Source organism: Pectinophora gossypiella, chromosome Z, assembly GCF_024362695.1.
Source record: "Pectinophora gossypiella chromosome Z, ilPecGoss1.1, whole genome shotgun sequence".
Classification (NCBI taxonomy): Eukaryota; Metazoa; Arthropoda; class Insecta; order Lepidoptera; family Gelechiidae; genus Pectinophora; species Pectinophora gossypiella.
The window spans coordinates 22,712,201-22,784,289 of NC_065433.1; the positions used below are offsets into that span (position 1 = coordinate 22,712,201).

General features: G+C 37.8%; 1 protein-coding gene across 1 annotated transcript; it reads right to left on the minus strand.

Annotated features, from left to right (window-relative positions):
- Positions 1 to 831: 831 nt before the first annotated feature.
- On the minus strand, positions 832 to 59,775 carry LOC126379755 (atrial natriuretic peptide receptor 2-like). Its single transcript, XM_050028572.1, has 9 exons — positions 59,655 to 59,775; positions 8,067 to 8,206; positions 5,595 to 5,739; positions 4,653 to 4,802; positions 3,876 to 4,068; positions 2,640 to 2,814; positions 1,631 to 1,821; positions 1,258 to 1,464; positions 832 to 1,182 (listed from the first exon to the last, which is right to left on the minus strand). The coding sequence occupies exons 2-9, from the start codon at positions 8,200 to 8,202 to the stop codon at positions 832 to 834; spliced, it is 1,548 nt and encodes a 515-aa protein (XP_049884529.1). The 5' UTR covers positions 8,203 to 8,206; positions 59,655 to 59,775.
- Between the last annotated feature and the right edge of the window lie 12,314 nt (positions 59,776 to 72,089).

A 72,089-nucleotide genomic window follows, 5' to 3' on the forward strand; every position in this document is an offset into this window, starting at 1 on the left:
TTTACGTTGAATGAGATGAATAAACAGTTTTTCTACTTCTACGTATTATTTTAAAGATTTTATCGTATTACATTATTATTTTAAAACATCGATATTGATATAAATCTAATCAAAAACTTAGATGTTCCGGATCAACATTTTGTCTATCCTACTTTCCTACGGAAGTATATATACTCAAAATTTGACTATTATAAACTTACAGTTTATATAATAATTATGATTATATTCTTATTAAAATAACACGGGTGGCATTAAATGACTAGATATAAATTATAAAAACGTAACAATTAATAAAATTAACACAAGAGGTAGCAAGGCTAAACAATATCAAAAATAACAATTTATATTTTTTTTATAGGATTAGATTAGATTTTAAAGGACTTATAAAGGTCCCAAGGTTTTAAAAATATTATATAAACTTGTAGAAAATTTAAATAGGTTCTTAAGAGTACAGGTTAATAAATACAATAGTATTTATGTTATAAATATTCTAATCTATATTTTATATGGAATAAATATAAGTAAGTACATAATATATAATAGATATATATTTAAAAGTTGCCCTGTCAATCTTTTGGTCCTCATGGACCAATAGTAATTTTGTTTGAAGAATTTGTATGATAATTTTATACTTAGGTATTAGACTAGACATTAAGTAGGTGCGTGCTTGGCACACTTAGTAATATTGTTGATTAAATATATATTCCCTAATGGCATTACACATTGTATAGAAACCCTAACGTTTCTAGATTCAATAGAATCAAAATCAATGTCTTACTTCTCTACCATTCGATTAGTTAAAACCATTCTTCTTTTCATTTCTTTTCAGTCTCAGTTTTGATCGTTCGGTTTCGGTTTCGGCTTTGCATCTTTGCAATTATTCAACGACGAGTTGAATTTGTTGACTACGTCGCGCACCTTACCCTTGCTTATCACCAAATCCATATCATTTGTAGGCATCGTTAGGCCTTGAGTACCGTTATGCAGTGTTCTGGCCGGTGACTTGTTGGCTACGGAGGGTGAGACGAAGGTACCACCGCTACAGGCCTGTGATTGAGATTTCCTGAATTCCCGTACGGCACAGTCGATGTTATTAATAAGATCTTTAGCGACATAGCTGGCTATCTCATGCTTGATGCGATCACGCTCTTGAATGAGGTCCAGTGTGCGCTGATCGCTGGCCTCCTTTTTGGCGATGCTGGCGGCGGCAGCGGCTCTAGTTGCGGCGTTGGAGGCGGCAGCAGCGGCGGCCGCGACTTCCTTGCGGTCTGGACTCTGGCTGTGGGTCAGGGAGTGAGATGCCGGGCTATCAGGCCCTTGGAAAGTGATACTCGGATTAGGCTCTTGCACATGGTTTGTCCCGGCCCAGGATGTGCTCGGTTCACAGATGGGTTGGGACGTACTGGCTTGACCTTCAACCTTCTTCTCCCCGCGCAGCCAGTAGGTCGTCATTTTCCCTTTTCCCTAAAGAAAACACAATTATTAACAAGCTGTCCACCTTCACAGCCACTGGTACCATGTCAAGATTTTGTGGCCAATGATGACGAACTTTTAAAAAAAAATGTAATGCTGATATTCAGGTTTAGTAGTGAGATATTAATAAAGATCATCAGATTTAAGCAGTCCTTACCTTCATGGTGATCTCTCCACGGCACTCGAGGTCAAACTTGTCATAGATGTCCAGAAGAGCCTTGGTGACGGGGCTCACGTGGATGCGCAGGGCCTCCCCGTGGGACTCCATGCGAGAGGCGGTGTTGACAGTGTCTCCGAAGAGACAGTAGCGCGGCATCTTCAGACCCACCACCCCAGCCACGCAAGGACCTGTTGGCAACACACATCCATCATCTTATTTTTATATTACTTTTCGATAAGTACGTTTACAGTTAATACGAATTGTGAGTATGATTCTGCAATATTTCTGAGCAAACATATCAAAATAAAACGGTGACTCTACAAAAACAATTCATCTTTTTACTTTTAAGATACTTATTGGCAATTCTCATGCGACACCGAGCACCAATGTGGTTGGCGGTGAAGCGGTCGCATCGACTTGTATTTGACCACTGGTGCCTATCACCGAAACACCACATCGCCGCGCAGTGCACCGCTACAAAATCCGCGTTGTATGAGAATCACCTTATGTGAAATGGCATTTATTATTTAGCCCAACAGATGCTGAGCTAATCTAATAGCTTACAGGGCATTTTTTAACATTTGGTCTATAGATTTCTAATCGGGGGAAACGTTTTTAGGGAGGGCAGTCTTTGCCTGTGTAACAAACAACTATTGATTTATACATTGTTTTAGGATTTCGCGGTTATTATCATAATTAAAACACATAGTAACGGGTTCTTACCACGTTTAAATCAGGGACAAGGGACAGAGGGAATCGGGGGATCGCGTTTTGTTTACATAAACAAGCTGCAAAGAAAGAGGGTAGACAGGTATGTCTGCCCGTAAAAAATTATGGATCTACCTACTCCACTCCAATCTCATCAATCATCCCGTGATCATGGCTAGTAAGTGTTGAAATATAGAGAGTCTCATATCCCTGATTTAAACGCGGTAAGAACCTTTTATTATGTGTTTTAATGAGTGAATGAAAAATGAGAGGATGCACTTTATAAAACGATACAAACCAGTGTGTATGCCGATGCGCAGCAGCAGTGGTCTGCCTGGTCGGTGGGGCACGGTCTTATAACGCACAGCCTTAAGTAGCGCCAAACCCATGCTAGCAATTTCCGGGGCGTGTCGGGTGCCATTGCGCATAGGCAGCCCAGACACCACCATGTACGCGTCGCCGATTGTTTCCACCTGTTGACAAAGTTTTTTTTTTCTTTTTTGACGTGTCTTGTTGTAGATTTGCCGCAGATGGCATTAACTACTTGGCCGAAGACTATTGCGTCCATTTGAATGAAACTGTAGGAGAATGTTATGAACGATCAATGCTTGTTTATCATAGATAAGATCCCGGTATAACGAAGGGATTTGGAAACTTGGCTCTCAAACGACCCTCATTATTGGGAACGGACGTATTTACCTATATCTCCAGAACATTCAAAGATTTATTATAAATAAGTACTCTATGTACTTCAGTTATTTCCAAAATAAACGAGGAAGTGGAGGAAGGTAAAATATAAAACATAGCTACGGTTTTATTTCTTAATTAGTCCAAACCGAAATCAGATGCCAAATAAATCGGCCAAATGAATTTCTGACAGACACTTTATAACGAACATAATCAATTTTAGGTCAGGGACAGTATATAATATTCGAGATTTCATAGCTCTACAATTTACTCCAAAAATATTATTTGAACAAAAGTTCTGAAGTAAAGTAATTCTCTAGACTTCATTCACCTGGTTATCGTGCCAAATATCTACACTAAAGGGCCTTGGGGGCCTCTTCACTGGCGAGTAACCTATGATCACTCTTGGATTAACGGCCTCCGTGGTCCAGTAGTTGAGCGTTAGGCTCACGATCCGGAGGCCCCGAGTTTGAGTCCCGCGGTGGGGTCATATCACTAAAATCACTTTGTAATCCCTAGTTTGGTTAGGACATTACAGGCTGATCACCTGATTGTCCGAAAGTAAGATAATCCGTGCTTCGGAAGGCACGTTAAGGCGTTAGTCCCGGTTACCACTTACTGATGTAAGTATGTAGTCGTTACATGAGCCATGTCAGGGGCCTTTAGCGGCTCAATAATAACCCTGACACCAGGGCTGATGAGTTTGGTATTCCACCTCACAACCCACACGATAAGAAGAAGACTCTTGGATTTTTATGTAAGTATCTAACTACTTGTCTATAAGTTAGCTTTACTACGATAGTACCTTACAGTCGTCTGTCAATGGCATGGGTCTCCATATTCTCACCTTGTAAACATCAAATCCTTCTATGACAGAATCGAAGCTGGTGTAAAGATCATTGAGGAATTCAACGACCTCAAGCGGTGTGGATTCGGCAGAGATGAGGGTGAAGCCAATGATATCGCTGAAGTAGATGGTCACTTCTTCGTACATTTCGGCGACTACCGGTTTGCCCATAATTAGTTGGGATGCCACAGACCTAAAAATATTAAATATTGATGTAGTCAATCCTTATCCTTTACTATAATATAAACGGCCTTCGTGGTCTAGTGCTTGAGCATTGGGCTCACGATCCCGGGTTCAAATCTCGGTGGGGACATATCACAAAAAACACTGGTTTGATTACAACATGCAGGCTGATCAGCGGACTGTCCGAAAGTAAGATGATCCGGGTTCGGAAGGCACGTTAAGCCGTTGGTCCCGGTTACTACTTACTGAGTTAAGTACGTTACATGAGTCTCAATAACAACCCTGACACCAGGGTTTAAGACGTTGGTAATCCACCTCACAACCCACACGATAGAAGATTATAATAATATTAAGAACTTCAGAGCTTCTTGATATGCTTGCCTATTACCTAAATACCAAATAGTACTGATATAATAAGTACTTATATAATTTTTACGTCACAGATGTTTTCCCTTGTTCTGTTGACTTTGTTGCTCCAGTACTCGTCGAAGAACCTGCAAACTGAATCTGGAAGCAAGACTTTAGTAATGATGTTTATAGGTGTCAACCATCGATTTTCCATGTTCGTTTCATTTTCAACGTCCAGATACATACTTGGGTAGCAGCTGGTAGAGCAATTCTTCGCATTTTTTCTTCTCCTCAAGATAATCGGATGTGCGTTCTTCAACCAACGCCTCCAGATTATTTGCGTATTGCTCGACTTGAGTCAGTAAAGCGTCCAAGCGAGTAGACGTTTCACAATCCCTGTTAAAACAATCTCCTATGTTACTATGAAGCCCAAAAATTTAAACGTAAACAAGAGTTCAGTACAACACATCACGTTATGTTATCTATAGAAGCAATCCAAAAGTGCATTCGTGCCAAATACTTCTTTCCATGAAAAAAAATTAAAAGCTAGCAAAAAAGCAAAAGTGGAAACGTGATGTAAAAGTGCAAAAATGTAGAAGTGAAAGTGATGAAATGTGATGATCGTGAGAAACCAAAGAAGTGCAATTGATCAGTGGTCATCGTTCAGTAGCCATCAAACCGAAACGGGGTAGACCATCCTGTCATCCAATTACTTAATCCCAATCAGTGTAATAGACTCGAAGTTCAAACCACTAACAAATGCTATTGCATTTAACAAATCGATTGAGTCATAAAATAGTGAGTCGATATCGAAATGTGAAAACAATTTTGATGCAATCCAAGTCAACTAAAAAGCATTACAAAGGGGGTTTGTCTATTTTTGCATCTTTTTTAACTTCATGGAAACTGCCGATTCGAAAAGTTACCTTACCCTCTACAGGAAATACGTCTAGTGAATCACATTTCATGTTAGAACAGACAAAACATTAGCTTGGACGAAATGCAGGATGAGAGTTAGAAGATCTGTACAGACGAGAAAGTTAGTGAGCACCTCCACCGCCGGTTAGCAACCAACCATGTCCAGTGAGCATTAGAAATCCTCGTTACCAAAAGATGCGAAAAGGGACATACCCCCCAACAGCCGCATCTTGGCGAGAGGGTCCTGCGGCTCCAAACGGTCAGTCATACTTATTGATTTTGCTAATATTCTCCTTAAGGGCAGAAAAGTCGGGGCGGTCGTCGTCAGGTAGAGCCCATAGTGGATCGCCAGTCAGCGATTGGCGCGGCGAGATCGACAGCGGGGATGTTCCGCGGTTGCGAGTCTCTCCTGAACCTATTGACAGGAAATAAATTACTTATATCATAATTTTCACTCACGCACTGCAATAAATAACAGGAGCACAATCGACTCAAGTTCAAGTAAATAGATAAATAAACTTGAAAAAATATTATTTCGAACTTTCATGACACCGTTTTTAACCGACTTCATTAATTATTTATACAAATCCGCTTAGGCAAAATTAATCTTGCTCAAAAGTTTAAAAATATTTTCAGTGTGGATTAACGGATTAGCGGCAATCCAGTCCACAAAAGCTTAGACCTATAAGATGTAAGTAAGTAGGTATAAGTACAACAAAGTTGAGTTTTTCTGAAAGTTTACATCTTTTGTGTAGACTGGTTTCGTTTTTCCCTCAGCTTTTCAATGCTAGCTCTAAAACCTTAACTACGAGTATAGTAACGTTAATTAACCGTTAAAGGAGCTTAACTAAAGAAATTTATGGTGATTTTTCAACTTCATATTTGCGCATAATTTTAGGCACATGGCGCGACCTCCATAAATTCCTCTCTTCCCTCCTTTCATGCGGCATATACTGCCTGAAGCTTAGATGAGAAAACTTTTAAACAAACTTGCGCCTTTACAGCTTAGAAAATTTACACTTCCGTCCTGGAACGACTTTTGATACGCAACTTTCGCCTTTCATTCTGGCTCGGCGATGCTTATTTTTTGCTGCAAATCTCTGGAATATTTTCAGGTCTAGAATGCTCCATTTTATTTATGGATAAAATATTCCGCCATTATGTTCCGACGTGTTATGTACTAGGCAGATATTTCTTGCGCTACATCGACGACTAGCTAGTCCAACAAGAAAATATATTGTACTGTGAATATTTGTGCAGATTCCAGTATACACCATCTTATTTTATTTTAAGTTATACCTGCCAGTTTCTTATCCGCCGATTCCGAAAGGGAAAAGTGCGGGTAATTGACAGGCGTAAAATTTATAGAATACACATCAATTTTAGGCAGAAATTTAAAAAACCATTCTTAATTTTATACTGGCCAATAACCAAATTATAGCCAAGTTATTATTAATAGCCAAATTGACAGCACTCGTAAAACGGCTTGAATGTCAGCGACATTCCTATTTAATTCTCATTCATTTTAAAATTATCAGTTGTCAATCATCCGTCCCTTTTCTTTTCGGCGGGTAAGAAAATTACGGGTATAACTTCAAATTAGGAGGTGTCTACAGGAATCCGGGCCATTGAATACATAGAAGCTAATATGCATACACTTTGAAACCATGTCACATTAACTTTTATGAAAAATTAAACCGTAAGTCTCGTTAAATGTCAAATATGATAGTACGACAGTTCTAAAGTGCGTACTTTGTTTCTGACGGCTTATTAACACTTTCACGGACACTGGCCGCCGCTCATTGACCTTACATTCATAATATTATGACAATATGTTTAGGATCGGAACATATCGCTTGTAAGTAAACGTTGTTGAAAGTGTTACGTTAACATTTTATACCATACTTAGTGAACAAAGTTACGTAACACGACGCGATATTTAGCGATTCGTTAATAAATTAAATAAATATGAATCAAGTATTATTGAATAGATATTACAGTTCAGTAGGTGCAATAATCGATGCGCGGAGCGTTTTTACATATCTCGCTTCGAGAGTTGTCAACCGTCAATATGTCAGTGCTACTACACGAGTTACAAAGAGAGGAACGGGAAGACCAAGAAGAGCTTAGATGGAACAGATTAAAGAGAAGGCGAACGTCGTGTCTTATAAGGAGGTGAAGGAATTGGTATTTGATAGACAAGAATGGAGAATGCTACACCGACAAGAGCGAGGCTCTTAAATTAGTGATGACTACACGAGTATTAGTGACGTGTTTCCTGATTAGTTAAATGTCGGTTTATGGAATGTTTCCAAAGTGACAATCTTTTGTTATAAACACTCTTTTCAAATTGTTCTTTTTTGGCTAAAGGCTGGGTAATAATGGAGCTTTATTTGCATAAATAACGAGCTTTAATTGAGGAGCTCGGTGGCGCAGCGGTAAACGCGCTCGGTGTGCGATTGTTGAAGTTAAGCAACTTTCGCAAAGGCCGGTCATAAGATGGGTGACCACAAAAAAAAAGTTTTCATCTTGAGCTCCTCCGTGCTTCAGAAGGCACGTTAAGCCGTTGGTTCCGGCTGCATTAGCAGTCGTTAATAACCATCAAACCGCACTGGGCCCGCGTGATGGTTTAAGGCCCGATCTCCCTATCCATCCATAGGGAAGGCCCGTGCCCCAGAAGTGGGAACGTTAATGGGCTGATGATGATGATGATTTGCATAACCTTTTCGCCTTTTTACTTACGTTTAAACTTGTCTTCGAGAATCGCTGCGCAGTAGTCGCATGCCAGGGTGCAATGTGGGCGACGGGACTCCAACAGTGGGCTTACGGCTCTCCGTGGGCTTGGAGAGTCTCCGCCCCCCGGTGGAACCAACGACATATCGCTAAAATGTATAAAAGTACTCATTAAAAGTACGGTCGGTATGTTAAGGACCGCACACGCAACAGCGCTTGTAATGTCCCCTCTACACAATCGGCGATTATGGATGACAACCGAACAAGATCGTGTAGAGAGCATACTCAGCTGTAATGCCCGATCGTCATCTATTTTATTGCTTGCGAACGAGTTTGTCACCGTCTGGAATCGCCGATAGTATAGAAAAGGCTTAATACACACAAGCAAACCACCTCCTTACTTTTCACCGTAGGCAATAATGCAATGTAATAATGTGTATAAATAATCTTAAAGGGAGGTTAAGAAAGCCACATCAAAGCAAGTCATCAAAAAAAGCAATAATGTTTTTTGACATTTGTTGGTATTGCGCGCTAACTTATCGCGAATGTCAAATTGGAATATTGCTTTTTACATGAAATTTTATATGTGGCTTCGATGAAGCAATTTAACCCCTTAGTGATGAACAGATACGTGTTTTAGTTACTGTCGGTATATGCAAATTACTTAACAGACAAAAATACAAATCAGTTGAAATTATTTCCAAAGTGAATAATAAGGTTGATTTCTTAGCTTTAGAATAAGTACCTATACTACACATGTAATATTCTAAAAAAGAACTCTAACCTTACAAATAAAATCTAAACGAGGGATGAACGTGGGTATTTGACAGCCAAGCAAAATTGAATGCAATTATCAAATTCGACTGAACTTTGCTTCCACGTTCATCCCTGGTTTATTTTTTATTTGTAAGGTGGTATGTGCGCTTACAGACCAGAGACGATGGTGTCGCCATGCCGCGGCGACGTTCGTCGACGTCGTCAACACCATCGTCGTTAGTCTGTAATCGCTCTAAGATGAACATGGATGATTAAGCAAATATTAAACAAACACTAACATCCAATCTCTACAAACACTGACTCTCATTCGCTAAGGAGTTATTATAAAGAAGCGTCCGAAACATGTTATAAATACGTATCAGTTGGATTGTAAAATCCGCTGTATTATATCACGTCTAGACGTTATCAAAAACAGGGCCGTTTTGTAATGCGGCGGTCAACGATTAGCTGTATTGAATACGGCTAAGTAAAAAACCGCCGAAACGTATTCATCGCCATACGTCATTCAACACGGCTAGCCATATTGTAATAAAGCGAGGGTTTAGCCGCCTCTTTGACAGTTTTTAGTTCCGATTCTTAACACTCATGGCGCCGCCAGTCATAACAACTACAATGGCGTTGGATGCAGAAAGTTTTTTATTAAATAGCGAAGATATAAGTGAATTAAATAAAGGAAACGTTAAATATGTCGGTAAATAGTGAATTTAAGAACAATTTTCAAGTGCAATTAGAAACAAATATTATGGTCACCCTACAATTTAAGTAGTAGTACAATGCGGCTATGGCAAATGGTCCGCTTTATTGGAGAACGTATCGCAATGACAATACGGCTAATCTTTGAACCGCCGCATTACAAAATAATGTTTTTGAAAACAGCTAGCCGTAATGTAATACAGCGGTTTAAACAATCCGACTGCGACATATACATTATGTAGAGAGTATAAGTTCGTTCCCTCAAATTAAGATATGTGTGTTTATGACTATTCAAATAAAGTGCAATATCGGTTGTAGGGCCTGTCCACATCACCACGGCACGACGTCGTCGCCGTGGAACGGTGCGGTGCCGTGGCGCGGCACGTTGCCGTAACGTGGGAATTTACGTTGCCGTACCGTAAAAATGTACCTCACGACACCGCAAAGTTACACACACAACAGAAGCAGAATACGTTTTGTGCGGTCCATATCTACAACGAGACTGTTATTTATTTGGTGAAGAATGTACCGAAAGTTTACAAGGCACGGCAACGTGTAACTTTGCGGTGTCGTGAGGTACATTTTTACGGTACGGCAACGTAAATTCCCACGTTACGGCAACGTGCCGCGCCACGGCACCGCACCGTTCCACGGCGACGACGTCGTGCCGTGGTGATGTGGACAGGCCCGTACAGTGTGGTTACACGCCGTCACCGGCGGACACTTTTTTACAGAGATATCTATGCAAACAAATAAAAAATTGAAAGCTTTTCTTACGTAATACGACGTTATGTACATTGCATGTTTAGAAGCGAAGTCTTTATTGAATATCGATGTTGTTTAGACTACGCGATTTACTGGCTATTCATAGCTGAACGAGCATTAAGTAGTTTGATCCGTTTGTAGTGAGGTTCTAGGTTTACATTTGCAAACCCAGTATTTTTTATTAAAGACATTTTTTTCTGCATTTCTCTTCCCATTTTTCCGGCCAAGTAGTTAATGCCTAATCTGAGGCAAACCTAATAGTCACGTCAAAAAAAGGCCGATGAGTGTCAAGTAAGTAACCAGACGCCGGGAAGTAGGTCATGTTTGCCCAGAGACTAGGCAGAAGAGCCACTTCAGGAGTGACAATAAAGGTTTTGCATTAAAACCACTCACTCATTATAGCGCCCTACGCAAGCAGACTACTCATAGCATTGTAGACAAAATGCTACGTGGGTAGTAGGCAATTCCATCTGAGTCAAATGAAAATAAACTTCACTAATAAGTTTTTTTAAACTCAATTTTGTTTGGCAGCCTACAGTTTCCGTACATACTATAGTAACATTATTATTAATTATAAACAGCAAGCCTAGCGTACTTTTATATGCGCAAATTTCAAATGGCAATAGTTGTCCTGACGTCGTCCTATCCAAAACAACACAAAATCGTTCCAATTTTGATTTATTTTGAAATAAAAAGAACTTTACTGATTCCCGATTTATTTATTTTTTAACTAAAAGTAATTTTAACAAAATATACTTCCAACAAGCTTTTAATTTATTTTCTGAAAAATTCAAAATACTGACTGGTATTTTATTGTAAAAAAATGTGAAGTCAACTCTAAAATGTAGATCCTCTCCACGTGTCTTGTTAGTTGTCTGCGTCATGTAAATTAAAGATTAACTCCTCAACAAGCCCGTGCATGTAAAAGTTTCAAGCAATTTGTAGAAAAAATAGTTTTCTCGGCACTAGGGAGGAATTAAATATAAGTTGGGTTAAAATATCCACTTGCTTCCTCTTGAATTACTCTATCTATTAAAACCGCATCAAAAGGATATTTGTTACTGCAGCAAGATTTTTAGTATAATTGGCTACTTAACAGTTGTAACAATAAAATATTAAATATGTCGGATATGGTAGTAAGTATATCATTTAACGATAGTTATCCAATAGTTTTTTGTTTTTTTTATTAATTTCATTTTTAAATATTTTATTTTTACAAAATAAGAATGCGTTTTTATCTGTGTATTACAAGACTCGAAACGGGGGCGGCCATGATTGAGCCTCGTGTGGCACGTCACATTTCACAAAATAAACAAAAACCTATCAATTAGATTTCAAGTTATACTTTTTGACAGTTTCTTTGTTGAAATGTAGCGTCACCGGGCAAAATGTCACGTGACCAATCGTTTTCGCGCGAAATTTAAAATAATTGAAGAAAAATGTGTTTTATTATCTTAAATAAAGCTTTTTCTCTGACAGGTGGTTTAGAAGTTAGATTGGAACAGACGTGCATACATATGTACACATACATACATAGCGGTTAAACAGGGTGAAAATATGAACATTTACTACTGTCATAATATCGTCTCTAACCAAGAAGATGAATTGACAAACAATATCACGCAAGATGCTCATACAATACCCTTCCTTATCTAAGCGAAAAATGAAATTCTTATAAAAAAGGGCCGAGATTTGTTGCTAAGGTAACCTCTGAACCGAATAACATGTAGCGTTTGGTATGGATGGGGCCTTTCCACAAATATTTTAGCGGAATACCGCAGAACACCGCGGAATAATAAGCGATTGGTTTATCTTGTGTCTAAGCCAGCGAGGTCGGGTACGATATCTCGCACCGTGTAATTCGCGGGCTTCGATTGTCAGATGCAGAGAATTCTAAGTAGATAAACATCATAAGTAGAAGCCCGCGTTATATGTCGCGGCACGCGGTGTTCTCAACCCGTGCCTAACTGATGCGATCAACGTCCGCTTTGTCGATGCTTGGAATCTTGCCAACTCACCCTCTAGCGAAGTGATATCTTGCACGAACATGTTTACAACCTACTACGTCATTATGGAATGCCGAAATCGGGTTTAATTATTATTAAGGTCGCGTACTTAGATTTTTTTTTTAATTTGAGTACTGCGGGGCGGAAGGCAAGAGGGAAACCACTGTTCTATTTTTCCCTAAAAAAGTAGCATGAAAAATGCTGCACCGACAAGAGCGTGGCTCTTAAATTGATGAAGATGATGATGACTTAGAAAAGGAAAACGTAACTGTCCGTTGCAGCGGTTTTGTTTCCCTAATATCTATACTTGGTTTCTAGAGCTACTCGTGTTAAGTAAATGCTTACTTAATCACGCGATTCCGCAACCGATCTACCCATTCGCCAATGGACTACTCGTCGACAGGACGATGCGTATAAACGTCCATAGAACGATGAGTAGAACGGAAATAATTCCGTTTCCCCACAGTCTTTCGCCTATAGACATTTTGTCGTCAGGAACTTTCATCTACGTCACATAACATAACAAATACTCTATTGCACAAACAGGAAAAAACAAAATACAAAACAAAAGAGAAATAGAATGAGTACAACAGACGGCCTTATAGCTAAGTAGCAATCTCTTCCAGGCAATCTTTAAGTATAGGAGATATTTAATATTATGTAATACAGCGGGATAGTGCAGCATGGGGATACTTGTACGTATAAAAATAAATACAAAGATAGATACACTTACGAGTACATAAACTACATAATAAATAAATATCAATACTTTAACAACTACATATACTATGGAAGAAAAGGAGTAGATAGATTATGATGGAGGAGCTCGGTGGCGCAGCGGTAAACGCGCTCGGTCTGCGATTGTGAAGTTAAGCGACTTTCGCAAAGGCCGGTCATAGGATGGGTGACCACAAAAAAAAAGTTTTCATCTCGAACTCCTCCGTGCTTCGGAAGGCACGTTAAGCCGTTGGTCCTGGCTGCATTAGCAGTCGTTAATAACCATCAATCCGCACTGGGCCCGCGTGATGGTTTAAGGCTCGATCTACCTATCCATCCATAGGGAAGGCCCGTGCCCCAGCAGTGGGGACGTTAATGGGCTGATGATGATGATGATGAGATTATGAAGATGAAATAGAAGTAAAGAAATGCGCCTTGCCTTGCTTTCCACGACAGGCTCCAACATACAGAATGTTGCATCGACACCATGATAAAACTATCCTAATCATCCAAGCTCGGACTTTCGCCTAACCGCTTATTGACATTGGAGCTATTTTTATAAGCTTTTATTTTCGTACTTACACAATTTAGAAACAGAAGGGTTACGCAAAAAGCGTGTCACTGAACTGTTAAATTCAATACACATAACGATAGTAGATACAAGGAACGGTCAGAGGGCGGGGGTTTCCGGTGGCCTGAGTTTGTATCTTTGTATGTGCCCGTCCAAACATGTTATGTGTTTCATACAAACCCTTGCATCCCGGCCCGCAAAGTTCTCTGATCGCCTTAATGTGAGTCTACGTGATCTAGTGGTTAAACCATCGATCTGGAAGTCACAGGTTCGATTTCCCGGTGGGGACATAGCACAAAATACTTAGTTTGATTATCACAATGCAAGCTAATCAGCTTATTACAAGTAATCACCTAATTATCCAAAAGTAAGATATGACCCGTGTTTCGGAGGGCACGTTAAGCTGTATCGGCTACAATTTACGTAGTAAATATGTAAGTACTTATTCGAAACATGTCATGGGCCTTTGGCGGCTCAATTAGCCCTGACACTAGGGTTTACACGACAGAAAAAAAATGCGAGCATTGAACTTAAAAAGCGGACTCCGGTTTGAAAAATAATTAGGTAACAATAATTAGGTAACAGAACAATAACTAAGGGAAAGTCAAGAAAATTACTATAAGGGGGGATAAAAATCCATATCAAAGCAATTCATCTAAAAAGCAATATTGCAATTTGATATTTGCACATATAAAAGTAAGTGCGCAATGCCAACAGATGTCAAATAGCAATATCGCTTTCTTAGATGAATTGCAATAATGTGTCCTTTTTATACCCCAAGTAACTTTTTGGTATCTACAATATTTTCCTCCCGTATATTTTTCATTTTCCTCTTTTGCCGGCAGCCGGAACATTTCCCAGGATGGTATTTAGCGCAATTACCTTTAAGTTGGATTAGCATAACCCCGTCCAGATGCAAATGCGGTAATGTTGTACAGCAGAGATTGTAGTTAACTAGTTACCGCAGAGCTCTCGGACACGGCTCTTGACAACCCCTTATCCACTAATTTGGAGCTCTTTCAACATGGATAAAGGATTCAAATTTTTTTAGTCATTTTATTTTATTTTAACAAGGATGATGATTTTTATTCAGTGATTTGTGAGTCAAGATTTTGATTTATGTGTTTTGACAGCAGTACAAAGATACAAAATTTTATAACAAGTTAACGCTAAGGAGGTAATTCAAATTCAAAATATTTATTTTGGAAACTAGTCCATATTATGTTAGTAACAGAAAACTTAGCCTAGTATTAGTAACAGATTCGAAAGACGATTTTTTACTATAAGATAATGACGAGACGATATGATTTGTATTAAGTAATTTGTGAGCCAAGCCATTTTTAATATCGAATAAAGACTGACAATTAATCTAAGTTTAAAATCGAAAAATCTAAGTCTAAACAAACATACTTTATTGCACACAAACAAATCATTTTGCAACAGTACAAATGGGCGGCCTTATTGCTCTGAACAAATTTCTTCCAGGCAACCACTACCGGGAATCGGCCATAAAAAACTTGGATGCCGGACGGTGTAACAAGAACGGGTATAAACTACAGCTAATATTTATACAAATACAATATATCCTCTAAGTGTTAAATTAATACCGCTTTGGAACGTATATATACGTAGGCTGTTTATGTATGTATGTATCTACACGTACTGAATAGGTATTCAAGAGTCGCTATAAAACCCTATAAGTACATTACATGCCCAGAGTATGTGAAAGTTCAGACCAACTAACTACAACTCATAGACTTACTCGCAGATTGCCCTTCAGCCGCACTACTTCGTAACTAACTTCTGTCTATTCTCTGAACAATTTCCGACAGTCATCAACTCACGCGCACATTTATTACAAGTTTGTAGAGAAAATAATTTATTTTGGCGCGAAAGCGAAGTTAGTATAATACTGAAATATTATATGACAGAATTTCTATCCAAATTGGAATCCTTCGAAACTTAAAAGAAGGCGAAAACTTTGAAGACGTTGAGTCAAATTCGTTTGCTAACTCCAATTATTATTATCGAAGTTTAAATTAAGAATGGCAGAAGCGTTAAAAACTTTTTTTAAGTGATAACGGAACATTATTCACAGCGTGCCGGACTGTTACTGATTTATATCTTATATTAATTCCGACAACCTTTGGTGTCAGCTTATAGTAATTGAGACAGACAGAGAACCTTTGGTTTTGGTTTCATACAAGACCGTTAACCCGGCCCCAGGGGGGGACAGAGTCACCTTCTCTGCCCTCCACGGGAGCAATTCCTGTTCGGCGCGTCCTTGCCGCGGGGGTGGGCGCCTCTTACTTCAGTCGGCCGGAGTGAGATGGTGGCTAAGTTCGGATAGGGACCCAGACCTACGGGGTATAACGTAGAACCCTTGCCCAGGGATACGGGCGAAGACTCAACGGATGCAGAGGCGGGATGGAAGGCATCGGTACGGCAATGCAGGACAGAAGGGGCGCGTCACAGGGACTGTAACTTGTAACCTGACAGACGGCAGCAGTGACTGTCAGTACTTTTTAAAGGCTTTGAAATATACTACTCTGGGCGCCATCCCACTCGCGTCAGACAGAGTACTGCGGGGCGGAAGACAAGAGGGAAACCACTGCCCTATTTTTCCCTATAAAGTAGCATGGAGAATGCTACACTGACAAAAGCGTGTCTCTTAAATTAATGATAATGATGATTAATTCCGAACATACAGCAAACAAAAGCATGAGAATTAAGTATGTGCTTATTAGTAGAATTCAAATGTTACTATCTGATTGATTTCAATTTGTGTTTTGGTTTACCTACTTGCCCTAATTCGAGCTATTGGAATCGCATCCTTTATTAATTAGCCTATTTCAAACTAAATCTCGGCTACGCATCAGATTCAATTAAATTCAATAGTAACCCTGACACCAGGGTTGATGAGGTTGGTAATCCACCTCGCAACTCACACGATAGAAGAAATTGGCAATCTGATTTAATGTTGCCAGACAAAAATATTTTTTTACTTATACGTATTTTACGTTCAATATTCTCGTAAATTGTCCCCTGTATATATAAATATGTACATATTTATTTATCTTTACAGGGTGTCCCGAAAAATAGTATCATACTAAACTCCAGAGGTAGCGCCTTTAAGAGTACCCGAATCATCCCCATGTATGGCCAACCATTAATTACTGTTTAGGTGTGGTATTAATAAACTAACCTCAGCTTCGAAACTTAATTTCGGTGTTCATTGTGCTGTCACTTACATTTTTTAAAGACAAAAGTAGAATAATTAGTATTGAATAAATTCTAGCTTACCTGAAATGACGCTGTAGCATAAAATCTCAGAGTTAATAAAACTGCTATTTCCGGAGCAATCGGTAGACCTCTGTTGTCCTGTTTTTCTAAGTCACTTCTCAGTAACGATGTTATAAACAATACAGATTCTTGGCAGAATCTGTATCTTTTCTGGAACCGATCCGCTCGCATTTCAAAGGGATTTTCGGCGTCCCTGATATAAACTTTTGGTAAACGATACGCATCTTGCCATAACAAATCGTCGTAATGATCTAAATCGTCGTAATAATTGATTTCTTGTAAAATATTTTCTAATTCCATTATCGCGAGATCACAAAACCCGCACTCAAGTCACGGTTTGACGGCACTCAGCAAACACGATCTTAAGTAACATCTTGAGAGCACTCTTGAGAGCCGAGTTTCGTTTATTAATACGGCGTCACTCAGTTGATATCGTAACCCTAAACGCGCACTTAAGTTCCGTTTATTAATAAGGACGTCATCTTAAGAGCTCACTCAAGATAGATCTCAGAGATAAGAGCGGTTTATAAATACGGGCCTAAGTAAGTAAGTAAGTAATATATTCAAGATAATAACAGATATTGATATTCCCTCAAGATTATACCAATGTGACAGTTCTCATATAAAAACAAGAACTGGAGCATGGTCTTGACTGCAGTCTCAGCTGAGATTAGTTAATTAATACCACCTTAAGAGATATGACCCATTTCGTACATTTTCCAACTTATTCTACCTTATTTCAGAAATTATATTATTGATAATTTATTTTTCGCTATATCTTTCTTTCTACTACTTTAATTTGACTTTATAACTATTAGTTACTTGCACGGGTCGTAGTTTATAGCTCTCGCAATCTTCAAGATAGTTAAAAGTTGTACAAATAATAGTAAAGTACTTACTTATATGGTAGTTAGAAGTTGTTAAAGAAATTGAATGCGTATTGTGCACACTAACACTTTCGATGTTTAGGTATTGCACATTAATTAGACGTTAAAAAAAGTGAGGCAGCGAAAACCAGATCATTGACTCCGCGGAAATATGTTAAGGTATGTCAACATGTACTCAGAACTTCGGCCAAGTTTTCAGTGTCATCTGCGGCAAATCCCCTACTAGTCACGTTAAAAAAACCGGTCAAGTGCGAGTCTGACTCGCGTACCAAGTGTTTCGAGGACTTGACTTTGCCGTTGAACATTGTCTCCATACATCGAAATAGGTCGCGATTAGTTTACTAATGTTTACTAACTGCAATTAAGTTTATAATTGCAAAAACCTTTATTTTTGCGGTTGAAAAACTGTTCGCTTCATACATCGACATAGTGCGTGATTAGTATACCAACTGCATGTATGTTTGGAATCGTACAAACATATATATATATATTTGTGATGGAACAACTTCACGACAAACGGTATGAAAATAAAAAGTAAGTACTTATATGTCGCTTTTACCTACGCATCACTCTTGACCACAACTTGTCTACATGGAGTTCTTGGATTGTGGAGTATGGAGAGGATGGAGTCCAGCGGTTTGTCATCATCATCATCAGCCCATTAACATCCCCACTGCTGGGGCACGGGCCTTCCCTATGGATGGATAGGGAGATCGGGCTTTAAACCATCACGCGGGCCCAGTTATTAACGACTGCTAATGCAGCCGGGACCAACGGCTTAACGTGCCTTCCGAAGCACGGAGGAGGAGCTCAAGATGAAAACTATTTTTGTGGTCACCCATCCTACGACCGGCCTCTGCGAAAGTTGCTTTACTTCAACAATCGTAGACCGAGCGCGTTAACCGCTGCGCCACCGAGCTCCTCATCAGTTTTAGTGCTCAAATACAGTTATCGACACCCGCTAACGTTTCAGGAATATCACGTCGTAGATAAAGTGCCGGCAACACTACCTAACGATTTCAGGCCGAATTTCGGAGCGAGATTTAAACAGTAATTTGTATATTTAGCATTGGGATTGGATCGGGATACTTTGGGCGGATAGGTAGATGGAAAATTAATAACTCGATTCCATTATCTTGTTCTACGGGTGGAGATTAAAAATATCGATTTTCTTTTGCTCGTAATAAACCAGATCTCAACTGCAACGATGTTAATTTCCGATGCAGTATAATACGAGTAGAATTAACTCCAAAGTGATTTACATACATACATAAACTCACGCCCGTAGTCCCTAATGGGCTGGGCAGAGCCACAAGTAATCAAAGACTACTTGCAGCCATTATTGATACGATGTCGTAACCTGGATATGATAAACCTTATGGTGATAAGGGATCAGCCTATCGCCCATAACATTACACATACAAAGTATGTATAATACAAAGTGTAGAAGAGAACAGTAGTAAGAAAAATAGTAGTAGAACGGATAGTTATAATATACAAATGTAATTAGTAATCCCTCTGCCTAACACGCAAGCACGATACCGCATAGATTATGTGAAAATACCAGAAATATACCTACAGTTAGTCGATCATGTAGTGTCTAAGTTTGTACAATAGATTTTGAATAGCATCTGTGACTTCCAGCAGAGATGTCTTATCTAAAAACTATTGTTCTCAATAACAACCTAGGTACACGTGACTTCTACCTGTTGCTATCTAGGGTAAGAACTTCTAACTTATTTGTTCAACAATTGTTGAGGCGGTCAATCTTTAATTGTTCCGTAAATTAAACTGTTAACTTTCGCTAAAAATCTTCAGTAATAGTTTGTTCTTTAATCTTTTGTTATTGTATGTTTCTTATTATTATTTTTATTTAAGTAAACTACCCTAGATAAATTAAAATGGAAGTAGTAAGTAATTTAAGTTACAGACCACATTGTTGTCAATTATAATTAATTAAGGAAACTATAGGTCTAAACTAATTACCATAATGTAATACTTTCATGTAAATGACCGTTTGTTTCTTAATAAACATAAATAAAAAAATAAAAAGTCGCTTATGTTGTTTACACAATTTTGCGACTACCATATCTTTTCATCTGTCTATATTTGAAAAAGAAAAAGACACATTAATATATGACAAATCTATAACAAATCCTTTTATTTCCTGATGGGATGTAGAGCTCGAATAACAAATTTCCACTCGCCGCGATCTTTCGCAGCCTTTTGTAGCTTGCTCCCATGACATGGCGGTTTTTTAATTCCCGATCAACCAAGCGTCGACAGGTCTCCTTGGACTGCTCCCTTTTGGGTTTTCCACGCGCACGCCAGGTCAGAGCTCGTCGGGACGGGTGTTCCACAGATCTTCTAAGGATGACCAATCCACCGCCATTTCCGTGTCGGATATCAGCCTCCGCAGTATTTGGGCCAGACAATCCCGTGTGTAATAATGTAATGTATTGTAGTTTCTTTGTTTGTTTGTTGTAGTCGTTGGTCCCGGCTGCATTAGCAGTCGTTAATAACCACCAATCCGCACTGGGCCCGCGTGGTGGTTTTAAGCCCGATGTCCCTATCCATCCATAGGGAAGGCCCGTGCCACAGCAGTGGGGACGTTAATGGGCTGGTGAAGATGATGATTGTAGTTTGTAATAAGGCTTATATAAATAGTGTATATATAAATAATATATTATATATGGTTTTTATATGTATATATGTGTGTGTGTATTTTGACGTATTGTAGTGTAGGTTTTTAATTTGACTATGTTATATATTTTATTAACATTGTATTTAGTAATAATTGTCCATATATTTTTATTATATAATATATAGGAAACAAGTCTCAATCTCAAAGAAGAAGTACGTACACTTTACAGAATTAAGAAACCTTGTGGTCATGTGGCACACCGGCTTGTTCCTCAATTGGGAAGTGCCGGTTCGAACCCCGGTATTGGACTTTCACCAATGAGTAATTAGTTTAACCAACACAGTTGGCTCGACCATTATAGATGGCCATACGGCCACCTAACACGTCGGTCTAACAGAAAGGCCGGTGTGGTGAGTTCATCTTGCGATGGATGTACCTCTGACAACCCCAATTAGGATAAAGTCGTGTGCTTACGTTTGTTATTACTACATATACATTACCGACCAAATTATCAACCAGCTTGTGGCCTAAATTGCAGAGGTCAGTGGAACGCGGCCGAAGCGGCCGAAATACACAAATGTATGATTCGAAACAACGCATATACAGAACGTGAAAACGTGAATAAAACGACGAAATAATGAAGATAAATATTTGAGTATACATGTCAATATAACATATATTTTTACCGACTTCAAAAAAGGAGGAGGTTCTCAATTCGACCGTATATTTTTTTTTTTTTTTTTTTTTTTTTATGTTTGTTCGGGCATATCTTCGTCGTATATGAACCGATTTTGATAATTCTTTTTTTGTTTGAAAGGAGATATACCCAAGGGGGTCCCATGTTAAGGAAGTCAGGATCTGATGATGGAAGACCAGAGACATCGAGGGGAATTTTCAAAAATCGTAGGAGCGACTAGTGCGTTTGTAAAGTCATATTGATCGGATCGATCTTTAGGCTTCGGGAAAACTTCCCGACCTTCGAAAACTGGTCAGCATCAGGGAGACACCCTATGGCCTGGCAAAACTATACAACCTGGAGCAATTTTTCTTTCACGAAACGTATTTAAATCTTGATCAAATTCAATCGCCGGTGCAAAAAAACAAAATGGCGGAAAAACAAGATGGCCGCCATACAAAATTTTGTCGATTTTGGAAGAAGCCCCTTTGGGTAAAAATAATGTATGGGGCGCTTACTCAAAACGTCATGTAGAGTACGGAAATACTTTCTGGTCACCAAAAATTGCTCCGCATCAGAGAAATACTCTACGGCCTGGCAAAACTATCGCACGTGAACCAATATTTCTTTCAGAACACTTATTTAAATCTTGGTCAAATTCCATAGCGTGTGAAAAAAAAAATGGCGGAAAAACAAGATGGCCGCCATACAAAATTTTGTTTTTCCAGAAAATGTCTTGGGGGTAAAAATGATGTATAGGGGTGTGATCGGAACGTCATCTTTGAAAACTGCTCCCAATCAGGGAGACATTCTACGGCCTGGCAAACCTATTGCACCTGGATTTTGTTTGTTTCCACGACACCCATTTAAATCTTGGTCAAATTCTGTCGCCGGTGAAAAAAAACAAAATGGCGGAAAAACAAGATGGCCGCCATACGAAGAGGGACAGTTTCGAATAAACAGGACACGCGAGCTGCTTTAGCAGCGAGCGAACCACGCGAAATCTACTGTATCTATATGTGTGCGTGAGTGTGTATGATAGCAGCTTCCACTGACAACCACATGTGTGTGTATGTGTGTGTGTGTGTGTGTGTGTGTGTGTGTGTGTGTGTGTGCGCGTGTGTGAGTGTGTGTGTGTGTGTGTAAACATGTTCATCAATAATAATTGTGATCACTACTAATCATGTATTAATATATATCAATATAAATCAGAAAATTTGTCTGTCTCTGCATCCTTGCTCGGTCTAACCATCACTTAAAATCGTAAAATAAAATAAAATTTTTAACAAAAAAAAACCGACTTCAAACGCAAAACTAAAAAGCAATAAATAAATTTACTTCGCACAAAGTAATTAGTACGTATTTTCAATTAGTTAATTAATTTTATAAATCTGAAGTCGGTGCCAAGTAAATGCTACAACAACCCTACTACAATATCAAATTACTATGTACACACAATATTGTTTAATACCTATATCAAAGCAATTACAAAACAATGTCAAACAAAAAATTACAAAACAATCAGTATTGAAAAATATATGAATCGGTACTTCGTTGTAGCATTTCCTTGGCACCGGCTTCAGATTTATAAAATTAATTAACTAATTGAAAATACGTACTAATTACTTTGTGCGAAGTAAATTTATTTATTGCTTTTTAGTTTTGCGTTTGAAGTCGGTTTTTTTTTTGTTAAAAATTTTACATTAACTTGATGAATTAGATGTCTGTCCAAAACCCGAACATAAAAGTTAGGTATAAAAAGCACTCTAAAACAAAACTGTAAAAAAAGCACCTTTGACATTGATTTTATTTTAACGTTTAAAGATTTTATAAGTAAGTACGTATTCATATTTATAAATAGAATGGTGGTTAGTAATGATAATATAATAGCTATACTGTTATGTTAAAGTAGAAACTAGTAATTCATCATCACCAGCCCATTAACGTCCCCACTGCTGGGGCACGGGTCTTCCCTATGGATGGATAGGGAGATCGGGCCTTAAGGCATCACGCGGGCCCAGTGCGGATTGGTGGTTATTAACGACTGCTAATGCAGCCGGGACCAACGGCTTAACGTGCCTTCCGAAGCATGGAGGAGCTCGAGATGAAAACTTTTTTGTGGTCACCCATCCTATGACCGGCCTTTGCGAAAGTTGCTTAACTTCAACAATCGCAGACCGAGCGCGTTTACCGCTGCGCCACCGAGCTCCTCAAACTAGTAAATAAAAACATAGAAATTGTATATACGGTTAGTAAAATATTGAATATGCCCGTTTATTTAAGGGAGTTTATAAGTAAAGGTCGTATTCTCTACCTTATTAACTTTTGACGTAATAATTCAAAGAGACTTAAGTGGAACTCTTGTGGAACTAAGCGAATCCACTTCGTAGTGAGTGCTACGCCGTAGCTGAACCGTAGCACTGTTACGAGATTACCGTAATGGTTTCATTAGACGGGAAAGAAAATACTTTTAGAAGTCTCTCACTCGTTTCATTGTAACACTAGACACTTATAGGGACTACTTACAGAGCCTGATTTCGTAGTGCCAATTGTAACAGACTCTACTAGTTGTAATAGTGTGCTAATTTGATGGTTACTAGCAGCAAAAGCACCTCTAATCCGCAGTGGAGCAGCTTGGGGGAGGGTGCTCCGCCCTTGCGATTGGTTGAGGGAAGGCTTGTGCCCAGCAGTGGGATGTAGATAGGCTCTTGGGGTGCGGGCTGGCCGCTGGCCGTGCAGTCTCGACGGTTATGAAGAACGCTAATGAGGTGTACACTATGTGATTGAATAATGTCGATTACGATGGACAATGAGGTGACATTATTATCACAGCCGTAGCCCTTATTTTGGTAAATACCAGGGTCACAGCTCGCGCCGCGGCCCATGATGATGAGTGAGGCCCTTTTATAAAGGACACCACCACCATTGTTGACCAGTCCATGCACTTAATTACAACTTGCCTTAATGTTTACTGACTATTTATTTGTACTCTCTTTTTTTCATTTTATTTATTTATATTTGGGTAACCAACAGCTACAAAACAATATATACAATTTAATAAGTCTTAAGCTATGTCATTGAGCCAATAATAGGTTACCACGAATTACTTGAGCAGAAAGTTATGTATCACGTAAAAACTACAATGATTGTTTTTCTACCTTATATGTATGGATATTTACGAACATAAATCAAACATATAAACATCTAGAGTGCTAATTGCAAGTACTAAAAAAAAGTATCATGTTACACAAACAAGAGTGGTAACCCGGCTTGTAATTACTGTAGACAAAAAAATAATGGAAAAAAAAGAAACATTAAAAACATCAAAGAATATTAATAATGTAGGTACAAACTGGTTATAAGAGATGAAACTTAACTTAAAATTTTAAACAGCTGATTACCATCGTGAGGTTGATCTAGTCTGTCAAAGTCAGCAGTTGGTATGGGAAGAGGCTGCTAACTATTTTACCACCAACTTGCAGTTTTACCTCTTGTGTAAGTTGTTTTTATTACGTGTTTTGATTGAAAGTTATGTGTTATTCAGTATTCTGTTTTATATTTGTTACTGTGGTGTCCTACTACTTCTTTCTTTCTAAATATAAAAAATATAAATTAAAAGAAAAAGCTTTTGAATACACTCAACACTTCATACATAAAACCTCGTTTTACACATACTTACACAATACGATGTTATAGTACACGCGCATCTGTGTGTGTAACGTCTGATACACATACAATTGAAGAATATTGTAAGATCGAGGGGGTGAGGTAAACCTAGCTCAGTCGCTAGTGGAGAGCGGAGAGTTGCCATTTTATACGTAGTATCAATCCATATTCATTCAAGTTTACAATAATAGCAAGTGACAATATATAACGTTAAATATTATAAAAAAAAATTGAAAGAAAGAAACGTTTATTATAAAGGGACACCACAATAACAAATATAAAACAAATAACAAATATATAATATAAAACACGGAGTAACACATAACTTACAATCAAAACGCATAATAAAAACAACATACACCAGAAATACAAATAATTGAGTAAATAGGATGTGGACAGTCGAGATATACGCAACAGTGTGTTCTTTGGGTTTTGCTGAATAGTCGTAAAACCTCACAAACTGCATAAAACCTCCTTTACTTAATGGTATCACATTTTTTTTTCAGGTAATGGCCACCGAGCGTAAACACATCACTACACCGCCTCTGTCCCGAGAAAACGAAACTTGCAAGCCCGTACAGCATGCCGGCGGATGTAAGAGCCTTCTAGGAGCGTGTTATCAACTTTGCAAACCCGCTCCGCTCGTCGCCGTTGCTGACGCCACACCATTAATGTTTCCTTACGGTCCGCATTATTATTTTAATGGCCGTGGGTCGAGCACTCATTGACCTATATTTCCCATTGCTTGTGTAAGTGTATTTACAAAACGTCTTAAGAAATTTCGAGTATAGCCATATGTTAAAAAACAAGTAGGTACCTGTTTTTGTATTGCATTCAGTTTAGGTTTACATAAAGTACTTATATTATATTTTGTTCCGTACAATTACCAATACTTTGCATTTGTTATGAACGGCCACCGTGGTCCAGTGCTTGAGCGTTGCACTCACAATCAGGAGGTCCCGGGTTCGAATCCCGGTAGGGACAATTTACAAAAATCACTTTATGGTACCTAGTTTGGTTAAGACATAACAGGTTGATCACCTGTTTGTCCAACAGTAAGATGATCTGTGCTTCGGAAGGCACGTTAAGCCATTGGTCCCGGTTACTACATACTCATGTAAGTACGTAGTCGTTACATGAGTTGTGTCAGGGGCCTGTGGCGGCTCAATAATAACCCTGACACCAGGGATGATGGGGTTTGTAATCCACCTCAATACCTATATGTTTATGTATATTTGTATATGTATGTGTGTGACAAAACATAACTTCAAAGGAAAACGAAGAAAAAAAAGAACGCCAGCTATGACATCAAATGGACGAAAATCTTCGAAACCACGTGATATCAATTTTATCTATGATAGAAACAGAGCCCAAGACAGGATTCAAAATGAAAATCACGCGTTTTCCAAAGGGCTATCATACACATAAACACACGCCTATTTCCCACCGGGGTATGCAGAGACTATGGAATTTCATTTGCTTCGATTCTGACAAACTTCTCTTGCTTCCTACACATTCATCAATTGTTTCTACACGCGAGCCAGTTCAAGGGCTATCATAGATTCTTATAAAAGCGATGATTTATTAACTAGGCTTTATTTTCATTCCTAAGCCCCTCGAAAGTAAACAGACGATACAATACACCTTTTGAAGGTTTTATTTAAGCTCCAACGCGATTTTTCTTTCCAAACTAGGGAAGAATGGAGAAACGTAAACATCGGTAGATAACTAAAGCTGTGCAGCTTTGCGCAGTCCATTTGTTTACACTGTTCTCAGGCTCAAGTTAGTACTTATTCGTACCTATTACCCCCAATACATTACCAGTGAGTATACAGCGTGTTATACACAGGGTGTTAGTAACGTCGTAACAAAAGCTAAGGGGGTGGTTGAGAACTTGAGACCATGATTCTGAGTTAATATCAAGTGGAATTTTCCGTCGCCAAATATTTTTTTTTTGTTACGATGCCACTAACACCCTGTATATTCACAGCTTTCCATACAACTAAGCGAACTTCGTCAAGTTTCCTAGGTCAAAGGTAAATTATGAAATTCTGATTACTACATAAAGATAGATCTCAAACTGACGATAAACAATTACTTTTTTAATTTAACTTATTTATGAAGTTTAATCCAGAAATTGTAATAATAATTCCGACGTTTTATCACGTTTTACTATGACGTCACAGTGTGCTTTTTGTTACAAATTCCATAGTCGTTTCGTGTAGTAAAAAGTAACTGATTTGACTAGTTTGTGATATGGCCGTTTTGTTTGAAAATAAGTTTTCGATCTTTAGGGAATTAATATAACACTTTGATTTTGCTGTTAAACGTTGCTTAAAGGGTTATTGTATAAAATATAACCAAAACAATTATGTTTATTTCTCAAACAGTATGGGGAACTGTCAAAATTTAAGAACTCTCAACAGTAGCGACACCTGGTGGTAGAAATAGGCAGTTGTGTGTCCCAATTGCAAGACAACCTTGCGTTAAAATCGCACATCATCATCGAAAGGATAACGATATCCGATCGCACCGTGAGGAGTTTTCCTGGAGTATCTTGGCAAATGATCCTCCGTAGGTTACAAAGTAGCTCCTTCGAGGCTCTCCAGGAAAAAATGAATTATTCAAACGTACACTGTTCCTTCTGGAGGCTTAAATTAATTTTATGAAGGGAACTCTTTGCCATTAGCCCTTTGTAACGCTTTTACCAATTCAATATTTTTTTTTCGAGCTCTCTGTTTGTAGAGTGGGGTTATTTGCAAGTTGATTAGGATCCACAGTCACCGGAATCATTTTATAGACTTATCACATTTGGGACAAACTTGAGCATAAGTAATTGATTAACGTTTTAAATAAATTCAATTATTTTATAAGTCATTTGATTTGGAGCTCGGTGGCGCAGCGGTAAACGCGCTCGGTCTGCGATTGTTGAAGTTAAGCAACTTTCGCAAAGGCCGGTCATAGGATGGGTGACCACAAAAAAACAAGTTTTCATCTCGAGCTCCTCCGTGCTTCGGAAGGCACGTTAAGCCGTTGGTCCCGGCTGCATTAGCAGTCGTTAATAACCATCAATCCTGGGCCCGCGTGATGGTTTAAGGCCCGATCTCCCTATCAATCTATAGGGAAGGCCCGTGCTCCAGCAGTGGGGACGTTAATGGGCTGATGATTTTGGAATGCTTGAAATAAGATAATTATAACATACTAACATACACAGGAAGTACAAAAAACAAAACAAAAGAGTAATGGAAGTAAGGAAGGAGTACAATAGCGGCCTTATTGCTAAGTAGCAATCTCTTCCAGGCAAGCTACTAAACTACAAGACAATAAGAACACGAATTCATTTGTGTTTCATTGGTGTTTGTGATTTAGACACTTGCAATTTAGATCGACTAAATGATCGAACATTGTTTAACTTTTCGACTCGCAACTTCAGGACTTGATTGCTTCGCGTGATCCGACTGGGGTTGAAGTTGTCTATGGACACCCATTCACGAAACTTTGACATTGAACTGCCGATTTAATTAACGCAACGTTCATGTCAATAGCAAGTTCTCATCTAGGTCGAGAGGAGATAGGAACGAGCACTGACGCGGACATTACATTGAGCATAATTGTTAACGCTTTGCTGATATCTGTTTATTGCGTTTTTCATTCGAGCGAGTTTTGTTTATGCGAGACAGGCGTACATTTTTTTATCAATACAACTAAGAGGTTCTGTTGTTTTTGGCAGTATTTTTAAATATTTGAAGTCAATGTCAAGACTTATTAGGGACCTACTTGAAGTTAATAATAGCGTCTTAGAAGAGACATTTGTAATTTAACATTAGAGGAACTGTAGTCTGCTTTTTTTAAATTATTTATTTAGGTACTACACATACAGCAATACGTATTAACTTTTACAGACAACATTATAAAAATAAAAATTTATCGTAAATGAACAAGCAACAAAAACCTATAGAAATGCTAAACTATAATCATCATCACGAGCCCATTAACATCCCCACTGCAGGGGCACGGGTCTTCCCTATGGATGGATAGGGAGATCGGGCCTTAAGGCATCACGCGGGCCCAGTGCGGATTGGTGGTTATTAACGACTGCTAATGCAGCCGGGACCAACGGCTTAACGTACCTTCCGAAGCACGGAGGAGCTCGAGTTGTAATCTTTTTTTTTACAGTCACCCATCCTAAGACCGTCCTTTGCGAAAGTTGCTTAACTTCAACAATCGCAGACCGAGCGCGTTTACCGCTGCGCCACCGAGCTCCTCAACTATAATAAACACATGATATTAACAAATTGTGAGTCACAACGGTCCTATGGTGTGGTATGGATATGGCTTATTTTTATTTGAAAGGGAGCGCTGGTTTGAACCCCGGTACTGGCCTTGCACGAATGAATTGTTAATGTATCTTAAGTGGAGTTTTCACTAACTCACTTGGCTCAACCATTATAGACAGCGATACGGCGCACCACCTATCAAGTTGGTCAAACATAAAGCTGTTGGTACTTTACTTGGTATCTCAGTAGTTTATCTTGCGATGGATGTACCTCTGACTACCTAAGGATATAGTCATGAGATTATGTTATGTTCTTCTTCTTTGCGAGTCGATGGCGATCGAAACTAAATTTTTGCTGACCAATAATTGGCCACGCTTACGGCATTGTCAGTGGCTTCGTACAGGTCTTTAATAGTGCAGATGTTATGTTAATATTCTTGTATATTTAAGTATACGTAATATCCGTTACCAGTGTATGCCTCTACCGGCTAAGCGGTAAAACGCTATCTCTGGTCACAGAACTAAGCAAAGAATAACAAAACAAGTTTACGCTCAAACGCTTTGCTCAAATGTATCACTATTTGTAGCTTTAGAAATGCCTTGCATCGATTTGAGTAGTGATTTATCTCCTCTTGGAAAAGAAGTAAAATATTGCAGGCTAAGCTCTGACGTTAGATAAACTGTTCCCGGGCGGAGAGTGAATACAAAGTATGTTCGTGCTGAATTTGAACTTGGGATTCCACAATTGATTCATTATTACCCCGACTATTCCGAAGCAAACATGTGTTATGTCTTTGTCAGCTATGTATGTATGTGTAAACACGAGTGTTTCCTCTTAACTTCTGAACCACTTATCAGAATTTAACAAATGATATGTTGCTACACTGGCCTGCAAAACTAAGTACTACACTTTTAAAATTGTAATAACTTTTTAAGTACACAAGACAGAACTTTTGAAATAAAAATGACCCGAAACTTTGCTAATGTGTACTCTTATAGTTACTAAGAAATCTGATAAAAATATCTGTTAAAATTTTAATCTCTAACTTCAATCATTTAGAAAGAATAATTAAAAGTTAATAAGTACTTTGTTTTGTAGGCCAGCGTAGAAGCGTCTACAGAACATTTAAGGTGATGAAATGAAAACTATATTTTTTTCATGGGTATCATTTAAAGTATCGAATGAAAGGGCTTAATAATAGCACATTTCTAATATGTATATATTTAACATCCAACTAGCTTTCATCCCTGGTTTTGCAAGCAAAACCAGTATTTTTAATACAAGTATTTTCCTCGATAACTACGTTTATAATTGTTTACACAATTTCCATTTTTTTATTTATACATTGCTATATAAACTTAAATACTAAAAGCAAAAGCTATAGGCAACTTTGGCCAATCTGATAAAGTAAAATAAGGCTTGGCACGTTCTCCAGTGGGAGATAAGGGACTTCTAATTTGCATGTCTGATTCACGTCTATGGCGCTCAAAAGTTATTCTATCTATATTTGAAACTAGTTGTCCTGACGTCATCCTATCCAAAACAAAACAAAATCGTTCCAATTTTGATTTAATGTGAAATACAAAGAACTTTACTGATTCCCGATTTATTTATTTTAACTAAAACTAATTTAACATAAATATGCTTCCAACAAGCTTTAAATTTATTTTCTGAAAAATTCAAAATACTGTCTGGTAATTTATTGTAAAAAAATGTGAAGTCAACTCTAAAATATAGATCATCTCCACGTGTCTTGTTAGTTGTCTGCGTCATGTAAATTAAAGATTAACTCCTCAACAAGCCTGTGCAAGTAAAAGTTTCAAGCAATTTGTAGTAAAGTTAGATTTCTCGGCACTAGGGAGGAATTAAATATAAGTTGGGTTAAAATATTCAGTTTGTTTCGCCAAGTGTTACGGGCTTTTGCGGTGACTGCAGCCGTCAGGCCACGGCGCCGTGACTACTATAACGCTATCTTAGCTTCCTCCAATTTTATCAAAGACTCATGCATGCTCGCTGGTTTAGAGTACTCTTAACCTGGCCTTTCTTTAGGACATTCTGGATCTGACCGCGGTATGTACGGCTAGGCCTTATTCGTCATCATCAGCCCATTAACGTCCCCACTGCTGGGGCACGGGCCTTCCCTATGGATGGATAGGGAGATCGGGCCTTAAACCATCACGCGGGCCCAGTGCGGATTGATTGTTATTAACGACTGCTAATGCAGCCGGCACCAACGGCTTAACGTGCCTTCCGAAGCACGGAGGAGCTCGAGATGAAAACTTTTTGTGGTCACCCATCCTGTGACCGGCCTTTGCGAAAGTTGCTTAACTTCAACAATCGCAGACGGAGCACGTTTACCGCTGCGCCACCGAGCTCCTCTCGAGGCCTTATTATTATTATTTATTCTATGACTGCAACCGTCTATTTGGCCTAATATTTAGAGCGTTAGGCTCACGATTTGGACGTCCGGGTTCGATTTCTAATGGGGACATTGTCGAAATCACTTTACGAGAGTGCTCTTTGTTTATTTAGGACATTGCAGGCTTAAAATCACCTGATTATCCGAAAAAGTAAGATGAATCCTTCGGAGGCCACGTTAAGCCGTTGGTCTCGGTTATTATAAAAAGCACCCCCACCAACCCGCTGTGGAGCAGCGTGGTGGGGTATGCACCATACACCCTCCGGTTGATTGAGGGGAGGCCTGTGCCCAGCATGGGATGTAGGCTGTTTATGTCCTATATTATGATGTGTTATGTTATGTCTGCATTGTAGTTCACCTGCGGGTCACCATGTGTAGCAATTGACCTTAATCTACCCTACTAATAAAAAGACTAAATTAAGAATAAACAAAAGCGAATTTCTAATAATATGAAGTTGAAAAAGCCAAGCTTTTATTTGTGGTATAAGCTAGACTGATTTATTTATTTTGTACAAAACATTGCTGTAATTTCACTAAGTGCTCTTTCACACAGCGATCCGTTTTGAAGGTCCGTTTAGGCCGTTATCTGTTTGAAGTGTTTTCATGAAAGAGTCACAAACGTAAATACATATCTACATCCAAACATCTACACATCTTCACAAACTTTTGGTTTTATAATATTAGTACGATTTTTTACAATAAAATACCAGATAATATTTCAAATTTGTCAGAGAATCAATTTAAAGCTCACGTGAAGCTTACTTTATGTAAAAAAGCTTATTATAAGATTAATGATTACCTAAATGATAAAAATGTCTGGTATTGAATGTGTTCCTCTAGTTATTAAATAACTTGTAATGTACCCTCATTGATTTAAAAGATGTGTTGCTGTTGCAGTTTCTTGTCATTTCTTCTCCTCAGCAACACCTTGCGAAATGACGTAAATTCAAAAATGTTACATTGAACTTCAACAAGTTTATCCATGATAATTTCGTTGAATTCATGATTCTGATTTCTGATTATCTAGAAATACAAGATTTTTAACAAGGAACATTTATCAACTGTATCGGATTAGAGTCGCTACTATGACAAATAGATTTAACGTTTCACGGGCCGCTCTTCCGTTGTGTACAAGTATAAATATACGGAATAGAAGAAAGAGATTGGAAGGGCCAAGTGAGCATGAAACGCGCGTCATACAAGTATGAGCAACTACATCCCCAGACTCGTAAAAGAGGCTATTGAAATCAGAAAACATAAAAATTTCAACAGGGAAGACGGGTTCAAATTATCGACCATGTGGAATTCAGTAGTAGGTGCTGTAAAAAGCTTGAAACGGCCTAATGTGGTGAAAAAACGTGAGGACACAGTGAGTGCGGTTTGTCGTAGTGAGTTTGGTGCGAGTTCAGATGGTTCCGAACATTCCGATATCAAAAACACAAATAAGCGGCAAAGAAAGAGGGTAGACAGATATGTCTGCCCGTAGAAAATTATGGATCTACCTACTCCACTCCAATCTCATCAGACATCCCGTGATCATGGCACTTGCAACAGTGTCGAAATATCGGGAGTCTCATATCCCCATTTAAAGGCGGTAAGAACCCGTTATTATGTGTTTTAATTATGAGCAACTAGTTCATACTTTAACTTCTCACTTCATTTCTCCGCACACTTTACGACACACGGAACTCTGTCCGGCCAAGTAGTTAATGCTACCGGCGAAGTAGTTAATGCCATCTGCGGCAAATCTACAATAAGTCACATCAAAAAAAAAGGAACTCTGCGATAGTACATTAAAAGGTCGCCTTGTACATTACACCCTGCAGGGCAAAAAACAAATATCGACTATCATGCAAGGAGATCCCTCCTTATCACAGGAAAGCTAAAAACAGTATGATCGGCTGTTTATCAAAACAATACTTTTGTTTGCATAATCTTACGAAAAGTAATGATAAAATTGCAGCATATCACACTAGTAACATTGTAGTTAATGTGGCTATGGAATTAGATAAGTAGTAGAGCTATCGTAGTCATCTGTTTGCAGGAGTAGTAGTAAAAAACAAGCGTAGCGTAGCGACAGCGGTTCTCATACAAAATGTGCGTTAGGGACTTTCCATCGTCTTTCTTCTATTCCGTGTATAAATAAATACATACTAACAGTGAAGTGGGCGAAACTAACAACACGATCGCAATTGAAATAAAAAACTAATCAACCTATTTCCTTATACAGGAAGTCATGCTTTGATTGAATGTGAACTACACTTGTGGACAAAAAAAATGACTCAACTTTTGAAGTCGGCAAGATGAACTAAGTTCCCACACCTCACCGAACTTTCTATTAGATCATCGCGATAGGTAGTCATCGTCTAGAATAGAAAATCCATTTCGACGACGGAAACTATGGAAATAATCAGAAATAGCTTTTTATTTGTCTATTTGTCTTCCAATAGCTATACTAGAGTATTCCTTTACCTATAATAATTCAATTGCATGTCGAATGACGAGGAAAGAATTGCTAAACGGTGATCGATTCTCTCATTATATTCCATGCGGAATACAAGTGAAGACGTACGACGGCCTCTGTGGTCCAGTGGTTGAGCGATGTGCTCACGATCCCGAAGGTCTCGGGTTCGATTCCCGGTGGGCACAAATCACAAAAATCACTTTGTGATCCCTAGTTTGGTTAGGACATTACAGGCTGATCACCTGATTGTCCAAAAAGTAAGATGATCCGTGCTTCGGAAGGCACGTTAAGCCGTTGGTCCCGGTTACTTCTTACTGATTTAAGTACGTAGTTGTTACGTGAGTCATGTCAGGGGCCTATGGCGACTCAATAATAACCCTGACACCAGGGTTGATGGGGTCACCTCACAACCCATACGATAGAAGAAGAAGTGAAGATGTATATCTTCAAAAATGGATCGCCCATGAGAGTTGTGAGGTAGAAACGCTTTAATATAAAGCTGCATGTCCATTGGAGCAATATCAGGGCATGCGGAGCGTCTGAATGTCGTGCTTTGTATTGATTAGAACATTCTCTCGGCAAATCCTCGCGAAGTATTGTCGCAGTAAGTCGTGAATTCCGTCGCTCCGCTCTGTGGAGATGCAGCTTAAGACGACTAGGGCTTGTGCCCCGCTCAGAATTCTAATGACGGCCTAACGACCACCCAAACCAACATCGTTAACCTTATGAATTTACCGACAACTTCGCTCCAGACAACGTGAGCTGAAATTGCTACACGAATTACAACCCTTCCATTACTTTTTATAAATTTTATTTTCAGTTTGTTTTTAATAGAATGAAAGCAAGCACGTAATACTGTACCTCGTTTCTTTTTTTATTGCATGTTCTCAACGTGATAAATATAAATACTTAAACGAAGTAAAAATACCGTGAAGAATAAGTGAAATCTGTTAAATAACTTTGAAAAAGTAGGTAAGTTGCAGGAATTATTATAAATACTGAAGACCAGCGACGGAAGTTTATTTTTTATTTTTAGCGCTGACCTACATTGCGCGTACCTATAAATTTTAAATAACCTGTACAAGGGTTGAGTTTTAAAAACAGTGCATTATCACACTTTGCTTAAAATGTTCCAAGCAAAACCGAATTAAAAAATCTAAGAAGCCTGTTTAATTTAATATATAACGCAATGAATTCATTGATTGATTCTTCTATCGTGTCTTCTATCGGCTCAATAATAACCCTGACACCTGGGTTGCTAAAGGCCTCTGACATGGCTCATGTAACAATTACTCACTTACATTAGTAAGTAGTAACCGGGACCAACGGCATAACTTCTTCGGACAATCAACAAACAAGGGATCACAAAGTGATTTTTGTGATATGTCCCCACCGGGATTCGAACCCGGGACCTCCGGATCGTGAGCCCACGCTCATCCACTGGACCATAGAAATGATTCTGTTTTATTTTTTGTTTTTGATGATGGATAGATTGCTGATTAACTTCTATTGAATTCTAAGAAGCTCCTGAGTGACTACGCTACGTCAAAAACGGAAACTTCTTCCCGAGTTTCAGACTCAACTTGAACTCTTTAGGCTCGCCTGTCGACGTCGATGAGTCAATTAGCCAATCAAGCTCTTTATGCGACTCAATTATCGCGCTTCTTTTCAACCACAGCTCGGCATAGTAAAAGTAAAATAGCTACACTTTATATAAGCATATTTGTTTACGTGACTTATTCTAAAAAAGCTCTACGAAGTGTGGGTAAGTACTTAGTTCATCTAATTGGCCGGCCAAATAGGGAGCACTGAAGGCTCTTACTCGGTATTACATTTAAGACAACAGTCGTGAAGCTGCCCAGTTGGTGTGAACCTCGCCTCAGGGCGTTGTCTAGGAGGATTATATTTGAAAGAATTAATTGACCTTTCTAGGGTCCTGATTTCTTTTTGTCGCGAGCTGATTGACCGCATTTGTAGCTAGTAATCTGGTCGTCACGATCATATATTAAGTACGTTCTTCGCCTTCGCCACCTTCGTGACATACCTATTGTAACGTCAACCTCTCTGGTTGGCATTACACTCCGCCACCAACTTCACATCCTGGCTGGTAGCATTGCTGACAGCAACCGCAAAACATCACATCACTAATTTAAGAGCCACGCTCTTGTCGGTGTAGCATTCTCCATTCTTGTCTATCCAAGACCAATACCTTCACTTCCTTATAAGACACGACGTTCGCCTTCTCTTTCATCTGTTCCATGTAATCTCTTCTTGGTCTTCCCCTTCCTCTCTTTCCTTGTAGCTTCTCTTCTATGATGTTTTTAATAAATTCGTCGCGTTTTATTAAGTTTCCAATCATCTTGCCTCTTCTGTCCTCAATACCTCTCAATATTTGCCTCTTTTCCCTTACTCTTCCTCATTAGTAACTCTTTCAGTCCAACTTATTCTTTCCATCCTCCTTCAACACCACATTTTAAAGGCCTGGAGTCTCTCTCTGTGTTTCTGAGCCGCAAAACATCCGTTCAAAACACTCACACCCTTTCATTTTTGCGTTCCCCGTCACTTCCCAAACAACCTCCGCGTTGGAGTATTTATTGTACTTAATGCTTAACGTCATAAACATCGTCATTCAAGTTCAGTTCAAGATTGTATTATTAGCTATACAAATGCATCCATTCTTCAGTACCTACTCGACATTCCTCCGTTATCCGCGCCTTAGGATATTCAATGCACATAAACCCGTACAGTATTTTTTTATTTGTACTTTACAAAAAAGGTTATTACAAAGTTAGTGAAGATATGAATGCATGCGATTATTTGTCTGAGAACTGATATAAGGCAGCTAAATTACTCAATTGTATAATAATATTTTATGTTTATTTTTTTTATAGAACGTCTAGGGCTCTGTGCCGAGGTTTTTCTTGCAGCTTCTTTTCCCCGGCTATACAGGTTGTGAGAAGCTGCAGTAGTTTTAGGCGGATGAGACGTTCGTTATGTAAAAATTGACGATTCAAAGTGTAACTATGTTACCTACTGAATAAAGATATTTTTGAATTTGAATTTGGAAGATAGATAAAGCTATTAATATTATCGAAGAGTTCCTTTATATGAACTTTGCGTCTCACTACATACATAGCATATAGTAGCAAGTTCTTTCGCCCTAAGGTTGCCTGGAAGAAATTGCTTCCAACAGGCAATAAGGCACTTTTGTAATTGTTTTTAGTGTTGTGTTTTAATAAAGCATTATTGTATTGTATACATTGATTAGCGACGATATAGATGCTACGCACATAGATTGCCATATTATAATCTCACAGTGCAACCAAGAAGAGTATGTTTTTTTAAAATATGACTTGAAGTTATGACAGATTTGCCTTAGAAGACATTCATTGGGGTCGATGCCGATAATAAGACCTCAGGTGGGGGCGCGAAACTCGGCTAAACGAATTATTTGAGAGGATTACGTCGGATCGCGGCGGATCCAGCTTCCCTAAAAAAAGCGACGAGTTCGTTCTTGACAAGACACAAAAATTTTTACAATACGTAAGTATGTTATGTACAGTTTTGAGCAACATCATGTAGAACCCACTTTGGAACCCTATCGGACAAATGTATTTGACATTTAGTGAGAGTAGAGTTCAATTTGTGAAAAAGTTACAGTGAAGGGGTACCAAAGTGTAAAGGTACATATTAAAGCATGTGACCGAACTGAGTAGTTTCCTAGGTCAAAGATAAATTATGAAATTCTGATTACTACATAAAGACGGATCTAAAACTGCCAAAAAAACATTATTCTATTTAACATATTTTTTTTAATTTTAATCAAGAAAAACGGAATAATATGTGCGACATTTCATTACGTTTTAATTCATAAATAAAATTTGAAGTTAAGTCAAAAGTAAAATGAGATTGATCATCTTAAACTGCTTTCTATTGTTAAATTAGCATTTTATAATTTAATATTTGACTTAGTCAAATAGCCTATTGGAAAGAAGAAAAAAAAGCATCTTAAATGCATGCTTTGAAAATTTTGCATAAGTAAACTTGGATGTTGTAAAAACCGTGGCATCGGGCACAAAGTAAGCTGTATAAAGCCACATCCAGCCACAATGCGCACTACGAGTATTTAAACTAAGAACTTCCAGAATTTTCATTTCAACAAGTATTCATCTGTCGCTATAAATCAAGCCAATTGGTAGTAGGTATACGCACCAGACTTTCTTTATAGCCGTTATAAAGACTAGACGGGTCGTGGAACTGCAAACGGGTATAAGTACATAAAATACCGTAAGTTTTTTTTAAAAAAAAACAATACAAGTATTCAAAAAGACGAAGTTAAGAATCGGTTTATTTCAAGAATAACGATTGAGAACATAAATTCGAGACTGCCCATTCTCCTTTGTGACCCCAACTCCCTCTGATGCGGTTACTCTCTTAGCCGTTTGACCCAGAAAAAGTACTGGCCTCTAAACACCACTTCTTTAGCCTTGTATCTAAAATTCATAATCATTCAGTATTCATAATCCCATTAAAATCAAAATGTATGTAATGAATCTAAATTTCTTGAACCTTATTTTTATCTATGACCCCATAATTATAATTTTAAATGCCGCAAACCCTTATACCTATCTTGCTTATTCCTGAAACTCATTGAAGCAATTTATCTAAAAAGCAATATTGCTATTTGAAACATTGCGCGCTTACTTTACGTATATGCGCAAATGTCAAATTGCAATATTGCTTTTTATGTGAATTGCTTCAATGTGACCTTTTAAGACTGCATGTCTCCATGATTCAATTTTCGTAATACGTCCAAAGTCACACATAAACCACCCAGACATTACATAAAGGCTTTTCTGGCGTACTCGACTGAATCGTGATTATTATACTTCTTCCCTTTTGTGATTGGATGTCCTTACCTGAAGGTAACGACAGACGTCGGACCCCATTTGATGATAACCATTAAGGATAAGGATCGGCACGAGATGTTTATTTATAGAGACGGAAAAGTCAACAAAGATTCATCTTTAACCCTCATCTTGACACTCCTTCACACGGAAGAACGAGAATTGAAAAAAATACACAGACTCGGACGGGACATAAACCCGTAGTTCTTGTCAAGCCCAGACAAGCGCCTGGTTCTTCTCCTGTCCATGCGAAAATGTATCGTCATTAACCCGATAACGGCGCCATCTATCGAGAATATTGAGTACTAACATTTCTTAGACCGATAAGTCTACAGTTCCCTTAGCTATTTTTAAAGGATTTTTTGTTTGTATAGCTAAAATGAAATCGATTCAAGTCCCGTTCGATTTACTTAATTCTTTTTCGATTTAATGTTCTCTTTGTGAGTTTCCCTCAGCACGGTTGAGTGCTAGAAAAAGCACTGATCAAATTTAACAATTGTGATAACGAAGAAAAACGCTAGGTAAGCATGTTCCACTATCGACCACATTATCACTTACCATCAGTAAAGATTGTGATCAAATGCCTTCATTGATAAAAAACTTAGAGGGGTTGACTTACACCGTGTGAAGCATGGCCGAATATCAATTATAAATAAGTCTGGCCAACCTCAGTGGTCCAGTGGTTGAAAATTCGGCCCAACATCCGGAGGTCACGGGTTTGAATCCCGGTTAGAACATATCATAAAAGTTGTGAGGTTTGGTTTGGACCAAACCATCACCTGATTGTCCAAAGGCACGATAAACCGTTGATCTCGGTTACTACTTACTAATATAAGTACATAGTCGTAACATGAGTCATATCAGGGGCCTTTGGCGGCTCAAGAATAACCCTGACACCAGGGTTGATGAGTTTAATCTACCTCACAATCCACACGATAGAAGAGAAGAATAAATAATAATTCACTTAAACTAAGTCTATTCGAAATTCAGCGATAGTTACTCAAACTTGACTTGATAGAGAGTTAGATTCAGTCGCTCTGTTTCTATGTCATGATTCATTGAGCAGATATGTTAGTTAACGTGAGGCTGAGCTGCCCACGCGTTGTCACCCGAGTGTAAGCTTTAAATTATATTGACAGATGCAACCTTGGCAGGCCTAGCAACCCGCTCCCACTAACGTCTGGAATAGATTTGAACAATGACTGACGTAAAATTTTTCAGGTAAAAACGTATCTGTGGTACTGTGGTTCACCTTGCAAAAACGTCTCTGTGGTACTGTGGTTCACCTTGCAAAAACGTCTCTGTGGTACTGTGGTTCACCTTGCAAAAACTTCTCTGTGGTACTGTGGTTCACCTTGCAAAAACGTCTCTGTGGTACCGTGGTTCACCTTGCTTCTCGAACGGGGAGCGCCGGTTCGAATCCCGATATCGAACTAGCACTTATAAGCTATCTAACAAAAGCCTCGACTATAATGGTTGGTGCATTTCCACCTCGTTAGTGTAACAGAAAGCTCGGTAAGGTGTAGGTACCTAGTTCATCTTGTGATGGATATACCACTGACTACCCTAATTGGGATATAATCGTGAACTTATCTCATGTTATGTTTTACAAGTTACCCCAGGTCAAACGCCAAAACGAAAGCATTCGTATCCTATAGTTAAATTAAGTAAAGAGAGTAATGTGTATGCAATAAGGTACTTTCCAACTACTTATTCAAATCCAGTTACTTTCTACTAAACGTCAAAACACGAAATTAGTGACAGATACTTTTTCTTTTTTAAATTCATATATAAGGTAAATAGAAAAAGAAAATGTTCTTTGACACTTTTTGATCTGTCTTTATTTAGTAATCAGAATTTTATAATTTATCTTTGACCTACGAGACTACGCAGTTCTAAAATAAATAATTCATTTACTTAAAGAATAAATATTTTTTCGTTCCAACTGTCGCGGGCGTTCACTTTCCAGACTTAATTTACTTAATTAACGACTCCGGGATTTTTTTCTCGAATATACTTATAGGAAATTTTCTATACTCCCTATACTTATATTGAAATAGCTACGGAGTTTCAACAGAACTTAGCTATATAAAGATAAAAAGAATTAGTTTACACGTCAATAAATATAAATGAAAAAATAAAATACGTTAGGTACAAAAAACTGCTTTAATTACTGGAAAATGTAGAGCATTAACAAAATAGTCTCTTTGCTGCAGAATAAATTCGTTAACAGTGGAGTAGCGACAGTGACGTCACAAGTTCAGGGTTGGCGCAAACCTTATTACGAACAGATACGAATGGAAGAGTGAAAACAAAACTGATAAAAGGTTGGCTTTACACGTGTATTTATTAAAATAAAAATCATATCGTACTATAATTACAACAGCCTCCGTGGTATAGTGGTTAGAGCGTTAGGGTCACGATCTGGAGGTCCGGGTTCGATTCCCGATGGGGACATCGTCGAAATCACTTTGTGAGACTGTGAGGACTTTTCAGGCTTGAATCACCTGATTGTCTGAAAAGTAAGATGATTCCGTGCTTCGGAGGGCACGTTAAGTCGTTGGTCCCGGCTGTTAGCCGTAAAAACACCTCCACCAATCCGCATTGGAGCAGCGTGGTGGAGTATGCTCCATACCGTTTGATTGAGAGGAGGCTTGTGCCCAGCAGTGGGACGTATACAGGCTGTTTATGTTATGTACTATAATCAGCAGTATTTATTTCGGCTTTGCGTTCGTTATTGCCCGATACGCGGCGAAAGTTTAACACAAGTTAATTATTTTTAATTGGGCTGGTTAGAAATGGACGTGTATGTGTGTGAAATTGAATGGTGTCTGTGTGTCTGTCATTCGAGAAGAGCTTTCATTTCAATAATAGATTAATATCGTTGAGTGAAACAAATTAACGATTTTAATGGCCGAATCGCAGAATATCGAGATGGATTAACCCAATCAACGTGTTCTAATTCAATGGCGGATTTTAAAAAGCTTCCTAGGTACACGTATTTTTTTTTTGCTGATTCAATAGTAATTAGCCAAGTAAACCCAGTGTTTGAAACACATCGGTTAATACTATTACCTATTTATTTTTTTAAGGTATTAAGTTTTATCCGGATTAATTTTTACCGAGCATAAAGCTTATTTTTTTTATAACTGTTTAAGGCAAGAGATATTGATTCGAAAAAAGTGATAGTCGTTTTTTAAAATAGATACTTAATAAAAAATATAAATAGTACTTAATATTTATTTTATATCTCTTAAATTATTTTTAATGGTTAGGTATATACAGTTACAAAATAAGAAATTGTATGAGAGCATTATGGAAATATCCCCGTGTTAATGTATGATATCATGTACGTGATTCTTTTAAATGTTTTTTGTTTTGTATGCGACGAATGGGTACCGATATGAGGTGCCTCTGTGTTTTAAGGGCATCATTCAAATTTAATGTAAATAAAAAAATAGCAATCCATTTTTAAAATATACGAAACACTTAAATAAACATCATGAAAATAATAAAATTACTCACGAGTCTTTGTTAGTAAAATAAAGCTGCTCAAATGAATGTTCTTCTGGTATAGGTTGGGAGAGTAGCATTATTGTGTTAAGTATCGCGAAAGCAACGCGGACTTCTCCTTAATGAATTCTATGTTTATCACCGACACAATCAATAGCAAGACACATAATACAATCAGTGCGCAAGCGACTTCGATGACATTAACACACCAACGAATCGTTTTGAAACAATATTTCAAAATAACGGAAAGCTTCGAATATCTTTGAATCCTATACATGTCTATTATTGAGAAGTTACAAGCTGAAAAAAAGAAAAGTAGCATTAACCTTACGTTGATCAAAAATATAAATTATTTATTTTAACGAGCATATTTAAAAGTTCTTTCAGAATTTTAGACTAAGGATCGCAATAACAAAATACACGCAATTGGTTACCGTCAACAAAATTAATTTAAAAAACACTATGCAAGCATATTTTATCAGCACTTATTATATCAGCCTGACTAAATACCTAGTTTCAAATAGAAACGAAATAATTATTTTATTACAGAAAACAATCAGTGTTTCGAGCAAAGATGGTGGTCAGAAAATCCATCCTAGTCTCAATTAACCAAAATGATAATAATTATGCTTCGTACGTGAATGAAACAAGCTCTACAATTTAGCTCAGGGGAATTATTGCAAAATAATTAAGTAAGTACAAATTATTTTTTTGAAAAAAAAACGTGCTTTCTTTTTATAATCGGCGAATATCAAAAATCATTACACAAAATCGTTTTACAATTTTGCTTTTTTGTTTGGTATTCGCTTTGCAATTAAAAATATTTAAATTTGCAATATTAATTAACCATTAATTAAAACCGCAATGCTGTACTCAGAATATTATAAAATAAACAAACATATTTCAAAATATTTTTTTTCTTTTACGTAAGTAAAAAATGCGAATTCCCGAGTTAGCCGCAGCCCTAGTGAGAAGCGGCGAGTAAAGAACGCAACAGGTAGCTCGCTACGTACGATTGACCTTCGTAGTTTGTTCATTCAGCTCAACCCAACTTGGATAACTTTCTCTTAGTCGCATAAAATTCACAACTAGATAAAATAATACATACAAATGCGCAAACTACGCATGTCTGAGAGAAACAGGACTCTTCTAATCAACCAGAGGGTGATCATACTTCACAACTCAAATTCTATGCTTCTGAAATTAAGGAGTATCCCACAAAAAATACAAAATGGTCATCTATCCTATAACTTTATCGCCCATAAATTAAGTGGGTAAGCGTATTAAATGTTACTTACGTTAAAACACCAATTCGGAACTGGTAAATTTGAATGAATAGGTGGATTATTTTCCAGACCGTTTCCATTATTTTACACCACATACTGTCGTTGCTAGAACAAAATTTATGTGTTAACATTATTACCTACTCATTTTTTAAAATTAGTATTAGCTCGTAAGTAACCGTTTAATTGTACTTCCAAACAAAAACCATAAACAAAAATAATTTGAAAAGTAATTTTTAGAAACAAAAATTAAATTTGGTCCCAAATAATTCGCTTGTCCAGTTATATAGTACATACTTACCTATTGTCTTCGCTTTCGCTCACGATCCTCAGCCTTCTGGTAGTAATATACTGCGACGCAAATTACGACAACAACAACGATTATCAGCATTTTCAAAACAAATGAAAACCTTTAATTAATTCGAAATATGATTTTATTTTAGAGTTGGGAGATCAGGAGAGTAACTCCACAAAAAAGTTCACAAAATTTTTCAACACCTCTGTCTATGAAAAAGTCACAAAGTCACTTTTAAAAAGATTTTTAAAGTTTTAGAGGAGCGTTTTAAATTAATTTGCAGGATCAGGAATTTTAATTTATTCGGAATATTATATTATTTTAGAGTTAGAAAATGTGAGGAGATAAGTTGCAATATTTCAATTTGAATTATTAGAGAGAGGCTCGCGCTGACGTCCGTTGCATCCGATAGCAGCGTCGTCGATGACTGTAACTGCAGGAACTCTAGACCAGGCAGGTGTTACGAATAATTTCCAGAAACGCATACACGCGGGGGTGGGGGGGAAATCAGAGGCTCCTCCTTTTTCCATGAACTATCGTGTTTCTCGTTCAGTTTATACAGGACTGGAGCGACAACAAGGATACACCTAGCGGCCCAGTAATTACATTATGCATCCTAGTTTTATGCGGCGCGGCGCGCACTTTGATAAGACACAGCCTCTGATCTGATTAGATTACGTATTAAGTAGGTATTTATAAAATATGACATCGTTTTGTTTTCTTACCTCAGTTTTTTTATAAGATCAACATGTAATCACTATTTCCTTGCTTAGAGTAACAAAAGGCGCAATATTTAAATTAGTAAAAATGAACTTCTTTCGCATTTTTTCTTTTTTATAATAAAGCAACTGTAACATAATACTGTGTGTATACTCTTTTGTATTCAATATTAATCTAATGATTATATTCAATTATATAAAAAACCTTATCCAATGGATGTTTGCAAAAAAATAACTGTAACACCTGTTTTTCTACACGTCATCAATTTTAAAAAGTTGGTCCTAACTTACTTTTGGGATATTTTCATAGCGCTACAGTCGGATTTTTTTTCATGCATTTTAAACATTGCCGGCCAAATTAAACCGAACCCGTCAAATCTTCTGGTTAGGTAAGCGGACCCTGTAGAAAACGGGATAACGCTAGGGAGATGATAATGACATTTTAAACATGTGTTCAGTGTAGTATAATGAAGTACTAAGTGAAAAAAATGATTTGGGTATTACAGTGTGCCACGGACTAACTTTACTTATAGAGGTAGGTAAGTAAATAATTATGCATTTTTGAAAATACTCTTAGACATATTTATGTTTAGTATTAATACATATAATGTTTTAGTATTCGTTTTGGCATGCTACTTATATTTCATTTTATTATGTCAGTGTCAGTTAATGGTACTCAGTGTAAATATCTTTAATAATACAATACAATTAAAATGCCTGATTTCTGACAAACATGTAAAATGGCATAGTGTAATTGCTCTATATATTTTTGTAATATCTTTTAAGTAACTATAAAGTAAATAGCACAAATCGTAATAACTGTTTACCGGTTGTTAGCTTTCATTTTTCACTACTAACTAAAAAGAAAGGAAAAGCTAAAATGGCGTAGACGCGTAGCTCCGTAGCAGCGTAGCACGTAACTACGCCGCGCCGCAGTCGAGAGTTGATCGAGTGCATTTTACCCCGGGTTTTCCTTTTTTTATTAACAAAACAGATTGTGTTTAGGTCGCGAAAGTCAATGTCGTAATTTCAAGCTCAAATGGCTTTCGTTTATGAAACTATTTATGTTTTTGATTATAATGTATACCTTTCTCTAGCAAATATAAACGGTACTTACAATGGGAGTGGAGCCATTATGTTCGTACGTATAAAGTAATTATATGGTTGATCAGATAACTCAATAATACCGCAGGTGTGGCGTAGGGTATGCGGGTAATCTGTAGACACACTCAGCTCATAACAGCTAATTGATTGTCACTTACAAACCGAATAACTAGGACGATTCACCCTGAACCACTTCGTGCGCTTAATAACGCCCACAAAACCTTTTAAACTTCACACAGTGATTTACGTGTGCTTATTAATTTTCTCGTAAACATGTTAATAGTAATAAACATCATCTCTCTAGCATTATCCCATTTTTCACAGGTTTTGAATTGATTGCGATTGGTTTTGGCCTGTGCTGGATTCGAACCTGCGACCTCAAAGTGAGAGGCAAGCGGTCTACCAACTGGGCTGCCACGACTCTCAATAGCTCTCGGCTCTTAATAGTAATGATAATATACGTAATCAGGTCAAAGCTCTAATATTTTAAACAAAAAAAATATAGTGTGATACATATTACTTACTTACTTATAATATAACAATACTTAAGTACATAAAAATAACGTTTAGACGTTTTCGAATTCCAAACAAATTCGATGTTATTTGACTTGTAAAACTTGACACCGCTTACTTTAAATAACAGCAACGGAACACAAAGGCGGGTATATTTTATCACAGGCGATTCGAAGGAAAATAAAAGAAACTCGTTTCCTTAAGAAGCTGTGTGAACGAACTTACAGAAAGGTAGGTCCATTTCCGTCGAAAACGAGCGGGAAAATAGTTTTGCAAATAATGAATTGGAGGTGATCAGGGTCGTTTGGTGACCCGCGGCCGCCGGGCGACACGTCTGACAACATAACTATCAATAGTCGCCGTCACAAGTTTACTGTACATTGAGGACTACACCAGTGCTGACCCGTGTTAAGCTGTGTATATACAACCAATAGAATTTCATTATTAAGACTATAGGGCTACTCTAATTTCTATTCGTTACCTAGATGGCATTCAATGTAAAGCGTAAATAATTTAGTGTTTTATTTGTGCCACAAGAGCTAAAATAATTAAGTATTTTTTTTTATAAATTAGTGATTTAATATACTTTGTTTTTCCTGTTTGTGCAATAAAGTATTTGTTATGTTATGTTATGTTTTCCCATACAAAAGTATTTACTAAGTTTTTTGTATTTTTGTTAGAAATATACGTAATTTATTTTATATATGTAGTTTCAAATAATAAGTAATAAAAAGAACATTTAAATAGAAAGTTGTCAATAACTTCAGATCCAGAGTATACCTGATGAAAATAGGAAGGGTTTATAATATTTTTTATTATTTGTAGGTTCTCTAGACCTTCAAATAGTGACATAAAGGCTTAGAGCTCATTTAGCTTAGTTTATTTATGACAAAAATAATAAATTCATTCTACACTTCACACTTCTACACTTCATGTGGCTACACTTACGCCATCTATGATAGCCGAAATGTCCTCCTTGTCGTATCCGACAACGGTGACCTCAGTCTCTTCTCTCGTGCGCTCGAATGTGACTGGCAAAGCCAAACTTTGTTCTGAAAACTCTGTCACGTCGGGGGCAGAATAGCTGTCCATCCGAATTGAAAGTGTAGCTATAGATGGGTTTGGGACGATCCTTGCGTGTTTGGGGTTTTTCGTCGAGCTCTTTCAGACGATTTTGCTCAAAGTTGCTCAGAGTTTTTGGAAACGCATATAGCGAGTGATGCGTACGTCATATGTCAATATTGCAATTCTATTGGTTACTTAATACACAACTCAGCACAACTCTCCATTTCTCCTTATTTGTAGTCTGGGCTGCAATCGTTACATGTCAGGTATTACTAGGTATAATTTATACTAGACTGACATAATATCATGATTAATACCAAGCTGACTTAATACCAGACTAGTCTTATGTAACTTAGTATGTACTTACTGTTGTCTATTCTGTGGTGTTTATACTTGATTTGGCATTTGATTGGTGACTAGACATAATTTACAAGTTTCAAGTTACTCTGAAACGGTGCTCGACTATGATACGACTGATCTATGCGGAGACAGCAAGAGAAATTGTGTCAGAATTGAAAAAAGTGGTAGTGATATCGTAACGAAAACTTAGATGGGTGATCAGACCATGATTCTGAGTTGATATCAAACAATTTTTTCCATCGCAAAAATATGGAACTGAAAATACTTCATTTAAAACAAAACCCAATAAATATTTCATGATTTTTCAAAGACGAAATTCCACTTGTTATCAATTCAGAATCTTAGTCTGAATCATCCCCCTCAGTATTCGTTACGATGTCACTAACACCCTGTACAGTCTCTTCTTACCCCGGTTACAAAACAAAGACTAAAGACTAACTCGGTATGCGAGCCCATCTAACTAAACCAATTAACTTACTAGTAACCAGTTTCTGATTTATGTGGTTTTAGCTTGCATGTAGGTATAATTTGTTATGACTGTTAAGGAACAGTCATAACAAATTACACCTAAGGAGGTGTACATACAAACCTTTCTGGTTTTTGTTTATGTGTTTTGTATATGACACAAATAATTTTAAAAAATATATTATTTCAAGTGGAATGGATCAGGGAGATCGGCCGGAGACTTAAAGTAAGAGGGGGTGACCCTAGGTCTGGTGGCGAACTATCATTTTTTTTTTCTGAAAAATAGGGTTCCGACATGAAAAAGGATAGTTCTAGCTACGAGGAACAACCTCGTAGCTAGAACTATCCTTTTTCATCCCAATTAGGGATAAGCTCGCCTATGCTTTATCTAACGATAAATTATGTTTTCCTTTGTGTTCTTCTTCTTTGCGAGTCGATGGCGATCGAAGCTAAATTTTTGCTGACCAATAATTCCTTTGTGTTTTAAAGTACCTACTAAAGAGTATACAAACAAACAAATGTAAAGTCAATTAAGTTACAAATTTCATTAATGTAATGTTACCTGAACCGACGTGCTTGAATGAAACTATTGATGAATGTGGCGAAGTATGTCAAGAGAAGTTGTCCGTATCGCAGCAAATGGAATTCCATAATCTCTGCTTACCCCAGTGGGAAATAGGCGTGAGTTTCATGTACAATATTTCATACATAGTTTATTTATTTATTTATTTTAGTTTTAGGTTTACACGGTTACTATCATAATTAAAACACATAATAACGGTTTTTACCGCGTTTAAATCAGGGATATGAGACTCCCGATATTTCGACACTGTTGCAAGTGCCATGATCACGGGATGACAGTGTCGAAATATCGGGATTCTCATAACCTTGATTTAAACGCGGTAAGAACCCGTAATAACACAGTTTTTATTACCGCTATTCAATGAAATCGTACTTGTTTTATCAAAGTCGAGCTGTAGGTAGACAGCAAGCATAAAGTTGACGCCCGGAAATTGACCGGGGAAATGACAAAGTTCTACGGAATAAAAATCAATAATTTCTCTCCTGGAACGAATTGGGAAGATACTTATACTTATATTTGTAATATATATACTTATGTATACTAACTAGGTACCAAGCATACTTATATTACAATTGCGAAAGTAACTGACTGTCGGTTACCTTTCCACGCTTAAAACTGCACCTATTTAGGTTAGTTTCTGTCCCGGAAATGACCCTTTGGGGGATGAAAGGATGGAAAAAAGTGACGCGTGCGAATGCAGAAGTCCACGCCGATGAAGTCATGAGCGGAGAACTAGTTCTCTGTACATCCACGCCGATCGGTCAATAAAACCGAAATAAAAACGTACCTAAATCTAAGTAATAGGTATTCAGCATTAAGTTTTTGATGATACAAAACATAACATAAGCTTACGACTATATCATAGGTACATCCATCGCAAGATGAACTAAGTACTTACCACACCTTTCTGTTAGACCAACGTGATAGGCGGTGAGCCGATTTGTAATTATAAATATGTATTATACCTATACGCACAATTCTCAATGAAATGTCGCAGTTTCAAACCAATCCCAGACCAAAACCAATGTTTTTCGAATTGTTTTCGAATCCACGTTTGGATCATACATGATTATCACGTCCTCAGCGGTGAAGGACACATTCCCGAGAAATGCGTTTCGGAACTAACTTCTATTGGGCTGGTTTCCCTTCGCGGTTTGGAAAGTGAAACAAGCCGTCGCTTCTGTAGAACAAATCCTATCAAATGTTTAGTTGAGGTAACCGGAATAACGCTAGAAAGGGTATAGCGAGGTAAGGAAGACGAAATGGCCCCCATGGCCCATGACGGAATTATCATTTGTATTGGTATTGGCACTCTAAAAGAATACGAAATGTAAGGTCGTTGACCCCTGACCTTGACCTGTCTTTGAGATATTCGAGAAAGTTCGTACGCGCGCCGAGTTTTTTCAAAATTTTTTTTCCGAAAAACTATAAAAGCTAGAAGGATGGGACCAATTGCGTATAATTAGGGATACTTTGAAAAATATTCTGTATTTTTTTCAGAGTTCTGGTGAAATGACAACTGTGCAAAATAATTAAACAAAATATAAATATATTTTTTTAGTACTGTTCTATTATGTTTACCGCGCCAAAAAAAATATATAATACTCTTTGATTTATATACTTACACCACACAAAAACTGATCAAAATCAAAGAGGCGCTTCTTGAGTAATTATGAATTTACTTAGTGTGCGTACGGCTGGTAGGAACTAATTAAAGAGGTCGTTTTTAGATTAATTATTATAATTACATGTTAAACAGAATTTTAATCATCATCATCACTATTTTCATTTATTACAACATTGATTGCATCATTTGAAAATACTTTCGACAGAATTTCAGCAGGACGTAAAATGCGAGATAGATATCTCGCATGAGCTAAATAATATAATTATTACACTTGCGATATATGAAAATCGACTTGCGAAAATCGTATTTTGGGCAAAAGAAAACCCATTTATGCAAACTGTTTACAATCTGTACTACGAACGGGTTTTTAGTTGATTTTGCTGGGCCAATTTATGGTACGGAAAATGATGCCACTATTATGAAGAAAGTGCTACAGGATGCTAAACTTAAAACTCTAGTTCGTAGTACAAATTGTAAACGGTTTGCATAAATGGGTTTTCTTTTGCCCAAAATACGATTTTCGCAAGTCGATTTTCATATGCCGCAAGTGTAATAATTATATTACTTAGCTCATGCGAGATATCTATCTCGCATTTTACGTCCTGCTGAAATTCTGTCGGAAATATTTTCAAATGATGCAGTCAATGTTGTAATAAATGAAAACAGTGATGATGATGATTAAAATTATGTTTAACATGTAATTATAATAATTAATCTAAAAACGACCTCTTTAATTAGTTCCTACCAGCCGTACGCACACTAAGTAAATTCATAATTACTCAAGAAGCGCCTCTTTGATTTTAATCAGTTTTTGTGTGGTGTAAGTATATAAATCAAAGAGTATTATATATTTTTTTTGGCGCGGTAAACATAATAGAACAGTACTAAAAAAATATATTTATATTTTGTTTAATTATTTTGCACAGTTGTCATTTCACCAGAACTCTGAAAAAAATTCAGAATATTTTTCAAAGTATCCCTAATTATACGCAATTGGTCCCATCCTTCTAGCTTTTATAGTTTTTCGGAAAAAAAATTTTGAAAAAACTCGGCGCGCGTACGAACTTTCTCGAATATCTCAAAGACAGGTCAAGGTCAGGGGTCAACGACCTTACATTTCGTATTCTTTTAGAGTGCCAATACCAGTACAAATGATAATTCCGTCATGGGCCATGGGGGCCATTTCGTCTTCCTTACCTCGCTATACCCTTTCAAATTCTTCGTAACGTATCGACAAGGGTATTTGTAGGTTATTTAGTATTATTGACCCACAGCGGTCTGTTTACTTATTGATAAGACACTTACTATCGACCCAGAACCGCTAACCGCTACCGGTAAAGCCTAGGATTACAAAAAGTAATTTACTTCAAAGTACTTCTTTTAAGTCGTAGACTCCAGACCAGTTGATAGAACGCTTGCCTCTCACTCTGAGGTCGCAGGTTTGAATCCAGTACAGGCCTAAACGAATGAATGTCGATTTTGTTTTCGAATTCATGTTTCGATTAATGATTATCACGTGCTCAGCGGTGAAGGAAAACATCGTGAGGAAACCCACAGTATCATTTCCTCTACCAAGCAAGACAGTTTTTTTTTTTAAGTGAAACATGAAGCGTTACGCGTTTAGAAGACTCTATAGTCTCAAAGGCTGAACTTTTAAACCGCTTTTTCTGGAAACTTAATATATCATAAGCGTTTATATCTGTCGCCATTATCAAACTTAAGCCCTGGCTTAAATATTATTGAAACAGTGGTGTTTCCTAAGCCTATAAAATATTATTCATTAGCTTAATAGGAATCCAAAGCATCACGTTGGTTTCCCCAACATGGTTTCTGTTAATCCTTTTTACGTTAAGTCAAAAAAATCTTCAGATTCAACCTTTTTTTTCTGTCACTTGCATCCGAAGTCCGCATCTATTCTCTTCGGTAATTGAGGGAAGCCGGTGCTCGGTTGTAGAACATATACCAACGGTCGGTTATGATTGCATCTATATATGCCTCTCGTAATTGGTTTCCATACAAAGGCGGTACCGTTATGCGTTCTGGAGTAGGAAGCAGGAATTCGTATCGCGTATATATATCCCAAAATGCTTTCATTACATTTGGTAAATTCTCTGCTGTAGCGTTTATTCCAAAATGACAATTGACAGGTACTGTTTCCGGTGCTTACACATATTTCCACCAAAGTATTTCTCCCAGGGAAATAGATTTCCATTCATTTCTGCTGCTCTAATACAACATGCTTTAAATAATGTCAATGTAGTAAGTATTGCAGTATACGGTATGTGTATACATTAAGTACGTGATATTATTATGTGTTGGTTTTCGACATGATGGTACGTAACTAAATAGGTTGTTCTGATAATGTAGCAGAAATGAATGGGAATCTATTTCCACTGAAGAAATACTTTGGTAGAAATAGGTGGAAGCACCGACTATTTCCTAAAACTGATCTGGTTTTCACACCAGAAGATGTAAACTGACCAATAAGACAGTTCAGTAAAACCAAGACTGTATGGAATAATGAATTACTTATAATTCTGGTTGAAGGTTTCCCTGTGACGTTTTCTTTTCAAACATACATACTTAAGTAGAAGAATAGACGTACAATAGAAGTCGATCCTCGGTCCTTGATATGCAATGCGCGCCTACCCTCGCTATGTCGTTAGGGTTTTTTTTTGTGACAACCCTCCACCCGCGGTTAATTGAGGGCAGGGTTGTGGAACGTATATACGTTGTAGCATCACATGTTTAATCTTAATTGAACTTCGTTTTTATGTCATCACTTGTTTGGCTACTCCCCCTCTTCCATCGTGTGGGTTGTGAGGTTGATTACCAACCTCATCAACCCTGGTGTCAGGGTTACTATTGAGCCGCCAAACGCCCCTGCCATGACTCAACTACTGATCTTATTTTTTAACAGAGGTTTTGAGAGACTAGAAGAAATGAACTCCATGCTAGATGGAAGACATCAGAAGATTCGAAGGACGGGTTTCTGATGAAAAATATTCAGTCCGCGCGTGCTCGTTTACTAAACCAAGCTCCTACCAGTGCGAAGCGGAAAATGTATCTGCCACTTATTAAATTGTTTATTCCTGTGACAATATTGAATGCGTTCATTTCCATCTTATCACGAAAGCAATATACCATGGATTCGGAGCCTGTCAGTTCACCTTGATTAAATCTTTCATATACTTACCAATATCATAAGGTATCATAACCGTTGTCTTCTGAAGACCTTGATAAAGTATCTGCTCTACTAATTAAACATTATTGCAAAAGTCGGTGGAATGCTAGTTTGCGATCTTTTTTTGTTTTGAGGCCACCCGTACTCAGTTTGCAGCCACCCGTACTTAGTTTGCGGTCACCCGTACTCAGTTTGTAGCCATCCGTACTCAGTTTGCAGCTATCCGTACTCAATTTACGGCCATAAGTTAGAATCAGCAGTATAATTATTTGTATTATCATCTTCCGTCGTTGTCATCGCACTAAGTGCATTTATAATTAGCATTATCTCGTTTTCCAAGGTCCATTTACCTAATCTCAAGGTCCGTTTTTTACAAAAGTGACAGCCACTTTCCACGCCTAAGGGAAAGCCAGTCCATTACCGGGTCACATTATCTCCGAAAACACATTTTTCCGGAATGTGGGTTTCCTTACGATGTTTTCCTTGTTTTCATTATGAATGATCCAAATGATTCAAGTTTAGAGCCTGACCCGAGATTCGAACTTCCACCTTAACGATGTAAGTCATACGTCACGTTTTCTCAACTGGGATATCGCTCTGTATATTTTGTATTAAATTTTTCTTAGCCTATAGTGTCCCATTTTCCATCTCTTTTTGACCTGAGCAATCTCTCGGACATCCACCATCACTTCCTAGGTCTTTCTCTCCCTATGCCGTCACTTTCACCTATAATAACCAGGACGTTCTAATAAAAAAAAACGCAACAATATATCTTAGTTTAATTTAAGAATAATAACCAGCTTACGACATCGTATCAACAGTGGCTGCAAGTTGTCTTTGATTACTAGTGGCTCTGCCCACCCCATTAGGGATTACGGGCGTGAGTTTATGTATGTGTATGTATGTGTTAAGAATAATAAAATGCGTTGTTCTTTCTTCGCTAATGTATGGTCACAAACTTATGAAATGCGTTATGTTGTATTTAGTGCGACAATGAGGAGAAGAAAATACTATGCCTAGGTATCCTATATGGTACCTACCTAGACACTGCATTTCCTTTCCTTAGTGTCATTTCACGTCGAAAGTTCTCAATCAATCTTGGATGCTGCACCATGGAAGAGACTGCATGATTGTTATTTTTATTTGGCACTATTCTTCCAGAAAACAAAAATTATTTATTTTCAATGTAACTTCATCACAAGAGTCCTTTGTCACTTTTAAAGATTCACGCACTTACGTAATAGACAGTAAACAATTTTAACGGATCGATACGTGATTAAACTAAAAAAAAAAAACAAAAAAATAAACAAGTTCCGTTAAAAAAGTTTACTTAGAAGAAAAAGGTACGGATTTCTTAATAGAAAGTGACGTACTTAATTAAACATATTGGATAAGACATATATATAAAAATATATACGTACGTACGTCCCTTCTTTTAATCAGCCATAGTATTGGTAGCTTACTATAGGATTGTAGGACAAAGATGATAAAAAGGCCATATCGAAGCAATTCATCTTAGAAAGCAATATTGCTATTTGACATTTCTTTGCATTGAGCGCACACTTTTTTATGCACAAATGTCAAATTGCAATATTGCTTTTTTCTTCGATATGGCCTTTTTATCATCTTTGTCCTACAATCCTATAGTAAGCTACCAATACTATGGCTGATTAAAAGAAGGGACGTACGTACATATATATTTTTATATCTATGTCTTATCCAATATGTTTAATTAAATACGTCACTTTCTATTAAGAAATCCGTACCTTTTTCTTCTATTCCGTAATTTAAAAAGGATATTATTGTACCTCAAATAATAATGAAGTATGTCAATTTGGGAAGACACTGGCTCCTGAAATACAGTTATACTAGTATAAGAGCCAGGGCCTTAATTATAAATTGTTACTTTTTTGTTATACTGAATAAACTTTGTTTCTTTTTTTCTTTCTTTCTTACAATTAATCACAAAAATACCTTTTATGTGGTTGAAGATCTCCAAGTTTGGCGTGATCTTCTCTCTCATCTTTTCCACATCACCATCTATTAAAATAGCTTACTACGTATTTTTTCAAACAAATTCTATGCAAGTAAGTAATCATTTTTCAGCATCCTTTGTACGGTCACGAGCATTAATATGTATACACTTTGGTACCATGTCACATAAACTTTTTTGGCAAATTCAACTGTAAGTCTCACTAAATGTCAAATATGTTAGTGCAACAGAGTCCTAAAGTGGGTACATTATATTTCTCATGACTGTACTCACCTAAACAGTAGTCTCCACTCTCTATTCGTGTACAAACCGCTGCACAAATAGAATGTAAGAATTTTGTAACATCGCCGCCATTAAAAAGTTTTTTATCGATTCTTTTCGTGAGGTCCAATTTTATCGCAGCGGCCGTCATTCTCTCGGGTAGGGATTTATTAATCGCGGGGTTCAGGTCACGCGACTTCGAATGACATTTTGTCATGTTTCAATAATAAATAACGTCCGAACAGAAAGGGCACGTGCTTACTTACTACATCCGGTTGCGGATTAGATGGTAATTCACCCACTCAATATCTCGCCTGCGGCCGAGTTTATACTTTATGGTTTTTTGTAGACTACCCGCCTGAATGGTTTCATAAAACTGGGCCAGTTTACTCCAAACAAAGAAAGAAGGGCTAATTTGGACTTTAATTACCCCTTCCTCCTTCGGAATAGAATAGGCTTAGTCTCGTGAAACCATTCAGGCGAGTAGACTACATAAAAATATGAAAGAGTAACACGGGCCAGATATTAAGTGGATGACTTGCATCCTAACCCACTATAGATTACCTATTATATTTTGTTGAGTTACTTACAGTTAGATTTGTAAATAGTTAGACAAAGGTACTAAGCTTCACGGCCAATTACAATATCACCTGAAGTTATCAATAAAACGTTTATTGCAATAATAATTAGCACAATTCAAAACGTGTTATGTCTTATAGCAAGAGAAGAAATGGCGCAAGAAACTCCTCAACTACACGGTTTATTTAGTGTAGATTAAGTTAAGTAACGATGTGCTCTAAAGTGTAAAGAATTTCAAGGCATGGGCTACATCTCGTACCTCACACGCTTTGCTAAGTGTTATATGTGCGAAGCACATGCATCGCCACGAATATGAAAGTACACAGTACAGGTTCCAGCTTTACGTAAATGCCAAACCCACTAACACAATAGAATGGGTAAGGAGAATTCAATAAAGTTAGATAAGTACTTAACGTCACGGTTAGGTACTAGCATCCACCGCACCCGCCTCGCAAAATGGCTTCTCTAGGCATCATCCCCGAAGTACGTATAGAATTGTAGATAATTGTTAGGTATCTCATGTTTCGATCCCACGTGTTGAATGTTCCCCAGACAAGTTAATACCAAAAGCTTCAATTACTTAAGTATTTATAGAAGTCATCGAACCTCTAATAAGGAAAACATTGCTTTGGCATCAAGAAGTTTAATACCATGGCGTCCAACCCGTTCCCAAGCTATCATTGCCTTCTGGCATAAGAGAAAGGAGTACATATTTATCATAAGAATCATTGTCTATAAATACTTAGTCACTTTTTCCAGAATATCGCCCGAAAACAAAAAACAATCATCAATAAAAGCTATGAAGTCTTATTAATAAAATCCCTATTGATTCTTAATTGTAAGTTATAACTCCTAAGTTTCACATTCAACGCTTCGATTGGTATTGAAGCCCACATGTGCAACCTCCAAATGCGTCTTCGATGTAGCAAAAGTAGCGTAACTGTAGTAAAATCTTATGACACCCATTTCAGCTTTGATGACCCATTTAATGTGGTAAAATAATGTAGCTCACTCGATTGGAAGTTACGATACTGGCTACTTCTACATCATTAATATTATGTCAACCACAACCCCTATTTATTCATAATTTGCGTACTTCTTATACGCACAATACTTACAGCAAACTTCCCTAATCATCTCATTATAAGACCCCATCCAAACGTAATGAAAAAATGTATGAAAAGAACTCGGAATACCTCGATTACAACCTTATTTACAAGAGTAGACGAAGTGAAAATACTGAATTAAGATCGTCTTACGCTTCATTCTAAACAATATGCATGCGCTATCAATCTCACATACATTATTCATACCAAACGAAAAGCGTATATATCTGTCTCCTTTCTTCCTGCACTCGATTGTTCGTCCCTTTCGCTCTACCAGGTTTTCAGCTTCTACTTATCCTACCTTCTCTAACTAACAAACCTTGATTTTCATGAGTTTATTACATTATTGTTTCTGTGAAAATAGCTCGTACAAGAAATAAGTAAGTCTTGAAAGCCGTAGAATGCAGTTTCTAAGGAACTTAGGACTTATCATTGACCTATCTTAACACTACTACTTGTCTACTAGAAATAGCCTTGAAACTTCTTCCTTTCATTGCCTTTAACTGCCATAAACTGTCATGTCAGATACGTAACTTGACCTAAGGGACGCAAAGGTCAGGAAGGGTCGATGTAAACGTGCATCAGACCGCTTTACATTGTAAGGACAGTCGGAACCGGAACAAATGAAGTTAATAACGATGTGCACGAAACACATTTGCCCATCCAGGGGTTCGGTCTGGACTTTAGGTGGCGTTTCTGTACTAAAACAGCTGATACTGGTTGTAAATATAGTTTATTGAGCACTGATGAAAATACGCTGAATAAAACTGAATAATTCTGATATATAAGGATGACAAGTCGTCCTCAACGGACGCGCAAGAGGCAGCTTTTCAGAGCGAATGAATGTGGCCATAGACAAAGTTTTATTTCCTATTAGAAATGATCACAGACAAAATTTGTAAAGACTATTAAAAAGTAAAAACGAGATTTGGTCTAAGTATGTTAATTTGCGTTAACAAACGACATAAGACTTGTAATTTCACCGTGTAACTTTGAAACGAGGTTGTTAATGTTAGCACAAATTGGAACGTTCCCGAGATGCAAACGTTACAAGTTGGAGTGGAGGAGCATTTGACAGTGACATCATATTTAACGATGCTATTACGTCAGTTGAGAGAGATGTATAAGTAGCTCGGTGGATACTATTTCTTCAGGCATTAGTCGGCTTCCTTGCACAACTATGAACGGCTTTTGGCTCATTGTCTGTTTTCAATACAGATCTGGGCCCGTGTGACATAGATGACTAACTTCAAACTGCCTGCGAAGCAGAATAGCATCTCCGCTCATAATTTACACTTTTACTTCATGTTGAAGCCTTATACGCAAAATGTAATTACGAATTCTTTAGCGCTACGCAAATTTTCCTCTTGCCTCCGAGTTTGGGCCAGAAAGATGGGAGATCATTGCTCCAAGCCCCAAGGGGTCTTATATGACGCACCGCTTTATTTGTTTTCTTTAATGGTAAGTATTTCTGCTTTTATGGTTGTACATAATGTCATATCGACGTGGAGTTCATATATACGATTATAAATATTCGCTAGCGCGGGGCATATCAGTGTGATTAAAGGAAGAATAAAAGAAATGTGAACGATTATGATAGTCGAAAGGGAAGAATATATTGAAAACATTCGCATTGGCAAGGAATTCGCTGCAGCAGCTTAGTTGTCACTAGACGTGGATCCTCTCTGCGGCTGTAGAGCACCTATGATGCAGGAAAAGACCTCAAGGGTCAATATCTACTGATTGTGGAAAATGCTCTAATGTAAATATTGGTTTCGTCGTCTCTGCTCAAGCAGCTGAAGACTGTCCTTGGACGGAAAATAAGCTACTAATACAAAAAAATATATATAAAAATAAAACAAATTAAGCATAGTATGTAGGAATTTTCTTCGTTTCCTCGTTGGTACCTCCTCCACGTAGAAAGGAAATCACGCCGCTGGGATCATTGACCCACTTCTACCAGACCTCCCCAGCGGTTTTTCGCCCGCAAAAATAACATTGCCTTAACGCAATTTTTAAACAAAAAGTAGATTAAATATATAAATATATATGACATGCTAAAAAATATAAAATCTTACCCAAAATAATTCTGGCATCACGTGTACAGTGTTTAAGCACACGGACAAGACATAACAAGACAACAACACTCACAAACAAGTTACAAACATTACTTACACCTGCACCACTGGCTCCGGCTGAGTCGACCGACGACGCGACCGTCTCGCGAGGTCCCGGTATACGTTTTTTCGCGAACTCAAATATTAACTTTGTATGGGTTTCACGACGCCACGCGCGGAGCGTCCTACGGTCGGCGCGCGACTGCGTTGGATACCACCCGTCCGGCACCGACGACGGCGGTTTAGGCTCAAGGGTAAGAATCCACTGGGTGATCGATGAGGCTTGGCCCACTCGCATGAGCGGAGCCCCGCCGGCCACCAGGCGCAGGTAGCCCCCAGCTAATTACTTTTATATGCTAATGTACACACCGAATTAACGACCTCCGCCTACGACCCAGCACTCGCCATGGCCGTTAATAGCACCAACATCAGTCCGAGCGAAACGGCCGGTTCATACGAAAAGCGAGGAAATTGAACGGTAGGTTGCATGCACATTGGAATGCGCACCCAGTAGTGACATAAACTACATTCGCTCTACCCAGAGACGGAGGACTGAATATCACAAACTGACTCGAACGGACGACTCGGCAGGTTTTGTTATATGATTCTCATTCCGATTTTCTACTCAACAATGCGAAAAATAAACTTACAAGGTTTTCTGTTTTTTTTATGAGAAGTGTTAATGAAAAGTGTTGATGAGAACTTAAAAAGTTCTTGAATAATGTGATAGGTACTTGCGCTCATCGTCAGGTATAAATACATTCACTCTCTAATAATACATATTTTCTTACTTTCTTTCAAAAATATAGAATAGAATAGAAATAGTTTATTATAAAAAAGCGCCACACACAAAAACAAGACAATAACATCATTTAAAAATTTCATATAACTAAAAACTGAATATATATATATATATATATATAACTAAATATAAATATAACTAAAAAATTTCATGTAAGTATGTAATCGCGACGCGAGATTAAAATAAGGTCCTTGGTACCGGGACTTCCGCGATTTTTTCAAAAATATCATATTATTGTATACTAGCTTTTGCCCGCGACTTCGTCCGCGTGGCGTGTTATATAAGAGAGAGATCTTTGTGTGTGTGGGAGTGCATATCAAATTTCAAGCATCTAACTTATGCAGTTTAGATTTTTTCATACAATTTTTTTCCCAATAACTCCCATTTTTCAAAATACAGCCAAAAATAAACTTTATATTTACTAAGGTATGCATGCATGCTAGATTGAATCAATTGATTGAATTGATTTTTTTTAATTGATTGTTCATTGAGTTTTAATTTTAATACACACTTCCTCTCTTCCCTTCAACGTTGCTGTGCCCTACAGGGTCCATGTTTTAGTTCCTATGCCTATGTAACACCCCATTGTACTACATGGAATGCAATAAATAATTTAATTGAATTGAATTGAAAACATCTATCTTACGCGGTTTCGATTTTTTCATACAAATGTTTTTTTCCCGCTAACTCCCGTTTCCGTGGGAATTTTGCAATATCCTGTTGCAACTAAGGTTTAAGTTAACTAAGGTACCTGCATGCCAAATTTCAAGCGTCAAACTTAAGCGATTTAGATTTTTCATACAAAAGGATTTTCCCGCTAATTTCCGTTCCCGTGGGAATTCCGGGAATTCCTTTCTTAGTGCACCTCTACGGTACCTAAGCTATGTCCCTTCCAAATTTCAAATGCCTACATTTAGCCGTTCAGGCTATGCGTTGATATGTCAGTCACTGAGTCAGTCAGTTTCTCCTTTTATTTAGATTTGATTTTTTCATACAAATGTTTTTTCCCGCTAACTACCGTTCCCGTGGGAATTTTGTAATATCCTGTTGCAACTAAGCTTTAAGTTTACTAAAGTACCTGCATGCCAAATTTCAAACGTCTAACTTGAGTGGTTTAGATTTTTCATACAAAAGGATTTTCCCGCTAATTCCCGTTCCCGTGGGAATTTCGGGAATTCCTTTCTTAGTACACCTCTACGGTGTCTAAGGTACCTGCGTGCCAAATTTTAAACATCTTACTTGAATGGTTTAGATTTTTCATACAAAAGGATTTTCCCGTTAATTCCCGTTCCCGTGGGAATTTCGGGAATTCCTTTCTTAGTGCACCTCCACGGTACCTAAGGTACCTGCATGACAAATTTCAAACGTCTAACTTGAGTGGTTTAGATTTTTCATACAAAAGGATTTTCCCGCTAATTCCCGTTCTCGTGAGAATTTCGGGAATTCCTTTCTTAGTGCACCTCCACGGTACCTAAGGTATCTGCATGCTAAATTTCAAATGTCTAACTTGAGTGGTTTAGATTTTTCATGCAAAAGGTATTTCCCGCTAATTCCCGTTCCCGTGAGAATTTTGGGAATTCCTTTCTTAGTGCACCTCTACGGTACCTATGGTACCTGCATGCCAAATTTCAAACGTCTAACTTGAGTGGTTTAGATTTTTCATACAAAAGGATTTTCCCGTTCCCGTGGGAATTTCGGGAATTCCTTTCTTAGTACACCTCTACGGTATCTAAGGTACCTGCATGACAAATTTCAAACATCTAACTTGAATGGTTTAGATTTTTCATACAAAAATATTTTTCCGCTAATTCCCGTTCCTGTGGAAATTTCGGGAATTCCTTTCTTAGTGCACCTCTACGTTATCTAAGGTACCTGCATGCCAAATTTCAAAAGTCTAACTTGAGTGGTTTAGATTTTTCATACAAAAGGATTTTCCCGCTAATTCCCGTTCCCGTAGGAATTTCGGGAATTCCTTTCTTAATGCACCTCTACGGTATCTAAGGTACTTGCATGCCAAATTTCAAACGTCTAAGTTGAGTGGTTTAGATTTTTCATACAAAAGGATTTCCCTTCACTACTCTGCTCCTATTGATTGTAGCGTGATGAAAAGTATACTATGACCTGTCCAGGAGTGTGAAGAATAATTGTACCAAGTTTCATTAAAATCCGTCCAGTAGTTTTTGTTTCTATAAGGAACATACAGACAGACAGACAGACAGACAGACAGACAGACAGACAGACAAAAATTTTACTGATTGCATTTTTGGCATCAGTATCGATCACTTATCACCCCCTGATAGTTATTTTGAAAAAATATTTAATGTACAGAATTGACCTCTCTACAGATTTATTATAAGTATAGATTACTTAAGAAGAGCCAAGAAAAAGAAAAAAGAGATACCTATTTTCATAAGAAATGAGAAAATTGATAGTTTTTAATATTATATATTTTGTGTGACACATTTATCACATTCAAGTCGCGAGCACGTCGATGCACGAACAAGGGACCTTAATTCGTCTGTCAAATTTGAAAACTCGTGTTTTGTCAATTTATTCGCTCTACTCGCGCCCCCGTTAGCGTGCTAGCAGCATGTCCTAAATGCATCTCGGAAATTCGGTAGCATAATATTTATCTACCTTATTTGAACTGGCCATATTTCAGGGGGTTTTGCCCTACTAGCCGAGCATGCGTGTTGGTAATAGCAGGATTCGCAGGGATCGTAGGGTTGGATGCGGGCAGCAGAGGATCGGTCATTATAGCGAGCCTTGAGGGAGGCCTATATCCGGCTGATGATGATGATGATTTACCTATATTCCGGTTCACCGTCTTACTTGACTTTTTAAAATCTTCCGACGTATAATAATTACTTAGCTATTCAAATTCCCTGGATTTACAAACTAATAGCTTTGCGCCCGCAACTTCCTTCGCATAAAGTTACTTAGTTTATCGCGGTAGTATGGAAAGTAAGTACTCAAGTTTATCACCAGAACGTGGAGAACATTATCTGGGTTTCAATCCATGTGCCAATTTTCATCCAATATGGTCTAGTGGGAAATGGGTGTGAGTGAAAATGTAACAGATAGTATCACTTTCGCTATCACAATATCATCATCTCCCTAGCATTATCCCATTTCTCACAGGGTCCGCTTACCTAATCTCAAAAGATGTGACAGGTCCGGTTTTTACAGAAGCGACTGCCTGTCTGAACTTCCAACCCGCGAAGGGAAAACCAGCCCAGTACAGGTTAGGTCACATACCTCCGAAAATGCATTTCTCGGAAATGTGGGTTTCCTCACGATATTTTCCTTCGCCGCTGAGCACGTGTTAATCATTTATGATCCAAACATGAATTCGAAAACAAATGCGACAATCGTTGGGTTAGGCCTGTGTTGGATTCGAACATGCGACCTCAAAGTTAAAGGCCATCGTTCTAACAACTTTGCTACCATGTAATGTAAATAAATGTATGGCGCTATTTCTCACTACAGGAGAGTGCGACAAATGCTTTCAGGTACTTTTGATATTTATGTCTTGAGGTGAGATGGTAGCGTGTTGTGTATTATAATAAATGGCTACACTTTATAATACGTATATAAAGTGTAGCCATATATATATATCCTTTCCAGCCGTATTCGGCCATGGCGACAAGTCTCCAATCTTATATGGCTGACATAACCGATCTTAGCAGTGAATGTACGGCCACATTCACTGCACGTCAGCACACCTCCGATATAATTAATTTTATGGCCGCAGATGGTCGGGCCTTCAGCTCGTCGCGTTTTAAATACGTATATACGTGAGCTGACAGCCGGTCAGTACATCTATTCAAATCCAAATATTTTTATATCACAAAGAAAACGATCGCAGAGGTAAAAGAGGCTTATCAAATACAAGACAATCGGCAGTCTTAACGCCAATTTCAATAGCAATTTCTTCTAGAAGTATGAAATCAGAAATCAAAGTCATTATCCAACGTAATTATCGTAACTAAACTTGTTGAAGGTCAATGTAACATTTTTAAATTTAATACGTCATTTCGCAATGTGCTATGGCTGAGGAGAAGAAATGACAAGAAACTACAACAGTAACACATCTCTTAAATCAGTGAGGGTATACATTACAAGTTACCTATTTAATACGGTAGTGAATGTTGGGTATGGCAGAAGAAGCATGAAAGTAGGGTTAATACCGTAGAAATGGGCGAAGGGTATGCTCCTTATCCCCATATGCCCTCCAGTTGATTGAGGGGAGGCCGATGCCCAGCATTGGGACGTAGTAGACTTTTTATGATATGCAAATATAAAAAGAAGTTTGTTCGATTTATATTCTGACTAGCTTTTGCCCGCGACTTCGTCCGCGTGGCGTGTTATATAAGAGAGAGATCTTTGTGTGTGTGGGAGTGCATACTTATGCAGTTTAGATTTTTTCATACAATTTTTTTCCTAATAACTCCCATTTTTCAAAATATTACAGCCAAAAATAAACTTTATATTTACTAAGGTATGCATGCATGCTAGATTGAATTAATTGATTGAATTGATTTTTTTTTTAATTGATTGTTCATTGAGTTTTAATTTTAATACACACTTCCTCTCTTCCCTTCAACTATGCTGTGCCCTACAGGGTCCATGTTTTAGTTCCTATGCCTATGTAACACCCCATTGTACTACATGGAATGCAATAAATAATTTAATTGAATTGAAAACATCTATCTTACGCGGTTTCGATTTTTTCATACAAATGTTTTTTTCCCGTTAACTCCCGTTTCCGTGGGAATTTTGCAATAACCTGTTGCAACTAAGCTTTAAGTTAACTAAGGTACCTGCATGCCAAATTTCAAGCGTCTAACTTAAGCGGTTTAGATTTTTCATACAAAAGGATTTTCCCGCTAATTTACGTTCCCGTGGGAATTCCGGGAATTCCTTTCTTAGTGTACCTCTACGGTACCTAAGCTATGTCCCTTCCAAATTTCAAATGCCTACGTTTAGCCGTTCAGGCTGTGCGTTGATATGTCAGTCACTGAGTCAGTCAGTTTCTCCTTTTATTTAGATTTGATTTTTTTCATACAAATGTTTTTTCCCGCTAACTACCGTTCCCGTGGGAATTTTGTAATATCCTGTTGCAACTAAGCTTTAAGTTTACTAAAGTACCTGCATGCCAAATTTCAAACGTCTAACTTGAGTGGTTTAGATTTTTCATACAAAAGGATTTTCCCGCTAATTCCCGTTCCCATGAGAATTTCGGGAATTCCTTTCTTAGTGCACCTCTACGGTATCTAAGGTACCTGCGAGCCAAATTTCAAACATGTAACTTGAATGGTTTAGATTTTTCATACAAAAGGATTTTCCCGTTAATTCCCGTTCCCGTGGGAATTTCGGGAATGCCTTTCTTAGTGCACCTCCACGGTACCTAAGGTACCTGCATGACAAATTTCAAACGTCTAACTTGAGTGGCTTAGATTTTTCATACAAAAGGATTTTCCCGCTAATTCCCGTTCTCGTGGGAATTTCGGGAATTCCTGTCTTAATGCACCTCCTCGGTACCTAAGGTACCTGCATGACAAATTTCAAACGTCTAACTTGAGTGGTTTACATTTTTCATACAAAAGTATTTTCCCGCTAATTCCCGTTCCCGTGGGAATTTCGGGAATTCCTTTCTTAGTGTACCTCTACGGTATCTAAGGTACCTGCATGCCAAATTTCAAACGTCTAACTTGAGTGGTTTAGATTTTTCATACAAAAGGATTTCCCTTCACTACTCTGCTCCTATTGATTGTAGCGTGATGAAAAGTATACTATAACCTGTCCAAGAGTGTGAAGAATAATTGTACCAAGTTTCATTAAAATCCGTCCAGTAGTTTTTGTTTCTATAAGGAACATACAGACAGACAGACAGACAGACAGACAGACAGACAGACAGACAGACAAAAATTTTACTGATTGCATTTTTGGCATCAGTATCGACCACTTATCATCCCCTGATAGTTATTTTGAAAAAATATTTAATGTACAGAATTGACCTCTCTACAGATTTATTATAAGTATAGATTATATAAAAGGAACGGTATAGCATGTGATTAAAAGAGAGTAAGTAGGTATATTTAAAAAAAATAAAAAATATCTGTTTACAGTCGTTATAAAGTACCTATGTATTCCATTGAGTGGCAGAAATTACCTAGGAATATTTATCGGTCCCTTATGTCCAAGACACTTACAGGGGTCAGCGTCACGTTGTGTGCAAAAATATTTTAAAATGACCTAATTTAAAACTTTTTTGTACACAACGTTTGCTATTTTGTTATTATTTGTTAAAATGTAGAAATTGTTTGGACTCGACACTCGCGAGCAGGCCACGTATACACCACGTGCGCTCCCCCACCACAAGACAGCGCCGTTGACTGCCGCCACACTTCGGCGAATGTGCGCGACGACGAACGACGACCGACGGCAGTGGTGGCGATGCAGAGTATTCGTTAAAAGGAACTTTATCTACAAAAGCCAAATTTTTTTAACTTGATACACCCAAAACTACTAAATATCATGTTCCTAGGTTCAGTGGTTAATATTTTGTATACAAAAAGTTTGGCTTCGTAGTTCCCGTTCCGAATCCGTTCCGTTCCGTTCGAATTTCGGAAAATCCGTTTGTTGAAAAACTCTGCACATCCTAAGAGACCTACGTACCAAGTTTCATGGTTTTATCTTCAAAAATGACGAATACCCATACAAACATTCAACCCGTATTTCACCCCCATACTGGTAAAAATTTCAAAATGCTTGAACAAACGATTTTTTGTTTGTTATTTAGTGCCTAAACACAAAATTTAATATTTTTATCTTGAAAAATGACGAACCTCATAAAAAATTTCAACACCTATTTCATCCCCTCAAAGATCGAATTTTCAAAAACGCTTTAACAAATTGTTTTTTTATTTCTTATCAAGTTCCTAAATATAAAGTTTCGTGGTTTTATCCCCAAAAATGACGAACTCCCATACAAACTTTCAACCCTCATTTCACCCCCTCACTGGTCGAAATTTCAGCAACGCTAGAACAAATGTTTAATTATTTTTTATCAAGTGCTTAAATATAAAGTTTCATGGATTTATATTTTAAAATTAAAATATCCCATACAAACTTTCAACCCCTATTTCAATCTCTTCGTCCCTTCTTTTCGCAATAAAAGGTATCCTATGTCCTTTCTCAGGGTCTAAAGATTGTCTGTGCCAAATTTAATCAAAATCGGTTGAGAGGTTTAAGCGGGAAAGCGTAACAGACAGACAGACAGACAGAGTTACTTTCGCATTTATAATATTAGTAAGGATTATTTTCCCTCGTTAAATAGTAAACAAACTAAGTGTAGGTGTTATAATTTCGTTGACGAACTGATTACCTATCCGTTTCTTTGTCTAAAATGAGTATTACCTTATTACTATGATTGATTACTGGGCTTAAGGTTCGTATAAATGTCTATCGAATTACCTCCTCAAGTTTAAAGCGTAGCTAGTCATGTAGTACTATATTAATTATGTGGTGTAAGTAATTAGATTTTATCTGTATGTAATGTAACAGTCAGTTGAATAAAAAAACTTATACAAATCAGATCAATTAATTGGCGTAATGTGATTCTAGAAAGAGTTTTAATGTTAATAGATAGCTAGCTATAGCTATGTGTAGGTTCCTGTAGGAATGAGATATAACTGTTTAATAAAGACAGTTGCATCAAAATTTTATCATAAATTCCCTAAATTATGGCGCCTACCTACCCTCTAAGTTAGAAAAGTGATCAAATACTAACTTGAGGTCACTCAGTTTAAAAAAAAACATCGAAATCATTCCAGTAGCTATGGCGTCATGCGCTTGTTGACACGATCACGAAATCTAGATTTCCGCGGGAATGAGGTATTTTCCCGCCATAAAAAGTAGCCTGTGTCCGTGCCTAAGATCCTATCTTTAAATTAACCAAGTCTTATAAAATTCCGTTCAGACGTTAAGGCGTGAATGAGGCAAACTTTTAAAACAAACAATTAAAAATTACTAACCTAGTTTTGTCTACTGCCTACGCCTTAAGTACGATAGCATAAATATTAATAGGCCATATCCTTTTCTAGATTACTATCTATCAGCTAACTAAATTTCATCAAAATCCGTTGAGCCGTTTAGGCATGATAGACAAAACTCCCAGCAAAAACCATAAAAAAATCACTAACTCAATTCAGTTTTCTGCCTACTTCCTACCCCCTAAGTACGATGACGTGATCAATTTGATCGTACAACCGTTTTTAGATAACCAACTATTACCTTACTAAATTTCATTAAAATCCGTTCAGCCGTTTAGACGTGAAAGAGCAAAAGTCCCAACAAAAACGACTACAAATCACTAAATCAATTTAGTTATCTGCCAACTGCCTACCCCCTAAGAACGATGGCGTGATTATTTATAGCCTATGACCATTTCTAGGTTATCATCTATCACCATACCAAATTTCATCAAAATCCGTTGAGCCGTTTAGGCGTGAAAGAGTAACAGACAGACAGACAGACAGACAGACAGACAGACAGACAGACAGACAGACAGAGTTACTTTCGCATTTATAATATTAGTATGGATTAACAGTTAAGAATCACTGATTTGCATTTTTGAGTCCTGGTGGGGACATACCACAAAAATGACTTTGCGATCCCTTGTTTGGTTAGGACATTACAGGCTGATCACCTCATTGTCCGAAAGTAAGATGATCCGTGCTTTGGAAAGCATGTTAAGACGTTGGTCCCGGTTACTACTTACTGATATAAGTACGTAGTCGTTACATGAGCCATGTCAGGGGCCTTTTGAGGCTCAATAGTAACCCTGACACTAGGGCTGATGAGGTTGGTAATCCAAGTCGGGCTAAGTCGTTAGTATGGACCTTTGATAAACCTTTGAGGGATGGTTCAGAACATAATTCTGAGTTGATATCAAGTAGAACTTTCCGTCACAAAAGTATGGAACTGAAAATAATTTAAAAACACTTAAATTTTCATGAATTTTCCAACAGGAAAATCCATTTGATATCAATTCAGAATCATGGTCTGAATCATCCTGCTCTGCATTTGTTACGATGTTACTTACACTCGATTTACTTGTATGTTTAAGTGACCTCGTAACAAATACAGAGGGGGAAGATTCAGCTCATTATTCTGAGTTTATATCAAGTGGAATTTTCCATCGCAAAAGTATTCAATTGAAAATAATTTTAAAAAACAAAATTAGTCATGAATTTTGCGACGCTTAACTCTAAATCGTGGTCTGAATCATCCCTCTCAGTATTCAATGCGATGTCACTAACACCCTGTATTTTTTCGAATCATACATTCATCATCAACACCAGCCCATTAACGTCCCCACTGCTGGGGCACGGGCCTTCCCTATGGATGGATAGGGAGATCGGGCCTTAAACCACCACGCGGTCCCAGTGCGGATTGGTGGTTATTAACGACTGCTAATGCAACGGGGACCAACGGCTTAACGTGCCTTCCGAAGCACGGAAGAGCTCGAGATGAAAACTATTTTTTTGTGGTCACCCATCCTATGACCGGCCTTTGCGAAAGTTGCTTAACTTCACAATCGCAGACTGAGCGCGTTTACCGCTGCGCCACCGAGCTCCACATTAATCATAAATTGGTGTCACGTGCTTAACGGGTAATGGAAGCCATCGTGAGAAACCCCATATGGCGCGGTATTACTCGTATATTTTCAGAAACGTGTGACCTAACCTATAATTGGTCTGGTTTTCAATTACTCTTGACATGCGCCCGCGGCATGGGTTCATGGGTCTTCCTCTATTGTGTGGGTTGTGAGGTTGATTACCAACCTCATCAACCCTGTTGTTAGGGTTATTATTGAATCAAAGGCCCCGGACATGGCTCATGTAACGACTGCTTACTTACATAAGTAAGTCACCGAAAGCAACGGCTTAACATGCCTTCCGAAGCATGGATCACCTTACGATCAGCCTGTAATGTCCTTACCAAACTAAAGTGACTTTTGTGATATGTCCCCGTCGGGATTCGAAACTAGGACCTCGGGATTGGGACCCCAACTCTCAACCACTGGACCACACTGGTCCATGGGTGAATATCAAGAGCTTCGACCAATAGCCGAACTACGTTTATCTACTCGCTTTGTCTATTGGAAAAACCCTGGATATAATTCGTTCGCGCGCGGTACCCGTGCCGCGAGCGCTGATATAAATAGCATTCACTACTTGGCCGGACATAATTAGAGTATCAGTGTTTTTAGGTTAAGTAAGCGAATCCCGCAATACATTAAATAATTATAATTAAAAACAATAAGTTGCATTAAATTTTATGATTCTGCTTGCTCAACCTGATATTAATTGCGATCGTAAGTTGTTGTGATGCCTATTACAAATGAATCCTGCCAAGCTCAATTTTAAATTAAATCTACTATTGCAGTACCTTCTGTTTTCGTATTCTTCTTCAAAATATAAACAAATCAAAGAGGTCCGGCCAAGAAGTATCCGATTGTAAAAAATCCCTTTACAAAGAAAGGTAAATTGAAAACAAGAATGCAAACTTTTTACTACACCTACACCACTACACCTTGGCAAAGTCCCGATATGTCATACTCAAAGCGTAGACGCTGCGTAGCGTATCAACTACGTAGCAGTGCTACGCCGCCGCTGCTGCTTGCTACAGAGTAATCTGTTTCCCTCCATAGACATCCGCAGACCGGTTTCCCTCGGTACTGCCCAGTGCCTAATATTCATAAAATTTTAAATTCAATTTCAAACCATAGCTTCTCAACACAAGTAAAACTTCAAGTCAGTAAGTGTTCTTGAGTATTATTTTATATTTTCCAAACGCCATAAGTAACGGTGACTATAGTATACATGAATAAGTACCAATGAGTAAAGGAGTCAGAATACAAGATGAAAGCAGAAAACAAACGTTAATTTTTTTTAAAACGAAATAATAAGTAATCAATTCCTAATTAAATAAAATAGATTTCAAAGAAGCACCTGTAAGGATAGAAGATAGCTTTGTAAATGGAAAAGTCTAAAGATTACAATTCTTCTGTAAAGTAGGTAGGCTTCTGAAAGTTGGCTGCAGCTAATCTAGTTCTAATGAACCAATCGATCGTCGCTTTTAACGCGCGCTGAAGCCTTAGGCACGTTTAAAGCAAGCCGCCTATGTGCGTTGAGCTGCCGAATGCCCTTTCAAATGAGCACGCGCGGATTTTGTGGTTTCCAATCGGTCAAGGCGCACTACCTACAAGTCCTTTTCCGAGACAAATCAGAAATCAGTGGCCTCCGTGGCCCAGTGGTTAAGCGTTGTGCTCACGACCCGGAGGTCCCGGGTTCGAATCCCGGTGGGGACATATCACAAAAATCACTTTGTGATCCATAGTTTGGTCAGCAAAAATTTAGCTTCGATCGCCATCGACTCGCAAAGAAGAAGATAGTTTGGTTAGGACATTGCAAGCTGATCACCTGATTGTCCAAAAGTAAGATGATCCGTGCTTCGGAAGACACGTTAAGCCGTTGGTCCCGGTTACTACTACGTAGTCGTTACATAAGTCACGTCCTTTGGCGGCTCAATAATAACCCTGTCACCAGGGTTGATGGGGTTGGTCATCCAGCTCACAACCCATACGATAGAAGAAGAAGATCAGAAATCAGTATCATGTAT

Excerpts from the sequence above, each read along its gene's own strand:
- LOC126379755 (XM_050028572.1), bottom strand. The coding sequence starts at position 8,202 with ATGTCGTTGGTTCCACCGGGGGGCGGAGACTCTCCAAGCCCACGGAGA. Across the intron at positions 4,803-5,594 it reads AATATTAGCAAAATCAATAA|GGATTGTGAAACGTCTACTC; the intron begins GTATGACTGACC and ends TTGTTTTAACAG. Across the intron at positions 1,822-2,639 it reads GCGCATCGGCATACACACTG|GTCCTTGCGTGGCTGGGGTG; the intron begins GTTTGTATCGTT and ends TGTTGCCAACAG.